This window comes from Osmerus eperlanus, chromosome 8 (genome assembly GCF_963692335.1).
Source record: "Osmerus eperlanus chromosome 8, fOsmEpe2.1, whole genome shotgun sequence".
Classification (NCBI taxonomy): Eukaryota; Metazoa; Chordata; class Actinopteri; order Osmeriformes; family Osmeridae; genus Osmerus; species Osmerus eperlanus.
In genome coordinates, this window is record NC_085025.1 from 8592145 (window position 1) to 8660238 (window position 68094).

At 42.1% G+C, this 68094-nt stretch overlaps 9 protein-coding genes across 13 annotated transcripts in view; 3 read left to right on the forward strand and 6 right to left on the reverse strand.

Annotated features, from left to right (window-relative positions):
* The first annotated feature begins 2471 nt into the window (after positions 1 to 2471).
* Positions 2472 to 8316, forward strand: zc3h14 (zinc finger CCCH-type containing 14). 2 transcript variants are annotated; one of them, XM_062468029.1, is made up of 17 exons: positions 2472 to 2692; positions 3118 to 3160; positions 3276 to 3390; positions 3504 to 3544; positions 3666 to 3840; positions 4095 to 4437; positions 4664 to 4857; positions 5093 to 5193; positions 5423 to 5578; positions 5707 to 5784; positions 5916 to 6078; positions 6245 to 6465; positions 6584 to 6716; positions 6947 to 7083; positions 7439 to 7530; positions 7769 to 7875; positions 8064 to 8316. In XM_062468029.1, the coding sequence occupies exons 1-17, from the start codon at positions 2657 to 2659 to the stop codon at positions 8065 to 8067; spliced, it is 2139 nt and encodes a 712-aa protein (XP_062324013.1). In that variant the 5' UTR covers positions 2472 to 2656; the 3' UTR covers positions 8068 to 8316. The 2 variants fall into 2 exon arrangements, with proteins under 2 accessions (XP_062324013.1, XP_062324014.1); XM_062468030.1 differs by having other exon boundaries at positions 4667 to 4857.
* A 2157-nt stretch (positions 8317 to 10473) lies between these two features.
* Positions 10474 to 13747, reverse strand: eif2b2 (eukaryotic translation initiation factor 2B, subunit 2 beta). The gene is made up of 8 exons (XM_062468376.1): positions 13467 to 13747; positions 12891 to 13011; positions 12521 to 12672; positions 12057 to 12220; positions 11787 to 11882; positions 11466 to 11603; positions 11258 to 11324; positions 10474 to 10970 (listed from the first exon to the last, which is right to left on the reverse strand). The coding sequence occupies exons 1-8, from the start codon at positions 13636 to 13638 to the stop codon at positions 10813 to 10815; spliced, it is 1068 nt and encodes a 355-aa protein (XP_062324360.1). The 5' UTR covers positions 13639 to 13747; the 3' UTR covers positions 10474 to 10812.
* Positions 13748 to 14143: 396 nt separating this feature from the next.
* tmed10 (transmembrane p24 trafficking protein 10) lies at positions 14144 to 18473 on the reverse strand. The gene is made up of 5 exons (XM_062467073.1): positions 18226 to 18473; positions 17109 to 17229; positions 16801 to 16874; positions 15734 to 15860; positions 14144 to 15564 (listed from the first exon to the last, which is right to left on the reverse strand). Exons 1-5 carry the CDS (start codon positions 18400 to 18402, stop codon positions 15443 to 15445), a joined length of 621 nt encoding a protein of 206 aa, XP_062323057.1. The 5' UTR covers positions 18403 to 18473; the 3' UTR covers positions 14144 to 15442.
* A 3658-nt stretch (positions 18474 to 22131) lies between these two features.
* fosab (v-fos FBJ murine osteosarcoma viral oncogene homolog Ab) lies at positions 22132 to 24639 on the reverse strand. Its single transcript, XM_062467071.1, has 4 exons — positions 24337 to 24639; positions 23720 to 23947; positions 23459 to 23566; positions 22132 to 23339 (listed from the first exon to the last, which is right to left on the reverse strand). The coding sequence occupies exons 1-4, from the start codon at positions 24469 to 24471 to the stop codon at positions 22704 to 22706; spliced, it is 1107 nt and encodes a 368-aa protein (XP_062323055.1). The 5' UTR covers positions 24472 to 24639; the 3' UTR covers positions 22132 to 22703.
* A 2496-nt stretch (positions 24640 to 27135) lies between these two features.
* Positions 27136 to 31176, forward strand: si:ch211-153j24.3 (protein c-Fos). The gene is made up of 5 exons (XM_062468522.1): positions 27136 to 27296; positions 28151 to 28317; positions 29027 to 29254; positions 29571 to 29678; positions 29916 to 31176. Exons 2-5 carry the CDS (start codon positions 28177 to 28179, stop codon positions 30591 to 30593), a joined length of 1155 nt encoding a protein of 384 aa, XP_062324506.1. The 5' UTR covers positions 27136 to 27296; positions 28151 to 28176; the 3' UTR covers positions 30594 to 31176.
* Positions 31177 to 36547: 5371 nt separating this feature from the next.
* Positions 36548 to 45855, forward strand: jdp2b (Jun dimerization protein 2b). The gene is made up of 5 exons (XM_062467091.1): positions 36548 to 36676; positions 37467 to 37517; positions 43825 to 44042; positions 44558 to 44662; positions 44839 to 45855. The coding sequence occupies exons 3-5, from the start codon at positions 43848 to 43850 to the stop codon at positions 45025 to 45027; spliced, it is 489 nt and encodes a 162-aa protein (XP_062323075.1). The 5' UTR covers positions 36548 to 36676; positions 37467 to 37517; positions 43825 to 43847; the 3' UTR covers positions 45028 to 45855.
* Positions 45856 to 46102: 247 nt separating this feature from the next.
* LOC134024571 (cathepsin B-like) lies at positions 46103 to 49524 on the reverse strand. Its single transcript, XM_062467090.1, has 10 exons — positions 49394 to 49524; positions 48850 to 48978; positions 48546 to 48631; positions 48233 to 48344; positions 47878 to 47993; positions 47688 to 47773; positions 47249 to 47392; positions 46774 to 46890; positions 46546 to 46674; positions 46103 to 46294 (listed from the first exon to the last, which is right to left on the reverse strand). Exons 2-10 carry the CDS (start codon positions 48970 to 48972, stop codon positions 46218 to 46220), a joined length of 990 nt encoding a protein of 329 aa, XP_062323074.1. The 5' UTR covers positions 48973 to 48978; positions 49394 to 49524; the 3' UTR covers positions 46103 to 46217.
* Positions 49525 to 50195: 671 nt separating this feature from the next.
* fdft1 (farnesyl-diphosphate farnesyltransferase 1) lies at positions 50196 to 56414 on the reverse strand. Of its 3 annotated transcripts, none has more exons than XM_062467853.1 (8): positions 56201 to 56414; positions 54335 to 54432; positions 53416 to 53599; positions 53014 to 53142; positions 52543 to 52734; positions 52257 to 52433; positions 51884 to 52036; positions 50196 to 51730 (listed from the first exon to the last, which is right to left on the reverse strand). In XM_062467853.1, the coding sequence occupies exons 1-8, from the start codon at positions 56297 to 56299 to the stop codon at positions 51500 to 51502; spliced, it is 1263 nt and encodes a 420-aa protein (XP_062323837.1). In that variant the 5' UTR covers positions 56300 to 56414; the 3' UTR covers positions 50196 to 51499. The 3 variants fall into 3 exon arrangements, with proteins under 3 accessions (XP_062323837.1, XP_062323838.1, XP_062323836.1); XM_062467854.1 differs by lacking the exon at positions 56201 to 56414 and adding an exon at positions 54633 to 54772; XM_062467852.1 differs by lacking the exon at positions 56201 to 56414 and having other exon boundaries at positions 54335 to 54663.
* Positions 56415 to 62586: 6172 nt separating this feature from the next.
* gata4 (GATA binding protein 4) overlaps positions 62587 to 68094 on the reverse strand; it is a 9203-nt gene continuing 3695 nt past the window's right edge. Inside the window, exons 2-6 of one of the 2 annotated variants that reach the window (XM_062467687.1) lie at positions 66317 to 66483; positions 65901 to 66062; positions 65000 to 65081; positions 64721 to 64851; positions 62587 to 64469 (exon numbers count right to left, since the gene is read on the reverse strand). In XM_062467687.1, coding sequence (XP_062323671.1) covers positions 64344 to 64469; positions 64721 to 64851; positions 65000 to 65081; positions 65901 to 66062; positions 66317 to 66483 — 668 coding nt within the window. In that variant the 3' untranslated portion in view covers positions 62587 to 64343. The remainder of the gene's footprint in view (positions 64470 to 64720; positions 64852 to 64999; positions 65082 to 65900; positions 66063 to 66316; positions 66484 to 68094) is intronic. The other variant, XM_062467688.1, reaches the window with a different exon arrangement.

Sequence of the window (68094 nt, forward strand, 5' to 3'; positions counted from 1 at the left end):
TTCCCTCTCCACAGTGCCCCAGAAACTTGAGAGGAATATAAAAGCACAGTGAGGGCTGTCTTGGCATTTGGAACCACCAAGACTCTTCCTAGATCGGGCCGCCCAGCAAAACTTACCTGTACGAGTAGGGCATCAGTTAGAAAGAACCCAACGGTCACTCTCATTAGGCTTAAGAGACTAGTTTAGTTCGGTTTATTTCAGACAAACAACTTAGTTTCATACAGTTGAGCTAACAAACAAGAGACTAAAAAAACTGAAACCATGAAGAAACATTGTAGTGGCACTCTGTCAAGCACGCCTTGATTGAGTAATGTAATGGTAAGTTTTTGACATAGTTACAATATGTTTCTTTAAGCGGTAAAAAGTAAGTTCCTTTGTTTTAATTCTTAATTTGTACAAACTAAATACATTTTATTGAAACCGCCATCTTGACTGTTCAGATCTGCACAGTGCCACTTGAATTTTTCCACCACAGTGGACAGACAAAATGCACACCTGAGTGAAAGGCATATGAGAGAATTACTGAACACATAAGAAATAATATTATCATGTCTAAACTTTAATTTACTGGCCTAACATTTGTACACCACTCAAAACTGTTCCATCTTGGGAACCAGATATCGCTCATCACCTGGCTAGTACCACTCCTACAAAGGATCATGGTGATGGGGATCCATCCCAATGACAGGGGCAGAAATACTCGTCAGGACTGAGGGAATGGATAACCACAGCCAATACAAACAGATCTTTAAAGAAGACCTGCTTCAAAGTGCACATAAACCTCAGACTGGGGTGATGGTCCAGCTGTCGGCATGACAACAGCCAGGAGGAGATCCAGTGCAAAGCCAAAGCCCAGACTTCGAACAACATAGCAGATCTGTGGAGACACCTGAAGAATTCTTTTTAATACAGTTTCAGAAATGGATAATAAAAAATAATTTACACAGTTTCTGTGTAGAGATCATCCTTGTATGTGTAAGATGAGAAACACCATTGAGACACTGCAAATGTCCTTAATCACCTCAAGCAGACGGCCCTCTCGAGCGAGAATGTGTGTTAGACGCTCGTCTAGACGGGGAGCGAGATCCTTCCCCTCATTGTTGGTTGGCATTGAACAGCTGCAAAACAGGAAGCCATCTTGGAGGGAAAACACAGTAAACCTCAGAGGAGCGATGTGGGTTTGGTTCGGGGTGGTTACATAGTCATAAACTACAACATTAGTTGAAATGGATATTGACTAGTACAAAAAGGCTAAAGAAACTGGTGTGATGTAATGAAAATGTTGAAAAATATGAAAAAATTATGACAAAGTGTTTTAAGAGGACTTCGTCAACATCTGTCTCCTAAGTCTATTTGTTAATAAAGAGGAATTTTTAGAGATATCTGCTGTGAATTAAACATATTTTTATGTCAGTATGTATATTTGTAAGAAAAACATTGTGATGGGTGTAAAAGGGGCTTTTTGTGTGATTGGTTATTAAGGTGTCAATGTAATGCAGGATTCATGTGGATGCTTAAAAAAGCTAAAAGTGGTCACATATTATTCTGTTCGCTTCTGTTCACCATTCCATGTACCCACTGTTGATAAACCCACGAGCAGCACCCGTTTTTCTTGAATAACTTTGACAGCATAATAAACCAGTGTATTCAAGATTGCTTTTGTACCACAATTTGTTCTATTTTCCCATACCTGTTCTTTGTTTATCTTATGTTGCTAAAATGTTCTTTTAAATGCCATTCACATTACAAACAATAAAAATTGTTGACAGCAGTAATTTCCAACATATAGTATACACAGAAAAAGGAACAGGTATGTGATCATCATGCAAATAGTGTAAAAGCTTCAAGTAGAGACCTAGTACGTTTTGCTTTACTGTTTTTTTTGCTTTTAAGTAGTCACTCAATATGCTTTTTCATATCTATCTTAAATAATAAAAAGCTTGGTTTTCCTTTAGCCCATTTTTGTTTATGAATATGGTATTTACCCATAACCAAACAAAGATTAACAATAAAGGCCACATTTTCCCATAACGTGTTTTTTTAATTATTTTTTTATTTGTATTATAATGAACAATCAGGTCACAAATACAGAAGCATAGTACAGATACCGTTTACAAATACAATAATACAAAAACAGTAATACCAATTAAGATTTAAGTACAGTGGATAACAATGAAGACAGTCAAAAATATAAAATATATATATAAATTAGAGCAGAGACATATTTGAAAACAGTTCCTTATAATATTGAATAGTATATAACATTTTAAGGCTTTCTTATTTCGATTAAGAGATACTATCAAGAGATTAAAGTCTATTAGAAATACTGTAAAGCACGGATAGAGTTTGAAAATGTGGCTTTATGAACATTAAATTTACCTGATCAGAACCATAATGTTAACAATCAAGTTTAAGGATACCATAACGTGTGGTTCATTTTCTACAGTCTATGGCTTGGTCAGTCAACTCGACGTCATCGCCATGTGCCCCATACTGCATTTCGGTTGATGGTGTGTTTGTGTCGGTTTGTGTTAACTATCTAGCTAGCAAGAACATAGTACTGCTGTAGCATTTTTCGAGCTACTCAGTTTTAGGTACGCTGTTGCATCTAGCAAGCTAATAAAAACACATCGGTTGTTTGTCACAGATTGAAAATATGGAGATTGGGACAGAAATAAGCAAGAAAATTAGGGTAAGACGTAATTTAATAGTCGTGTGTGGTAGCTTGTAGTAGTCGTGTGTGGTAGCTAGCTTGCTACTGCTACTGTTAGCATAGTTAGCCTATTTGTCTCACTGTAGTCTAATCTAGTCTAGTGGTTGTGATATGCTAGCCTTATTGACAGCTTTTGTATGAACTATTTAGCTAGCAAATATTTAGATCCCAACCTGTTCTATGCATTTCTAACTAGCTCATGAAGTTATTTGTTTGGGAGCAATTGGTGGGGGCAGCCAGCTACGCAGGAGATAAATGTTGTAGAAAATGTGTCATGCTACATAGCCGTACAGTGTGTGCTTGTAGCTCAATCTGGATTGGAAATGCTGGTGATAATGCATACATAGAACTGAAACCAACGAGTGATCTAAAGTTTCTTCTCTTTTTTTAATGCCATATTTCAGGCAGCCATCAAGGGCAAGCTTCAGGAACTTGGAGCGTATGTGGGTAAGTATGGAGAGTAGTGCTTTGAAGCCAGCTTTAAAATATTACCCCTACTAATATGAATGAAACTGACAGATAAGTTAAATTGAGCTACCCTAACCTTTTTTTTTTTGTTCAGACGAGGAACTTCCTGACTACATAATGGTTATGGTGGCGAACAAGAAGACTTCCCAACAAATGGCAGACGACCTCTCTCTCTTTCTTGGGAACAACACTATCAAGTTTACTGTCTGGTAACTAGCAGATTTTCTTCTATATGACGTGACTTGAGTGTTCCTCTATGAGTAATGTATTCGCTTGGCGGTAATATGTCAATAGAGTTGCTTGGGTTTGGTTGTCATTGCAGGTTGCATGGTGTCCTTGAGAAGCTAAGGTCTGTTGCAGTGGGTAAGTCCCCCCAAATACTATCCCACTGCCAAAGTGGTTATTGATTGTAAAAAATCATTTAAAAATGCATCTGATTGCGATGGCATTGTAGCTGATATCGTGATGTTTTATCTGTTTGTAGAGCCAGCAACCTCAAGACCCCAGCTCTTTGATAGTGGTGTTCCTGCTGCTGAGAGTCATGATTTGGGGAGTGAAGTCAGGAAGGGGGAGGGGTCGAAGGCCCTTGCTGTGTCCAGCACACGCTCTGACAGGGCAGAGACCCGTGTGTCAAGCTCTGCCCATGACCACCATGCAAGGTGAGTGTCTGCAGGTCATCATAAGGTCTAGAACAGATGGCCATTGAACAGATGGGGATTTCCAGTGACCATGCATCTGGTGTGTCTGTCATACTAGCTAAACATGTTATCGTGGCTCTGGCTTTTGTCTTAGTGAACATAAAGTAATTACATATACATGTAAATCTGGATGGAGTAGGATATTTGACCCCCAACCTACCGCCACCTCTATGAACGACCGTGGGTTAACGTCACACATGGTCGTTTATCTGAAGGGCTGCCGCAGCAGAGCGAATGTCCTCCCGCCTGACGTCCACTGTGAAGCCCATGATGGAGCCGCCGTCCTCTGAAGCAGTCATCGACATCAAGCCTGAACTGGACGATGACCTCATTGCCACAGACGTGGTGGAGGTAGGCGTCCCAGGTGGTCGCACGCGCGGAAACTCCAGCCGTGCCACGGCGCAGGTCTACAGACCCCCGCCCGGCAGGTCCTACTCCGGCAGGTCTGCGGACACCTATAGGTCTTTTGAGGGGTCCTCACACAGCAGGCACCAGGAAGGAACCTTGCAGGACCGAAGAAGCAACAGGACCTCCAGAAATGGGGCCAGCAGTAGTAGGGTATGTTGAACAGCAACTGCAGCTTAAAATAATCTTTGGGGACTAACAACTGCTTTGAATATCCAAGGGTTTGCTAGTGAATTGTGGATATATATATTTTACCATAACACCCTTGTAAAACTCCTTAGAATTATGAATGTACACCTTGATAATCAAAGTCATCACCACAGTAACCCTAGCTTCTAGTACCTTCCTGTGTTTGACCGAATCCTGTTCTGTTTCGCAGCAGCAGCAGGAGGAGGCTTCACGAAAACGCAAGGCGCCAGTAGCCAGTTCCGTGGTCCGGGTGAGCAGGGCTGCAGACGAGGCTCAGGATAGTGACGACCAGGATGAAGAAGATGACGATGATGAGGAGGATGAAGGATATGGGGCCCGGAGCATGTCCAGCCGGGTCTCCCTGCCTAGGAAACCAGAACGCAGGTGAGCGGTGGTGCTGTCTGTGGGACCGTTCAGCGCTGCATTTAGGGCTTTAAAAAGAACCACAGGTCTCAAAGTGGCTCCACCTATATAAATGTCAGAGAATAGTGTCATCTATTTTTTTTTTTTTTTTTTTTTTTTATAAAGGTTGTCTTTGAAATGATGGCTTCATATTCTGATGCTCAAGCCTTTAGCAGTATTAGCTTGGGGTATGAATGTGTCGTATGTGTTCCTCCAGACCCTCCCTGCCACCAGCCAAACAGGCCAATAAGAACCTGCTACTCAAAGCCATCTCTGAGGCGCAGGATTCCATCTCCAAGACAACAGCTTACCAAACAGGTACATGTGCTTCCCATGCTAGCTGATTAATAGTGTGTGTGATAGGGCATGACTAGAGGGGTTTAAGAGGCTCTGGACACCCCATTGGATAACTTTGACCCAGTGACACTGACTGGTGATCACGGAGGGTCATACTGATCCATCTTCAGGCCTTCAGAGGAGCAGTGGAGAAACACAAGCTCTTGGCTGAGCTGTGATGTTCTTCCTGTTGCCCTCCTCCTCCCTCCAGTCCACCAGAAGCAGACGGTGCCTGTGGCGCCCCGGACCCGTATGGTCAGCAACGAGATGAGTGCCGCCATCCAGCTGGTCCAGGAACACCTTCACAGCCTGGCTCCTCGGCCCCAGACCTACACCCCCACCGGGCTCCAGCCCCCTAGGCACGCTGGTGGGTCACATACCACCCCGGACATTAGAATTCTGGGTGTATTTGGTTGACTAGTTATAATGTCATGTAATGCAGTTGCTAATTACAAAAGGTATATTGATCTTGAGACAATGTCCTCTCCCTTCCAGTTCAGTCGAGATCGCTGGCGTCCCGTCTCCAGTTGGACCTGCCGGAGGAGAACGCCACAACGCTGCCCTCTGACTTAGGTAGGAGGAACCTGCACTACCCAAGCGACTGGAGTCTGGACCAGGAGTTCTCAAACTGTAGAGCTTGTGAAGTAACGGCCCAGTATTGTGCTATAGAACAGAGGATGATTTTTGAGCGTTTTGTGCTTCAGTGGCAGAGGCAGCCCAGGAGCAAGAGAGCAAGGCCCTGGACACGCGCTCCTTCATCATGAGCAGGCCTGTCCTGGCGGAGGAGCCCGTCTCTGTGAGGAGCAGGCTGGGCCTTCTGAATAAGGAGGAAATCACGCCTGCTACACCGCGCATGGTGCAGGCCAGGTACACACACAACATAGTGTTCGCCTCTTTCAATCTCGCCCTTTTACCAGGCCCTCACAATAGTTAGCTTGTCAGTGTTGGGCTTCTTGTAGACCTAAACTCAGCCTCTGGTGTGAGTGTTGTGGCTCTTCCGAGTTGAAGGGTTTTGTTCCCACTGTCTCCTTAGTAAGGAGAAGGGTTCTATGCTGGGCTCCGCTAGTCCCAAGTTCATCGTGACGCTGGACGGCATCCCAAGCCCACTTGGGAACCTCGCCGACTGCGACATGGAGACGGATGACGGTGCCAGAGTGGCTAAGACCGCCGTAGCCGAGGCAGCCATCCATTTGAACCGTGAGCCAAAACTGAGCATCCACCAGAGACTCCAGCATGGAGCCCTCTTTGCTGACGGTAAGGCTCTTTCAGGACACTGGGGGTAGGTTGAGATGTGGTTGCCCCAAATGGTACTGCACATGGTGTATTATGTGCCTTCCTAAGCATGTCCTCCATCTCATCCCCCCGTTTCTAGAGGAAGAGATGGAGATGGGGGAAGACGAGGCTGTCCCTGTCAAACGACAGAAGGTTCTAGAACGCTGCAAGTTCTGGCCCGTGTGTAAGAGTGCAGACGACTGTTTATACCACCATCCTACCACACAGTGCAAGTAAGTACTCTGTGAATACAGACGGCCCAGGTGAAACATCCTGGAGATGGGATTGAATATGCAAGGATTGAATATTGCTTTTGCTGCACACCCCTTCATTATTTAACATAATTTTATAATTTTGCTTGTCCAGAATGGTGAAGTTGATGATTATTCCGGCTATAAGTACATGGCATGCAGGTTTGCTCTTGTTTTAATCTCCTATGTCTTTCATTCTTGTCTCATGGAAGGACATTCCCCAACTGCAAGTTTGGAGAGAAATGTCTGTTTGTCCACCCCAACTGTAAATACGATGCTAAGTGCACCAAGCCAGACTGCCCCTTCACTCACGTGAGCCGCAGAGGCCCCGCCCCCCCTCCCAGACCAGGTAGGAGGACACACCCACACAGCATCCAGTATTACCAGTAAATAAATCCCTGTATCAGCATGAGTTTCAGTAATTGAATGGGTTGGGGAGGATTGTGGATGTTTGAATGGGCATAAGGACATGATAGCACAGTGTTTCCTGCCGCCACGGTATCAGAAATTGTTAGAGTGCATGTCGGAGAATAGCGCGGACACGCGCTTCACACCGCAGTTGAGATTGCGTGTGTGCGTCCTTGAGAACTGTAAGTCGTACGGACAGACCTGCCCCCACTGCTTAAAAAAAAATATCCTAAAGGAAACACTGTAGCCATTTGAGATGTGTAGCTTTTGAAGCCCTGTTCCTGTCTCCCCTTCAGTCTATACTCCAGCTCCACAGACGCAGAGTGCTAGTGTGTGCCGCTTCTTCCCAGAGTGTAAGAAGGTGGACTGCCCCTTCTACCACCCCAAGGTAGTACACAGGACCACCATATACGTTGACGCTCATCTTTAAATCTGTGATTCTGGAGCACCTTTCTTTGAGGCCTTGACTTGAGATGCATTTTGTAGATTATCATAGTATCTATACATCCAGAAGTATTGTTACTACTGCTTTAAGCGGTAGTGCAGCTGGCACTGTTTTTCTGAGTGGAAAAGTGGAGACCACAGCAGGAACAGACTGGATGTTAACACATTGTCTTTTTATGCAGCCTTGCAGGTTTGCAGCCCAGTGCAGGCGTACCGGATGTACCTTCTACCACCCCTCCACCTCTGTACCTCCCAGACACGCCCTCAAATGGACAAAAACTCAGAGCAGGTAGGAAGGAACACACACTCTACAAACACAATACACATACACACATGAAGAGCGCTGAGACTATGCAGGTACAGTGTCATTTACTAATCGATACAGTGAAATATAATGTATATAATATGACTATTGGACTGCAGGTCTGTGGTTGTATTGTAAGTTAACTCCAGTGTTTTGTTTGTCCCTTTTTGTAGTTGAGATCCTTACCGGCCCAGGTGTGCTGCTTCTGCTGTGGAAGAAACATTTCAGCTTTGTTTTCTTCTCCTAGATTTACCACACTATCAAATCTGTTGTTTAATTTCATCTTTAAATTCATTTTTATTTTATTTGTGAAACTTACTTTTAATAGAACTTAACAGGTACTGTAACTGGTTTTTGTACGTTGCTGTACTCTTGACTTTTTTTTACTGGGGGGGGGTGAGTAAAAGAAAAATAACCCCATATCAACATGTCAGTGTCTGTCTTTTGATTGTGAATATTTTTCATGTGTCTTATTTTGGGTCGATGATCATTGCGTGGTAGTAATTGGAGGGAAAACATGATGTAAAATATAGCGTTGAGTCTCGGTTTCTCCTGACGCAACTGGACATCCAAACCAACCTAGAACTATAAGGTTAACGTGTACATAGGACTATAGTTAACATGTATATGGAGTTGGACCTGAACACTTGAATTTGCTTCAGGTTCAATAGTAAATTAAAAGTTGGTGCTAGTTTTATATGGCTCCTCCAGAGAATTGAAGCCCCAGCTTTCTGTGGGTATGGCCTGGGTATGGCCAGGTTGGGGTGTGCAAAAATATATCCCGGCTGTGCCAAAATGACATTGTGTCCGGTGTCCTTGGACACTTCACCCTACTTGCCTCGGGGACAATGTCCCTGTACTTACTGTAAGTCGCTCTGGATAAGAGTGTCTGCTAATTGACTAAATGTAATATCCATACTTCGAGTTTGAAGTAATATGGGAAGCATCACCAGAAGAAATGCACCTAGTCCTGGAAATACACAACTTGGAGAATGAGAGAGGAAATTAGGTAGATTACCACCATTAACAAACAATTATAGCAGTAAAAGGGAGACATATCATCCTCTACCTTCACATTCTCAGTAGCAACAGCATTCTCCTTCAGCTACTTGAAACAGCTTTTGAACCATCTCAATGAGCCCTTGGCCTCAGGGGACCTCATTCATCGTGGTCTGTGACAATGGGCAGGTTTATGAGATTTGACAATTAATCGTCCATCTTCCGTAATGATGGCCAAGGTGTTCCATGTGCGCAACTTCTCGGATTAGTTTCTTGACCTCAGCGTCGGCGTCTCCGACAACAGGCAGGTTGTAGAGTGAAAAGTTAATCATATTCCATCTTCAAGTGATGCTGCCGTCTATCATGTGAGCAAGCAGAACTTAGTCTGTAGTCCTTTACAGTGGTTTTGGACAGACTCATCTTCAGCTTTCTCTGAAGTCCGAGTGAACAGTAATAGGAATGTATCTATCAAAATAATATAAGATATACCTTTATTCGTCCCAATGGGGAAATTTGGGAAATGTATTGCTGGTGCGTAACGCGTTGACACTTCCGAGTGTTTTTTGAGGAAGCAAAATTGACTTCAGGAAAAATCAGCCCCGTTTCAAAACTTCACCAGTTAAAGCATATAACAAATTATATATATATGGAGGAGAATTAGGCTGAAATTACAATTGATCTATTCACTACTGTTAGGCCTACAGACGGTCCAACACTCATAATAAATCGTTTTTACTATAGATACATTTTGGTGAAACAAATATGTATCCGAACAGTAGGAAGACTATGCGAGCTATGATGAAAGTGATTAAAAAATCTGGAAGTGGAACACAAAATCTCCCCTTTTCATGGAATGAACCATTTAACTCCGGTCACGACCATAATATTGACATAATTATGACTAGTATTTGAAATAGAATGTGAATCAACATTTCATGTTGCAATCAAAGGTGCACCCTCTCCCAACCGTGACTTGTAAATCCACATGTCACCACAAGAGAGCAGTGCAGAGCACAATGTGTTGCCGATTGCGCAATCTCTTTCAAAGACTCAAAAGACCTAAAAACCTCCTACATACTCGCCGGGTGCAGTGGCGTGCGCCTGTAATCCAAGCTACTGGGAGGCTGAGGCTGGCGGATCGTTTGAGCTCAGGAGTTCTGAGCTGCAGTGCACTATGCCGATCGGGTGTCCGCACTAAGTTCGGTATCGATATGGTGCTCCTGGGGGAGCCCGGGACCACCAGGTCGTCTAAGGAGGGGTGCACCGGCCCAGGTCGGAAACGGAGCAGGCCAAAGCCCCCGTGCCGCTCAGTAGTGGGATCGCGCCTGTGAATAGACGCTGTAGTGCAGCCTGAGCAATATAGCGGGACTCGGTCTCCTTTTTTGTTTTTACAAACAAAACGTTGTTCATATTGGCAGCAAATCTTACTATTTTGAGGGAGGGGGTCGACAAATAGGTGATCTCCCACGCCAAAAGCTCTACAACCGACTGCCTCCTTCCGGTCAACTGCTGTAATTTCTCGTGTTTCATTTATACTTCCTTATAATACACAGTAGGGGGCAGTGTTCTCGATTACACCGTGTATGAGATTGCAGTCTTTCAATTTATTTCAGCCGTTCACAATATGATACCGATGCCACAATCCAATGTCAGACTGATGCAGTTTCTGTAATGATCTATAATAGCCACGTCTCTTTTGAAAAAAAAAAACAATCCTTTGCACCATTGTGTGACCAGAATATACAAATTAAGGAAAACACACCTACAGTATACTGTACGTTAGCCTGTACTGATGAAAACGTCCAACTTCAAAATGAATCGTAATTTAGTTTGATACACAAACAAATGACCATCCTTCAGTAAAGAACCAGAACATAAGTTTGCATCAACCTTTTTTTTATTATAGTTATTTATAAACACTGATTAGAGTTCATGGTCTTCAGGGTGGTACAGTTCACTCATGAGACGGTAGATGTAGGAGGGGGCGTTGCCACCAATGTTGGAGATGAACAGTGTGATGAGCTCCGGTGGAACGTAGTCAAATACGGGACAGTGCACGTTCACCTTAGACAGTATCTCACCTGGAAGGGGGCAAAGGAAATCCAGAAAACAGAAATAAAGTTAGACACCAAAATATTACTGGTCACAGCTTGGGTTGACGAGGATATGGAGTGAGGAGCTGAGAATTTATGAGGTGAGAAAGAGAAGTTGCAAAAAAAATAAACAGCCAGTCTTGAGAGTTCAACTTGATGTTGATCAATACTGATGTGAAACCACAGCTCCAGCTACTGCCATGTCAGTTAGGTTATTTCTTATAGACTTTTTGGCAATAAATGAATAAATAGGGCGTTTCTGTGCTCCGTCATACCTTCCGTGAACGGAAGCACTTCATGTGGGGAGACAAACTTGTAGAATGTGTCCTCTTCATTTGGAAACTGAGGGTAAAGAATGCACACGTTATTATCACCATCACACCCAGAAATGATTAAATCCCCTCAATGAAGCAGTGGAGGTTTTTTGTTGTTGTTTTTTTTTTGGTGGCTGGGTCCTATGTGAGTGCTCAATGCTGGGTCTACCTGTGGGGAGAGCTTGAACATGGGGGCACAGACGATGAGCGGGGTGGAGTGGTGCTTGGCAGCTAGCGCCAACGTGTGGGTTCCATTGACCGCTCTCAGCCCTCCGTTAGCTAGAACCGTCTGTGTGCCAATGATGACCTGGAGAGAGAGAGAGAAATAGTCAGTGATTACAATTAATCTACTGCTAGTTCTGGAAGATTCCCAATTGTTCACCATCTTCAAAGAAGCAAGTCTTCATGGGGTCATCTTCACACATTCAACAACCTTAGGTTATCTAAATTGTCATACATTTTTTATAATTGTTATATTATATAAATGTACCTTATTGACACGGGAAATGACAGCAAATATGGCTGCATCTGCTATGACAGTTGTTTCAATGCCAGCTTTTGAGAGACTAGTAGCCATTTCATGACCCTGGTCAGACAAAGAGAGATAACATGGCTCTGTTTACTAACAACAAATAGAATGGAAACAAGTTTTGATTCACGTGATGTCATTAAGAGAAACAGTTATTTGTACTTTGATGTACTTTGTGGTATATCATGCCCTTATTGATACCTTAGAGGTGGTTAAGATATATGACAGTACCTGGCAGAAGGGGGCGCACTCTGCCACGATGACATGGAATTTGCGTTTGCGCGCGGCGTCTTTGAGGAAGGCCTCCACGGTGCGCGAGCGGCCGATGGTCATGATGACCTCGTTGGAGTGGATGTGCTCCAGGGCCTGCATGGCGATGTTGTCTGTGGTGCCCTCTGGAAAAATGTCACACTGTAAGTTGATGATCATGTGTGGCTGGCTCTGAACACTCCAACAAGGGAGAGGGCAGTTTGCCAAAGGCGCTGTTTTGTTTAGATAACGTCTCCATTTCAGTTACATCTTCTCAGGCCTATGAGGAGTCTGAGAGGTAATTGTCGAGAAAGGCAGAGACAGGTGATATGTAATTACATACCTCCACATGGTTTATTGTCTCAAGCTTCAGTTAGAAACCCATGAACAGACTTGCTGTCTGACAGCATCTATTCCCTATAGCAGTCACTAAAGGTTGTTCTTACCAAGCTCTGTGAGCAGTTCGTTGATGGCCTCAATGACGTTAGATTTCAGGGGGGGGAACTGCTGCCTAAAGTTCTCCTCACTTAGCCCTCCTGATGTGAGCAGCTTGTGAAGTGACTCTTGCTGGTCAGCTTCCTCACTGCTGCCTCGAGATCTGGTGGTGGGGAGAGATCAGATAAAGGACTACCTAAATCAGTGCTTCTCAAACCTTTTTCTCATCCCCCCTTGTAAATTACTTGTGTTGCCATAGAGACTTGGGGTCCTGCTTACTGTGACTCTATGCACTGTATTGATTCATATGGCAAGCAGAAATAAGAAAAACTAAACTTAGTGTGATGACCTGACTTCTTGGTGGACATAGTGTATTCTGACCTGGCATACTCTTCCCTGATGATTTTCAACACCCGTCTGACCATGTTGCCAACTGTTGTCTCTGATGGCTGGGCGGCTGTCATCCTCCTCCCCTCCTTGCGAAGAATTTCCATCAGATCGCCTATGACAACATGTTAAAGACAATATATTTAACGTGTTGTTGAATACAATGCATTTCACTCGAATGATGCGCATTTGGCGTCGTATGTAAAGTCAACCTCAAATACTACAATTCCGTCGCCCTACGCATAAGCAAACAAGTCGAACCAGTAGCTACTCAACAATGGCACAGGGAGTTAACATTAGCACAACTAGCCAACTAGCTAATCTGGCACAATAGCTAGCCTGGTTCACTAGCTCCCTTGCTAACTAACTACACAATAAGTCAGTAGGCTAGAGCTACTACTAAAATTTGACACCATCATCCACGGTTGACAGCTGTCAAATGGAGAACATGTGTACAGTACTAACCCAGAATACCAAGCTATCAGTCTATTAAAAACTGTAATCATTTACTTACTTAAAAAGCTAGAATATGTCTATTTAACAGCGCCAGCTATCTAACAAGTAGTATACCTGCACTGCTCCATCGTGCCTGTGCTGTTATTCTGCGGAGCAAGGCTGTTGTTTCTCGGGCAGTTTCCCCTGAGCCACGGAGAGGTCCCATTCCACTACCTCCACGCTTCAAATCGGCCAGAAACGCCTCTATTCGCTCCGTGAGGTCTGTTTCCTTGTCAGGTCCGGGCATATTCTTGTTTTTTAGAAGAAATTCTACTCTTCAATACGCTAACAGTTCTCTCTGGTTAGACTTTCATCACTTTTACATCAGACCTGAGAAAACCGGAAATACAGTCGGGGATAGCTTCCGGGTCATTGTCTAGAATTTGGAATTAAATCTTTATATATATCTATGGTTATTTACATAGATATATATATATATATATATATATATATATATATGGTTATTTATAGCAAAGAACTTACTCGTTTATAGATAAGTGGTTCTCAATCTTATTGGCTTCAGTACCCCCATCTTCCTGATTTGAAGTACCTCCTATACCCATGTTTGTACCAATACCAATATTTTCATTATTAACTCTAGTATTTTTCAATTTTGCACTTTCAAGTACCCCATTGTACCTCTGCGTACGCCGGCCTAGGGGTAATCGTACCCCCCATTTGATCAGGGTACGTGTGATCTTATGACAGAGTACAGTATAACTATTCGGCAATTACAAACAAATGCGACAAAATGTTTTGTAAATCCATCCAATACTTTATTGAATAAAAGCCCAACATAAACCTTTATAAAATGTATAGCAATCAACATAGAAATCATTGACCGTACACATCGTAAAATGCACCGTTAAAAAATCGCCACAATCCACAGATGCAGTAGTAAAAGTGACCAAGGAGAACTACATTCTAACCTCCACATATCCTTAGGTAAACCAAACCCCTGAATTATAATAATACAAATAAAAAGATTTCTGGATAGATATTTTATGTTCAATCATTTGGAATAGATTACCATCCCCTGACAAACAGTCTTTCACTTTACATGATGTAAGCAACTACGCAAATTAAGCACATCAACCCTGGGGCTTGTCACTGTATTCTTTTTACTACATACCCTTCACCATTTCAAAGCTGACATGTCAAATGGCTAAATGGCCTCCATTAACAACCCTCTGTTGAGAATTACTCTATGCCCCCAATGTGATCTAATTGAAGAAACATGAAGGCTGGTTTCTGAAGTCATTGGTTGGTAATGAAAAGGGTGTACATGTGACACTTCTTTTGAAAAAGTAACTTAACATGCAAGCGTTTTGATAAACGTGACCTGTTAAAACTAAGAGGATATCATTTTCCTGATAACTCACACCACCTGAAACAGTTGTAATAGCAACTGTAAAGCACAATATTAAAACAAAGACGCTGTTGAATTTAGCTACCAAAAGTGAATGTAAATTAACTGACAAAACACAAAGTTCAGTGGTTGCCAAAGTTTCCTCTTCAGAGAAACCAAATCTTTACGATGTCTATAGAAGCCTTCACTTTGCACAAATGGGCACCAGTGATCTAGTTTGTATGGCATGTCAAAGAGAACAATTGAAGGGCAACATTTACTCCTGGTACATCCATTCAAACCAGATAAACTGAGCAAAAAAAATCTAACTGTACACAATAAATGACAGATTCAAGCAAAAAATTAAATAATTATTCTATAGGATGCAATATTCCAAACGTTGCAGATAGAACACTTAGAAACAGAAGTTAGATTTCACTTATCCTTTAAGATTTGAATCTATACTGTACATATACCCCTGTCTGATTCTATCAGCTACACTCCATCCCAAAAAACTAAATCTCCACATAGGTGTTCCACTTGCAGAGGACTGATACCCATTGTGCCCTTTCACACCATTTAAAACTAGCGTTGCGCCCTTCAATAACTGGTTGCTGAAGGTAGTCTGAGGTGGGTGGATGGGGGGGGGATGCGACGATGGCTGGCTGCTTCCCCTGGGGCAATTCTGGGGGTGGGGGCCACTCTACTCAATGAGTTTCTTTGCTTTGAAGAAGCGACGGAGGTAGAACACCTGCCAGGTGGCCAGGCCAATCAGACAGCACATTGAGAAAATGCTGAAGTACAAAACACGGGTGTTTGTAGACTCTGAAATGAATAGAAAGAAATATCAGCAATGTAATTCAATTCATTCGAGCTTGGGGTGTTGTCTTAATCATTGCACAATCAGCCCAGGGGACAAAACAGAACTTGGAGTTGTTTCCCTTTTATCAGAGCTTGATACATTTATGTTGTGAGTGACCTTCAGTATTCCTACCATTGGTGTCCCTCATCTCCTCCTCCCTCTTCTTCATGTAGGCAAAATCATTCACAATGGACTCTGACAGGTCCTCCAGTCTCCTGAGCTCCACTTCCAGAGGCTTCAGCTTTTCCACTTTAGCAATCTGATTGGATAGAAGACCCAACAATCAAAAACACATCATTTTCACGTGAATTAGATCAAAGGACTCACCACCTCACCCTCTAACCTTAAAAAATAAACTTCAAGGTCAGTAGGGAACAGTATATAATTGCCAAATGGATTTGAATTAAATATGCTATGACCTTTTGTCCAGTAGATGGCCCTCTTGAGCTCCTGTGTTTCTAAAACTATGTTGCAATCTATGCCAAGGACAAACTGATTCTGTTTTTATAAAGTAACCAAGAGAACACACAGTTTGTTCTTTGATGTTTCGTCTTCTCACAAGTTCAAAGCTTATATGTGAGGCCCGATACATAAAGTATTAGGTTCAACAAGTTTCTAATCATTGCTTGCCAACTTGACAAAATGTTCAGTAATTACAGATGATCTCATCTGGGAGAGATTCAAGCCAATAGAACAATCTGTTCAAATGTTGTGTAACTGGTAGGCATTTGTGCATGCGTGTTGGATGTCTTGGCACTAGATTTGTTCTGCTGTCTACTATAACACGCCATTGGCTTCAGGCGTACTTGTATACGTAAGCATGTGGCTGACCCAGTATAGTACATCCACCAACACAGGCGTGCCTACTACATTCACACAATACGCTGCCGTTCTCCTGCCCACTCACTAACTGGAATTCACTCAGCAGAACGTGTGTGGTGTGTGTATCTGTGGGCGGATGGCGATTCTCAGTCTAGAGGGCTTCCCAGCTCCCCCCCCCCCCTTCTTAAAATCGAGTCATCTGGCATTTTCAATTTTGAAAGGGAATAATGTACCTATTCATTTCTCTCCATATGCGTGATGTGGCATAAATATAATATTTTACAAATATTACACATACAAAGGAGTAAGTCAAATTAAAATGCCAAGCAGCAATTTTCCTTCATTTAAAGAAATCTTATTCAAACTAGACTACTCACCTCTTCATAGTTCTTGGCCTCCACCCCATGCTTCATGTCCAGGTTGACCAGTTGGTCTGGGACCCTCCCAGTTCCTGTTTGATATAAGACATAGATTCAAGTTAAAGACTAAATTGTGGTCACATTCAACCTGAATTGTTCATTTGGCTTAAAGAATCTTCAAATACAGTATGCACTACACGTGACAAATATTGTCCTTAACTTACTAGACTGAAGTGTCAAAGCTCTATAACTGAATATATTTAAATAATCAGAAGTTACCAGTATTTTCTAACAACAAATTAATGGCTGACTGCATGTCTACTCACCCATTGGAGACTTGCTCTCAAAGCACACCTCAAACATGTCATAATCCTCCGTAGTAAAGGCAAACTTTCCTTTCGCGGCATCTTCCTTGGAGTACAGTGTGTGAGTCGAGGAATCTGTAATCTAAAATATTAAGACTTTTGATATGAGATCTTTTGATACCCTTCCGAAGTAAACCACACCCGTATTCGAGCAGACAACTGATCATTTATATATAGTTGACCTTTACTTACAAAATTAATACATGCCCAATTGCCCATAGTGATATATAAAGTAACATTCTGTAAACCAATGATCTGACAGATGGTGCACGTTGCCCAATATTTTGAAGCTAAGGGTCTACACAATATTTTCACAAATCAAACAAGTAAATCTCATTTCATTGAAAGTGATAGTTATTTATTTTTAACCTACCTGCTTTTCATTCATATTTTTCTACCTAATTAGGGACGGTAACTTGCTAGCTTGCTAAACGTAGCTAGCTGTGTGGGAAGCAAGCTAACATTTTTGTTGGGCAAACTGGGCTAAGACTGACGTGTAACATCCTAATAAGAGTTCACCAGTGACAGAACAGACAGAGGCACATTTGCCAAAAGTAAATCACCATCAACACAGATTTCAGAGATACCGTATTTAAACGTTATTATGCGACCTGTATATAACCATATAATGAGTGTCCAGTTAATCCACAGTTAACAGACGAAAACATAGAGACATATAGCGTTAGCTAGCATAAGTGTAACGTTAAAACCAGGAAGGGCACGTCAGGCCCACAACACAGTTTGCTAGCTGACGACTCAACATCTAGTGCTACTGCTAGCTCAGTAGCTTAATAGCAATAGCAAAGACAGACTAATAATTGGACGCAGCTTGTTCAGATGTCACTCACTAGCTAATTTAACTCAGCTACTTTAGATTTTTTTTTCTTTAATTGAAAAATAGCAAGATAATGGGTATTTTTACATAGTTAGCTAGCTAGCCAAGTCAGGGCCCACTAGTGCGAGCTATCTTAGCTGGTTTAAATCAATAGATTAGCTCTAGATTGCTAACAACCAACTAAACCATACTGTATTCTGCTAAACTAGCTAGGCTTTGCGCCATCCTTGCCACCAAACTCACCTTTAGGTTTGTTTTGGTGTTCGCTTGTTCGGAAATGTCGTATTCCCCTGTGACGAGAACGTCTTTGTGGATCTCTTCTCGTAAACACTTCCTGGAGTTAACTGGTATAAAGAATGAAATTGAAAATACCGATTCAATGAGAACCGGTAAAAGCAGTAAGAAAACGAACCGAGCCATGGCTGTTAGCTACTAGCAAGCAGCAAGCTAGCCGAAATAAACACTAGCTACCGCAAATCAAACTGACGGGCTTGGGCAGCTCAATAGCGCAACCGCTGTTCAGGAGGGATATGTGCATGGTTTTTAGAAAACAGAAATTGTTATTGACTGTGCCCAGAAGTACTGCCAAGATTAACTGCAACACTTACAAGTCCAACAAATATTATGGACTGCTGGTGTACTACGGACAATGAATGTAGACTAGGTTTACACCGCGTCTTCCAGTTCAAGTCAAAGCCTTTTTTTTTATTAAGTTATCATTTTGTGTCTTGTTTCAAATTAAGTTACCATAAAATGACCATGTCTGTTCCATGGCAAAATATCTAACATGCCTCCACTGCACAGAAGCTGTATTATTTTTTTATGTTTTTGCGTGCAATTGGTATTTCACAGAAACTATGCCTATTTTATTTTTTATTTTGTTCCCATACTGATAAATATTTTCCCAGTTCTACATTGCATTACAGCCAGAGCAGTGTGGGTTAATCCTCAACAGTATGAGAACAGGAATATCATATTCAGGGTTCACTGGGGTATTAAGAAATCCCCAAGGCTGTTATTTTGTTGTCAGCGGCACAGGGATTACCCAATTACGTTTGACAGAGCTGTCCAGTTTCCAGGGAAACATCCCCTCACTGGCTCTCAAGAGGCGATCCGGCACTCGATGCTCTCTGCTTAGCAGAGTCTGTCACAGAGTAAGCAGTCATCATAGGACAGAGATTCCCCTTCAGTATTATTCCTTAGTGCATTAAATAACTACTCAGAAATGCATGTCATCATACTGACACACGGTGAAGTCCTATCTTCACCGACTTTCACGTCAATTTACCCAGCCGAGAAATGGTTAATTATATTTTACTGGATTTCCCTGAAGAACTGTGCTGAAGTAGTGAACTGCTCTAAATAAAACGTGTGTAACCCGCCATTTTCACAAGAGGGAAGGTAACAAGCCTGCTTGCGTCACTAGCCAGGTCAGACATTAAGGAATATGGCACCTTAAAAAGCAGGTAGACAGAATGACGCAAGTGTGTCTCCACACCCTAAATCTAAGGGCTTTCACTATCTGGATCAGAGACTTTATTACCCATGCTGTAGATACAATGAGAATAGCACACCTCCTGCCACTGATAGTGGATTGGAAATGCAAAGTGGATGTTTGTCAGTGTTGGTTTTTTAAGCATCAGTATCCAGTATTTAAGTATCAGTATCCAGGATAGTCATTTATTGTCCTATCCCTGTGACAGTATAGAAAACATGGCCTCAAAGGTGAATGTCAACACATGACATTTTGACGTTTGACGCCATCTCATATTGACATATGTGCACCATTACATCAGAAATTGATTTTTCCAATATAACTTTTCGCCATTTTTATTGCTTTAGCCTACGTGTAAAAAACACATTCAGTGAATTGTACTGTTGTTTGTCATACACACAGCATAGGGCAGGAAATTAGGTTGTATTTCTGGATTTCCAAAGCGTTACACATCTGCACACTTGAGAGTCAAGAGATGGCAGTTTTCCGTGAAAATGGAAGCAATCCAAATCGGGCTCTTGTTGTCATGGCATGTTGGCTCCTCCGTCATCACTGTACTAAACAAATTCATTGAGCCAGGGTTGTCTCTTTCCCTATACCTCCTTCTCTCCCGCATGTTCTCTCCCTCCTTCTCATCGTCTCTTTCTCTCCATCTCTCTCTGTCTCCCTCCCAGCCTCTCTCACGCACACACACTCCTTGTCCTTTTTCCTTTTTTTCTCTCCGCTCTCCTTCTCAGGCGTACGCTGCCTGCCTCCTCCCCTGGGTAGGAGCACCAACGCAGGTTGGCGTCACAGTGTTCTAATTTTACTGCTGTTGATGCTGATGTTAAAAGAAGCAGCGAGCACCTGCTATTTCTGCAACTGCCCCATCTCCCAGGGCCTGCCAAGTGGTATTTATAGAGAAAGTTGGTACATAGTTATCACATGTAGGAGCATCACTAAAGCTAGGGGGAAGCACATCTTTTGTGTGAGGGAACATTGAACAGCCATTGAATAGCCCACTCAGAGTCCACTGAAACATGCTTATGAAACAAGAGTCCGGGGTCACTGGGTGCTTTTCTCACACAGACAGAAAATGGTTGCCTATTAAGTAGAGTGGGTTGAGAATTATGAACTGCTATAGATTCTCGGCTAGGATCAATATTACTGTAATTTTACATTTTCAGAGTGTACCCGTCTTTAATCTCTTCAGTGCTATCTGACTAAATTCCCTGGAAAAATTGTAGTAAGGAGGAATCTAGATAAGTGATGCAATAGTGAGTGCAGTGCAACAGCGGGTGTGATCTCAGGAGTGTTGCACAAAAAGGGTGTGTCTAACATACAGGCCTGAAACAGTCAGCACAAAGGCAGCTATGCTGTGTTTACTTCCGCCCTTTGTGCACAAGGACACGTACAACACATTTCCTGGGTAGAGTTTTGAGCAAATGTCTGTGACAATTATATCTATACAAGGGAAATTTCAGACCAGATGGAAATAAGAGCTAATAGTGACTGTATGGTCCTTAACCATGAATGATTAGCTCACCTTAAAAGGACATTTTACCATTCAATTTCAGAATGGTTGGGTAATCATACTTCTTGATTAGCATTAATTATTTCTGGTTGCAGTGTTGACAAAACATGAAACCATACATTCTAAAACAAACATTCATTCATCATACAAAACTGTATGATGAATGATATGTTTTGTACCAAAACACATACAAAAAATATAAAAAACATCTCATGTACTTTTAAAGTGCCTTTTTTAGCATCAGCAAAGAGATGCAAGGATTGGTTGATATCAATAATTAAAAACATCACTTTACCCTGAAAAAACAGCAGGCTACTAGCCTTTGTACTCCTAACCCAGACACCCAGTTTGGCCCAAGTAAATGTCTGTCCGTTTGTACAGTTCTAAGAATAACAGAATAATAAATAAAATATATGGAATAGTGTTTAAAAGGAAAGAATTTGAAATGAAGTAGAACTGTTACCCCATCTTCTATCATCCTATTTTTTCTTGAGAAACGGACAGGTGAGACAGACTAAAATTCCAAAAGGGCAATATGAAGTAGGTTATCAGTAATAACAATCGTTTACTACTTGGCCTGGCAAATACTGTGACTTTTTTTTTGAAGTATTGTTTATGGATATATTCAAGCAAGACTTATAGCTAACATTTCACATTTCAGACAGTTCAGTCTCTTGCACATTATACAGCCATAATTCTAGTACATGTTTGAAACGTTTCTGATCGTCGATGTTTGAGAACTGGGAGAAGAAGCAAAATCTTTATTTGGGCACGGAAGTTAAACGTCAGCCCACTAGCGTTAGGGTGTAAAAAATGGAAAAGAACGCACTGACGTAAGAGCTCTGACGCGTAGTCAACCTTGGCAACAGACGGAACAATAAATAGAGCCAACGCTGTGAGGTGCAGGAGAAATAGACCACTGTCTCTTAGGAGATCTAATATTAGACAGTCGTTTAATTGCCCCCAAGTAAAGCGATTCCATGCCATTTCTCCTGAAAGGTTGGGTGTTTCAGAGTCGATAAGATAGCGCAGCAGGCATTTCACGGTCTATGGTTGTAGCCAGGCTAGATTATTCTGGAATATATTTGGCTGCATTCTTCCCAAGGAAGACAGGCCTTCAGACAACAATTTTGACGCAAAATAGTCTATATTTAAATGTCATATTTATTTTGTTACAAGGTTTGCAAACAATGATCAACAGTTTGCATTTCGTTCCCTTTTAACACTATGTAAAAAAATAGATTTGATAAATTAAAAACACTAACGTTTTCACAGAAAACTTTCATACTAAGTTACATCACTCAGACCATGGTTAAAGCACATCATGTTTTAAATAACACAACACTCTCACATTCCATCAACCAGAAAACAAAATAGCTCTAGATATCTATTGCTCTGAACAACATATAGCAACACTACAACAACTTGGGTTATCTAGCACCATAAAATGAAATATAAGTTGTCTATTTTGTAAACTCAGACTATTAGGTGGTATTACTTAAAACATGCTTATACTTGCTACATAAGAAGAGACAAGTAGGCCTATATAGTTAGTTCAGATAAAGAACAAATCATAATGATAACAACCATAACAGATTTGCTTCCTGGTAGTAGAAGTCCTGTCCATAGCCCTGCGATTTGTTATCTGCACATCTACGTAACATCAAGTACATGTGCTCTGGATAAAGTGTTGCTTTGAAAGGAAGAGTGTCTTCACAGAGCTAGCAGGGTGGGGGAACTGAGGGAGTCGGAGGACTGATCGTTGCTGTTGCTGCCTCTCCTGTGGGCGATACCGCAGGTGGGGAAGGTTTCTGCCTCTGGGTAGCTGAACACAAAGGAAGACGTGTAGGTGGTACAGGAGGGAGTGCAGGTGACTACAGGTGTGCACAGGGACTCAAAGTCATTGCTGGCAGAGGTGTAGAGGGGCTCCCAGTCCTGGGTGTACAGCGAGTTGGACAGGTCCACTTCAGGTACCGACCTCGCCGTCTCCATCTCTGTCTTGGCCAGCAGGTCGAGAGACTCCTCGAGCGTGGAGTCCAGGTCGGACATCTTGACTGCACCACTGGTGTTAGAGGCATTGGAGAGGACAGGGCTGCTGGAGAAGAGGGAGATGGAGGTGGAGATGGTGGTGGCCTGGCTGGTGGGTGCCACAGTAATGGTATTCTGAGGCTGGGGGATTAGCTCGATGGGAGAGAGGGAAGTGGTGTGGAATCCAGAGTCCAGGTCAGAGGGGATCTTGCAGATAGGCTTGTGGGCGGCGAGGATGAACTCTAGCCTCTCCTTCTCCTTCAGTAGGTTGGCAATATCGTTTTGAATGCTTGACTTCTCATCCTCCAGTTCATCAGTTTCCTGCCAATCAAGAGGGAGAAGCACTGTTAATTTGGCTGTTAATTAACATTGTTTTTAAAGCTGGAGATGAATTGTAAATATACAATAAGTCTCGCTGGATTGTGCATTTGAATACTTACAGCTTGGAGAGTGTCAGTAAGCTCTCTCCTCCTGTTGCGGCACTTGGCTGCTGCCTGCTTGTTCCTCTCTCTGCGGACTTTCTTTTTCTCTTCCTCCTCAGCTGAAACCTGGCAAAAAGAAAAACAATCACATTATTTCTCCACTCTTTGATTCTATCTCAATATCATATGTAACCTTAAAGGACACAGGGCTGCTTTTTATATTTACAGGGACACTCCCTCTTGTGTAACTCACTGCCAGTTCTTGGATGTGATAATTACCTGTTCCATCTTGCTCCTCCTAGAAGAACCGTGGCCCTTGTTGCCTGTGGACTTCATTGCTGCCCTTGAATAGGATGGGCTGGGGCTTGAGCTGTAGGGATGGCTTCTGTTAGAAGGGGCCACTGACGAAATAAGAGGCTGGACCATCCACTGCAAGTCTGGGCTTGCAGAGATGGCTGTGACTGTGGGGATGAAGGAGGCACTTTGCACTGTCGGGTCAGCAAAGTCCTGTAGGGAATGAAGGGAAAAGCTGGTCAGAACAGGACATAAATATATTGGAGACATTGGGTGAAGCAATGCACTGCATATGAATGAAGCCAGTGGTCTATATAAAGCAGGGTGGTCTATAAATATCCCCGTGATGTAAGCTATGACGTTAAACATCTCTCTGGAGTTTCTTGGTGAATGAAGATTGCGTGCCTTGTTATAGAGTTAATGCTCAATCAGCTTGACATACTATAGTGGACTTTTGATGCATCTAATTCTGCCTATCTTACTCAAAATAATAGAATGATTAATCAATCATTTTCGATGTTATGGTTCTGGTAGGTTCAGCATAAATGTGTGTGTTATTTCTTCAATTGAATAAGCAATGCGCATTTGATTGATAAACATACCTGCGATTGGGGAGATCCCATGCTTGAATATGATCCCGCAGGAGAAGGGTAGTATGCTAGGTTGTCACCAACTGGAGAAGCGGTGCTGCAGCGGGATGAAGAGTCGCAATCTGTGTTGAAAGCGGTGTACATCATCGTTTCAGAAGATCACGAAAATACTCGCAATTTAAAACAATTGTTGAAAGGTTTGACGTTGTCTTCGAAGAAAGTGTTCCTATGGCAAGTTTGACAGTTTAAGTCCTGAGTTTAGGTCCCGTGTTGTCGTGCTGATTTCTACGTTGCTCAAAGTTAGAATATCATCTCTCACTGCTCGCTGGGTTTATATAGCCTGGACTTTCTTTCCTTTTTTTCAGCAGAGGAAAGCCTACTGACGCGAAGAAGGTGGGGCCATCTTTGTAGGGGAGGGGAATACGACAAAACAAGTCAAAACATTATAATCTATCTACAAAATACGAATGCTAATTACGTGAAGTAAAGCACAGTTATTTGAATAAAACTAAATTTGTGTCCTTAAATATGATTTTCTTGTGAATGATTGTCTCGAGGTGCATGTCTATAAGTTACAAGTTCCCCATTCCTAAAACATGGAACGTTCCAGAAGGGAACCCCAATACGTAATTTGCCTTATATGGTACGTATCCTGTGAAAAAGGCGGACCCTGATTGGAAGGGGAGGATAGTCTAGTCAACGCAGTAATGTGACGTTACGTAAAGAAAACAAGAGGTTGTTGTGAAGACAGCATGGGACAAATACGATATATGGTCAAAAATGGCAACAGGTGTCATGTTTATATGAATTTAATATACCTAACATGACAAAATGTGTAGTCTGTAACTCTTGTTTTCCATCAATGGTTTGGATTTGAACAAAGTGTATAAGACAGTGGAACTTACATACCCTTATTGCTACAAAAGTAGTATGTGATAACTAGTTTTGTAAAGCATTCGAAGTTCGAAGTTTTAAAGAGAAAAAACATTAGCCAATTCAGGCTTATCAGTGCATTCTGGTGTATTTACTGGGGTAAGATGATTTATATATTCAAGCTAAGCAGATGTCGTGGTACTTTTCCATTTGTGTACAAACTGAGCAAAAATGTTGGCCCTATGCTACACAGAAAGAGGGAGGCTATTTTCTCAAGCCCCAACAACATTCCTGTACCGCATGTCTTGCCCAACAGCAATGTGTGTACCTGTGCGCGCGCAATCCTGAGAAGGACGTGTATTGGGCGTGTAGGAACAGTGTTCCTACACTGCAGGAAATGTGTGTTCTTTTTTATTGTATTGGTTTGACCTCGTAGCCTCTCCTTATTTCATCAAGCAAAATGTGTTCCCTCAGGAATGCTACAGGTTTGCTTACTTCATCAAAATATAACTGCACCATCTCAAAAACAAAAGTGAAATGAAAATATTTCATTACATAGGATACATTTAGTCATTTAGCAGGTTATGTTCAATAATACTTAAAGTAAGTTGAAACATTTACAATTCGAAATTGAATTAGATTCATAATTGAGTCATGCTTTGTTTGTATACGTTTTCAGACTAAAATCCCAATGGGCTGGATTTGCCATATATTGCCAAAATATAGGGTTTTCAAATTCTGATTTAAAAAAATTACAATATTACAATAATATTGTACAAAAAATATTTGATTACATTACATTATTATATTATTATTTACATATTATGGAAAGTATTGGTATCCAAAATGGCTGTCTCGACTCTCTATCTGAATTCGTAGTATCAGCGTTCTCATTGGTTTCCTAACTTCAAGCAGCGTTTCCCAGGTTCATGTTTTGTTGAACATTCTTAGTTGCCCTGGCAACGCCCCACCCCTTCGCGTCAGTGACGCTCTCAGTTTGCACAGCTCTTTTCGGAGCTGAGCAAGTGGAATGGGACACCCTTCCCGCAGTCACGGGCATTGTTTGTTTAGGTATCTAAACGAATTGGCAAGAGCTTTATTCAGAACATTTGACTAAAGTGCATAATCGCAATGTTTGTTCTAAAAGAGTGTGGCAACAGGTTTGAGTTAGTTAGACAGTACTCAGCAAAATAAACTTAGGCCTATGCATTGTAGCCATAGCTGTAGGCTACTGTCTCTGGACAAACGTTTTCATCATGTAGGCTAGGCAAATGGTAGTTTTCCCGTTAACCTTTGTAGAGTTTAAAATAAATAGCATCAGTGATACAAACGTGTTTGTTTCTCTGCTCTTCAGAACCCACCCCCGCCCCGTAATTCCTAATAACTAGCCTACACCGAATTCGATCTGTCAGTTGAACACTTCTGATTCAAGCTCTGATGTCATCCTTTTCCTAAAATAGACCCCTTCAGAGAGTTTCTTACATTCAGTCTTAAGTTACCCCAAGTTAAATCATTTCTTTGAGGTGAAGTGATAAGGGTCTATATTTATCTTTTAATTTTCTCCCCTTTCTTCGCCAAATGCGACCTAATGAACGACCACCCTAATGACATGCCAGTAAAGGGGCCAAGGGGGCGTGACTGCTGGGAAGAGAACCGCTCTAGTATTTCAGGGTTCACTTTGCCGTCTCATTTGAAAGCATTGTGAGGTCATAGAATTTGAACAATGGTGTTCTCGTCCACAATTCACGAAATTTGAGTATGCACTATATTCATTAAACAACCTAAACAGCCATGGTTTGAACGCAAGTAGGCTAAATGGGTGCTGTAATGTGTGCTATAGCGTAGATCCGTGGCCTTTATATTATAATAATTAAAATAATTGATCCGTTGTAATTGCAATCCTGCTTACTTTAGTTTTTCTTTTCGTTTGAAACAGAGCGACATAGCACTAGCTGAAATAGAGGGATTTGTGCGGCCATGTGAACCGGATATACCATATATGGTCCTAGCGGTCCTCTTTGTGATTGGCTGTCGCAATACAGCGACAAGTCTGTTGCTGGAGCTGTATCCATCTGGCTGTGTAATAGCATAATTACAAGGTATTTATAACTTTTAGAACTAAATGGCATAATTTCGGTTCGAATCATCATGAACTATTTATAATAGCTATACAGGCCATGCATACATCTACAGGCTAGTATAGCAAGAATGCAATATTTGGCAGTGAATCCAATGAGTCCATCTCCAGCTTTATTATGCAATGATTAGAACACAACATAAAATAAAATCCACTGTATGCATATTATGTGTAGGCTATATGTGACGCTGGCTTAAGACAATTACATCTTGCAGTGGAACCGCATTGGAATGCATGGAAATGTTTTGTGACGTTATTTGAAATTACAAAGTACTGCTTTAATGTAGCCCAACACATTATACGTGCGTGAATTTGGCATTGTTAACGGGGACTACTATGTAGTTTAGTCATTATTATGAAAGTAGCCTATGTGCTCAATGTAGCGATGTGTGCACAAAATGAACGTATAGGCTACGTAATGCAAATTCTGCATGGTGACGTAGTTCATTCATAAAGTGGGGACTTCATCCACCGTTTTCTTGAAGGGGGATGTAATTTAAACATGAATTCAATTTGTAACACTTGAAATATGTAATACGTTCAGATAAAGCTAAACCGTTTTACCTGCCTTATATAATGTGTACTCAGATAAGTTGTTTTGTTGCAACAATGAACCTGTTTATTTCCTTTCCATCAGCCTCCCCTCTTTTTGAAATGGTTTTGTCTCACCACACCGATTTCATTCATAAAATTCGAGCTCACTATAAAAGGAGGAGATTTCCACTGTCTGAACAGTTACCATGTACGTGAACCTCTAACACTGATAGTGAATTCGGAATAACCAGAACAGCAAAAGAGGTATTTTATTACTTACAGAAGAACAGTTGCCACCTGGGGAAAAGATGTATCCCGACTCAAGCCCTGATTACGACTCATCGTCCAGCTGTAGTACGACATCGTCTGCTGGGGACACCCCCGCGTGCAGCCAGAACTCTCCAGACTCGCTTTCTAGCGCATCATCTACGGACGGCACGAGCCAGAAGGTACAAGCCTGTATACAGATTTCGGTTAATGTTCCAGGAAAACCGTCAAAAAATAAATAGGATAACTAACCCCGAGGCTTTGAATATTCCTTGTAAAAAAATTGTTGTAGCCTAGTTTGCATGCCTAATGTATATCACTGGTTAAATCCCTCACAGTTATTGATCTCCACCCTCCGATTTAAAATGCACGCCTCCATTGACAGAAAATATGCAAAGTATTGACCTGTCATTCCAATCAGTAACGACAACGATACAATGTCTGAGTATACCAATTAAAACGTCTATAATCTTTCTCATGACCTTTAGTATTGTTTTAATGGAGACCTGATAACGACCCAATTAAGACACAAATAGATTGTATTAAAATGGTAAAGATAACGATGAACAATTGTTATAGCCAGCCACAATTCGTATTTTTATGTATTGTGCATTACTGATTCTTGCGTCAATGTCGACGTCAGAAGTTATCCTAAAATCCACATTTGATCGATTTTGATGATAATGGAAACATGTATCCTTTCTTTGTGGACACATCAGCCATTAGGCTGCTATCTGATCATCGTTGACATTCTCACTCAAATGATTGATGCGTTTACTTAACGCACAATAATGAAGGTCAAAGATAAACGCATCCGACGAAAGCCCCTTCATAATGATCAATCTGAAATGGCAATATGAAGTGAACGGTTTGTTTATGCCTTATTTGCAGGATGTTTGTGCAGAAACAGGTGCGTCAAGCTCCACCTTTGTTCCCACTGTGACTGCAATCTCTACCTCCCCGGATTTGCAATGGATGGTGCAGCCGACAGTCCTCACATCTGACACCCCCTCCCCTGGCCGCAATCAACCAAGGAAAGTGCACGGCGCTGTACAGTCCTCTCATAGAGCTGGTGGTTGCAAGAGACAGTCCACAGGCAAGAAGGAACACAAAAAACAGGTACTTTTTTAATTCGAAATTTAATATAGGCGACGGTCTTAAATACAGTTGTATACAGAGCGATAGTGATTACGCGTGAAAAGCTTATCGCCTAGACCACGCCAACAGTGCAGCATTTAACGCACGCATTGAACGCAGTCTGGTGTTGAAGACAGCACGCACTCGAATCTTCTACGACGGTGTTTTTGAACCACATGCACTGCGGAAAAATGATGTATTGTCCATGCCAATATATCTCCGTGCCAACTTCAAGACCAGACAAGATGGCCAGACTGTATACGTATTTAAATATTTCCTTTTTCTGTGATTGATTCAGCCTTCCTCAGAGGAAGATGAGAGGAGGAAGATCAGAAGGGAGAGGAATAAGATTGCTGCAGCCAAGTGTCGCAATAGACGGAGAGAGCTTACAGATACCTTACAAGCTGTAAGTATGTCCCCTCATCTTTTGAAAAGGCAGATACAAATAGCAAGAGTATTATATTTTTGAAACGTGAGGCTATTTTATACTTAATTCTATATTCACATCACATTTATAACATCATTCAATCAAGTCAGACTGACCAAAGCCAATCAAGAATTTGATGGGCAGCATTTATCAAATACTCTCTGTCAGCTATTCCTCTTAACAAGTCTTTATCCGGGTATCTGCTTTTCCCTTCAGGAAACAGACAAGCTAGAGGATGATAAAACTGCACTGGAGACCGAGATAGCCGACCTCCTGAAAGAAAAAGAGAGACTGGAACAGATCCTAGCTTCCCACCAACCCACCTGCAAACTGTCCAACGTCGATGGCGATATTGAAAGCATGCTACAGGACCCTCCGGCTTCCCCTCACATACTCTCCATATTAGATCACAGCAAACTCCCAGAGGGCAGTGTAGCATTGGAGGGCCCCTTGATGCAGGACATGGAAGCCTTTGCCCCTAACATTTCTGCAACGGCCATCTTGGGGAACTCCAACATCCTGTTATGCGCCACTGCCACCATAGAGGAGCCCATGAAGGACCTGAGGGGAGACGACTTGGAGGACTTGGTCCCAAGTTTAGAGCTGACGAATACCTCAGAAACGGCTGTGTCCGTACCTGACATTGACCTTGGAGGCCCCTTCTGCGTCTCTGACTGGGAAACCCTATATAAGTCAGTGGCAAATGACCTTGAACCCCTCAGTACCCCGTTTGTGTCTTCCAGCCCCACCTGTAGCAGTTACCGCTCTGCTTTCTCCTTCAACTGCTCGGAGATTGACTTCTTGGCAGAGAGCCTCGATGGCCTCAAAGGTAGCCTGGGGAGGTCAGAGTTCACAAAAGATAGTCTTCATTCTCCCACACTTTTGGCCTTGTAAAACTGTTATGCAATTGTTATGCGGATATGTTATACAGTTATTCAAAAACAACTTACCAGTCTATATGGTTCCTTCAAATGATGTTTTGTAATGTTTGTTTGCTGTTGTGTAAATCCTAACCACCAAAGGTTACATCAATGAAATTAAAAGTTAACTGTGACTGTGTTTGACTTCTTCCAGATTTAATTGGTGCAATGCCAGCAAATGCGCTGTTTTTCTTGAAAGAGATATTGGTTTGTCCTTATATCAATTGCATGCAAATGTGAACCGTTTGGATTCAAAGAGGTTGTACAATTTTGTATGTTGTCAGCCCTAAGTGTAATATGAAAATAGATTGTGGTTCGTGTGGACACTGTGAACAGATTGTGTTATAACAAATGGAATTACAGTTTTAGTCATGTGTGAACAGTTTCATCATTTTACTGTATGAGGTGAAAGTGATATTTCTTTCAAGTTTTCCATGAAAACATCATGCCATGTACTTTATTAAGATGTATTCTACGATATAGTTTATTTTTTTACCTCCAAAGTTGAAACTTGTTGTTCAGATGCAAAACATAGAACACCAAAAATGACTAATAAAAAATATATAAATTATATTGTTTGTTGACCAATTTGTCTCCACAGTCATAACACTGACGATTTTGCACTACATACAAATTCCCCTTCTATTTATAAACTAACGTACTCCCAGGATTTAATTATATATTTTTAATTAGAGGGAGCAACAAGATCATAGGAATCCATGGGAATGGGTTTCGTTCCACTATTCACACGGTAAAGGGAATTTGAATGTAGGGCACGGAACGTGCATTGCAGTACGTCACAACGTATTTGCACTGCACGCATAGACGTTCACTTCCATGTCCATAAATGGAAGTTCAGTTGTTTTGTTTCCATGGAAACGGTGTCACATTTCACGCTCGAAGATTTTCCGGGAAAAAGACAAAGCTAAGTCGAGTAGGACTACATGAATGACAGACTCGCTGTTGTAGCATTGACGGTAAGAAAACCAACGATAAGCCTTGACACCAGAAGCTCCAAACATAGTAGAGACGTATTAAATACACTACTTCTCATTGGACGTTAGTTTGTACATTTACTTTTTAGTCCTCCAGAGTGAGTGACAGCGGCACTCTAAAGCACAGTGCATGGACGAAATGGAGTTGTACAATAAACCAATTTATTTCTTAAAAAAATAATAAATAACTTCCATCAAAATCACCTCTTCAAATCTGTATGAAAATGTACCATTAAATCTATAGTCCCAAATTGGTTCTTGAACAAGCATAACGCATTTTCTATGTATAAATACACGTTTTTTAAATGTGTAGCCTAAATATAATAGACTTCATCAATGAGCCTCATTGTGTGCAGGGAACCCTTGTGAGCGGAGCAGGTGTGCATTGGTGTGTGAGAAGAGTCTCTCAGCTGGGATCAGGCTCTGCTGCACACTCGGCTGGCAGTAAACATTCAAACACCCTAAGCTTGAAGGCTTTTTACGTCTGCGGAAGAATGGGTGCGTGTTTATGTTGAAGTCTCGCTCAGTTGTCTTATAGTCGCCTTGCATCAATGCAAGTACATATTTACAGCAAATCCCACCACAGTGTGTCTGTGTGTGAGACTGCAAATGATTACAAAATCCGTTTTACCACCTATTAAAATACTTACTCCATATCCTAAAGAGAGGCATGCTATGCTGTGCTAAACACTGTGTTTGGGAGATTTCTGTTTTGAGATTTCTGGATCTCCTTGTGTGGCATACAACAAACTTCTGGTATCTCCGATGCTCCATTGGGCCTCCACACGTCAGGCCAACCTTACACTGACTGTATCCCCAGTATTCCCACTATCCTAGACTACACCACTGAACATGCCCACCAGAGTCAGGGGATCCAGTGTAAAACACAGGCCCTGTATTCAACACTCATTAAACTGTCATGAGGCTCTGTTGAGCTCTTCTTCACCAGGGTGTAAATGTCAGTTTGAAATGAATCCCGAGCCCCTTGGAGGATGCATAGGTGGATCCACACCCACCACAGAAAACATAAACAAAACATGATCACGTGTCTTGAGTCAACACAGTTGAACTTAGCTACCCAGTCATGTCAAACTATTGAGCGACTTTAGAACAGGTTTCTTGTGTTGGTGATAGGAGAATAGTCTACATTAACAACAGTTATACAATTATATCTTGGTTTGTGCAACATTTTACCTTCACTCACGCTAGTACATCAGAAACACTAGTACAATAACAGAAGACCTCAACATATCTCAGCTCTGGCTTCTCCTACTCCTTCTACTTGCTCATCTCTTTCTCTCCGATTTACAATAATCATAGAGTAGGTAAAATGTGTAACTTTGTAACATGTAATTGATTTAATTTTAGTTGCAGTTTTATGAAATATCTATTTAATTGAACTTACTTTTACCATTCTGAGACTCAAATATATGGAATTTATTCAGGAAACAGAATTTCCTTTAACATATCTTCAATATTTACAACCAACCATAAAATCCCATAGTATCTTATTTCCAACACTGAGAAGCATTCTTACATAAATGGATGTAGGACATTTGTGTGTGCGTTCCTTTTTCCAAAGGAATGATCTCACCCTGATTATTCCTCATGACCAGTTTCCTACCCACTGTAATATTCCTAAGGGTGTACTATATTTATATAGATAAATCAGTGTCATATGAGTGAAGACTTGAAGTCCATCAATCAGGCGTGGGTGACGTTTAAGCACAGTCGGTATGACCTGTTGACTGTGGAACATATTTGTAGATCAAATCTACACAGTCATTGAGACAGCTGCCATCAGAACTGAAGAGGTTTAGAGGTGGATATGACAAACAGGATCTCTGTGAGCATAAGCCTCCCAATGCAGGCCAGGTACAAACACTTGGTACAACAGGCTCAGAGAGGTTAAACACTCAGATCCAAGAACATTTTTAGTTTACTCATCATTAAACGTGCCAAATGGATAGCCTACAATTTATGAATATGTTTACAGTTATAGTGATGAGGATGAAAAGTATTTGTATAGCATAATGAAATTCAGTGTAAATAATTGACTGCAGAGTGAAGTCCTGCAAGGTTCTGTTAGACAAGGCCTACCTCCTCATTTAAAAATATGTGAGCATCTACATCTCAGTTCCTTAAAGATCTGCTTACGCAAGCATTTACCATGCCCACCAGCTGAACAAGGAACATCTGTTAATAGAAGTGCATTTGTGAAGATTCACTCATACGCTGGTAGACAGATGCTAACGTGATTGATAACTGTATGTCTGCGATTATTTAAAAGTTAGGGGAAGGAAGGAGAATTTATGGAAAGGGGGCATTAATAAAGAGGAAGCTAGTCTGTAGTGTCTGCGGGGTGATGAGAGAGAGATGAGTCAAGGCTGTGTCTGGAGGTGTGTGTGTCTGGAGGTGTCTGTGTATGTGGAGTGTGTGTGTGTGTGTGTGTTTACCAGGGATTTTCTTCATCAGCTAAAACTCTTCTGGATTGTGAATATAGCTGTGCATTTGGACACTTGGTACTGTCTTGACATACAGTACATGCTTGAGGAAAAATTCCTGTTTTGAAATAATGTGAACATGAAACTCAACGGTTTCTCAAAATGCTATTACACCTTGACACTCACCCTTTAGACAGAATGATGAATGCCTTTATCTTATGCTTGTAAAACCAATAACCACTTAAGCACACCATTCGTATTTGAAGCAGATGCAGGCAATGGTGCCAAACCTCATGTTTTAATGTAAATATACAGTAGAGTTGCACTGAGGCAATCATGGCCTTGGCCAGTGTGTGGAAAGACTGAAATGGGAAAAATACATTTAATCATTAAACAGCCATTTTTTATTGTCTTTCCTCTGGGAACAATTGGTTTTTCAAGTGATTTGTTCTCCTTCACACAATTGGTGAACTCTGAACATAGATTCTGAATGGGATGAACGATCTCCAGCCTAAACAGGGGACGTTCTAAGAAATGATTTCTAGCACATGTTTCTTTGATTTGTTTAGGTTCAATAAATTGATGAGACTGTATGTTTACATTGAGACTGGTTTGCTTTCAATTAAATGCCATCATAAGAGATTGTTATTATTATTATTTTATCCTTTTTGAAGAGCCAACTAGACTGGAGCCATGTGGCTTCCAGTACTGATGAACATCTGTGGGCTACCTGCTTCACAGACCCGAGAGAGAGGGTCCTCCGTGATGTACTCTTCATCCTGGTCTGTAGAGGGTCTGAAGCAGAGCAACACAGCCAGATCCCTTGACTCTGTGTGAGACTCTCCCCACCACTGTTTCACTTCTGCTTATATTCCTCCTCCCTCTAGTCGTGAAATGCCTCTCCCAAACTTGTCATCTATGTTTGGAGAGACTATGACGCACCCCCCCCCCCCCCCCCCCCCCCCTTAGGATCTAGACATAAATCACAGCGGAACTAAATTAGAATCTAAAATAAGTAACGTGTAAGGGGGGCGGGGGAGGGGGGGGATTTCAGTTTGGTTCGGATGGCATTGCTGTCTGGCTGTTCCAGGTGGAACGGCTGAGAGGGCATAGTGTAGCGCTGTCACTTCAACTCAGGCAAGACAATCAAACCAGCATCCTGACACAGATTCACCAGGGCTGCATAGAAGTATTGTCTCTCTTATGCAACCTGACAAGGGACAGGGTTGACAAACATGGCATGCTGATTTGTAGACTCTTCACTTAAAATAGTTTTAGTTCACAAGATTACATTTTTCAATGGCAAGTTCGGTAGACTCAACACAAGCTCTTCTATTATCTCTTATTGAGTTACAACTCACACAAGTGTCTATATTTAGGAAAAAATGCTTGGCCTTAATTCCACGTTAGCCTAAATAGGAAGTGTGTGGATGTGTTTCAATGGTTTAAGGTCTGCTGGAGTGATGGAATGCGATAGTTAACTGGCAGGTAAAACATTTTGTCATTTTTCCCTTCAACCCTGATTAAACTGAAGCACCAATGAGAGACTCTCATGATATCTGCTGTGCAAATAAAAAAAGTATGTGATCAGGGTGCAGGTAGGATTGGTGCAGGCCATGGAAAGTCCAAATCCAAAATCTTCACTCAAATAAGCTTATATTTGACTGACTTCATAAAACTGTAGATTTTGGGGTAAACATTAATGTTTTGCCACTAGAGGGAGACAACACGTGCCATACCAGTCATCTCTATCCCAGCTGTTTTTTTCTGGAATGTTCCTGAGTTACAATAAATGATGAAGTTAATGACATCTCTTCTACCTCCCCACACACTGCTCCTTCAACTGTTCCTAATAACAGATTGTTAAGTGTAAATTTGCCATACTATGTCAGTTGTTAGGAAAACACAAGAAAACTCTTGCTTAAAAAAATGCTTTTTGATTAGTTTCACTATTTTATTCCAGACAGAAAGAGGTTAAAAGTTGTGAACATCTGTGACTGATGCTTTTTGCTGAATGGGTCACTTGAAAAAGATAGACATATGTCTTATTGATAGGCCAGACATGCACAAATAGAATACCAGAATACCTGCTGGGTATTCTGCAGGTGCAGGGTGAAGTGACAGGAGTGTGAATGGAAGTAGCGTCAAATTCCACAGCTAAATTTATTAAATTGCTCTGCTGCACACACACACACACACACACACACTGTGTCACACAGTCACACAGACCCAGTAGGTCACAAGTACTGTTGGTATACCTGTAAAGCACGGTGTACTGCGACATTTAGTTGTTTATAATGCTATTAATATCTAAGGCCGAAAATGTTTGTTTACAGCCACAACTTTAAGTTGCATGGGTAAACTACGCCTATGTCTCCGGACATAGCCAGAAGTTTCCTCTCAGTATGTTGTCTGTGTTTTTTTGGTTGCTAGGGGTGGAGCGAACAACCTCTTATATTTCATCCATGCTTACGTCTAGGACAACAATTTCCGCATTCCCGAGCCCTCCCAGATACCGATCAGTATTTAAACCGTCTGATGCAACGACTTTTAGTCTCAACATCTACATCCGATTCTATAAGGCTATATCATCGTCTCCGATTCTGGACCCCGAATAGGTAAATAAACACGTTTTTCTCAGTGATGAAAGTTCGCATTTTGAATTAAGCTGAAAGTCAAGTAACTTTCACACTTTTAATTTACTTTTACAATTCCTTATCGTCATTTGAAGCCTTTTATAACAAATCAGTGTCGACTAGTCTTTGTAATAATGGAATTTTCAGTGTTTAAGTTAAAACAGTAACAAATCATTTGTTTTCATAACCATCTGATATCGGCTAGCAATGTTAAAGAACTCGGATGTCGATTGTGGAGCCATCATAGGCCACCGCTTTTCATGCCGAATTTTTGTGCTCAACTCGGGCTTCATTGTTACAACCGTGTTGTCTCAAGTGAAACAACGTAACGATAAACCGTTGCAATCGTAGAATCACGTGTGGCTGGAATATTATGAATTGCCCATTTACATTTTAACTGGATTTATATATTTGTGTTAATCTTAGTTGTTTCATCAGCCGATCATTATGTAACGTAGCCTACATAGACGCAACAGTTAAGAGTTTTCAGGAATATGTATACACCGCTCAGCAAGACATGCGAGGAGGGGAAAATGTTTCTTTAGTTATGAGTGGCTTTTTTGTTTGTTCCAAAAGTCAGCAATGATGGCTAGGATCTTAAACCCTGCAGCTCACCTCCGTTGTTGCAGTTGAGGCAAAATTGTGTTTTTTTTTATCAGTATATATCTTTTTTTATTTAGGTATACCAATTGTGAGTTGGCATTTAATTACATATTTTAGACGGTTTAAAAAAATCCTAACTTTTTTTTTTTTCTCCAACTTTTTTTTACAGCCTCCAGACATCATTATACCATAGATCAGAGGTCTACAGACTAACTGCAAAGTAAGTGTTTAATTAGTCAACATCATTTTCAAGCTACTCTAATTCAGCTTTATGAAGTTTCTGTCATTAGCAGACATGGAAGGAAATGGTCTCTGTTAATAGTTTACTTCTGGAAACATATCTTCTGGAAACATATCTTCACTGTTCACAATATGAGGATAGCCTACTTCCTTTCTATAAACTTTAATCTTTACATTTTCAAATGTGAAAACGCCCTCTAACTATTTATTATATGTGAGACTCATCTGGAATGGGGTCCTGAATGCTTGCCAGACTGACTGGGCCTAGCCTATATGGGAAACATTCAGAAGCAGCAAGTTAGTCGATCATATCACACAGCATGGAGCTGTCAAGGAACTGGCAATGGTGTTTTGATAGGGTGCTTTGCTTTCAGTGCACCACTTGTCAGTGAGCATGACTACTTGTAAAGTCAGAGTATTATAGTATATTCTGCTCTATTCTATAATATATTCTGAGATATCTACCTCTAGGCCGAGGTACCCCTACCTCACTGGTAGGGTTATCCAGATTTGACTACATATGAGTTATCCAACAGTTAGGCCTACTAGTAACTCATCTGGAGACTACATGGCTTATCTGCTATTAGAATGAACGTCATGTTTTAACTGATGAGCTCAGTAAGTTAAGATGTTGTTGATGATGTGTGTCATTCAATGAATGTTTGGATACTTCACGGTGTGACTTTAACTGCAAGCCCCACTCTGTGTGTGTTTGTGTGTAATGGGGTTGTATAAATGCCCAAGTGCCTGCCCGGGCACATCAGTGGTGCGGTTTCTGCAGAAACGGAACGCTGCCGCGTATTGGGGCAGGGCTGGCGAGCCAACAGGCAGCGCACGCTGGCAGGGGCGGAGGGGGAGGGGGGGGGGGATACGTGGGCGCGCACAGGTTTATTTTAGGTAGAAATGCCTTCCAGTGCCTCTCTCTGGAGGGCTGAGAGAGCCAGGCTGCACTCTTAACTACAGCAGACGAGTTACATGTATCCATGTAACAGCCAGTGGTGACTCAGTATGACTCTGGGAGCCCCCTGACAAGTCCTTGTATCTCTGGATTTGCAAGGTCTCTTCGATGTCAAAAAGTCAGTCCTCATGGCATGGGAACTTTGTTGACCAAACCACCACTGTGGAAGTGGCCTTCTTGGAAAAAAAGTGTAGCCTTACGAAGACATTATGTAGGTTCTGAGTAGGAATAACATGTTTATATGAAGCAGAAAACTCGGTGGAGGCCCTTTACAAGTCTTTAAGGTAGACTTTCGAAGAGTTAATATTCAATGCCTTCCAGATTTCCAAATTCCTTTAGTTGTTTCGAACCTTTGGAAGGGAAACTAATTTCTTAGCCTCACACAAGTATAGATTGCATGTTGTAGTCACAACATGTCAGCTTTAGAGTAGATTTTTTGGGATAAGCCTTTTTTGTCATGTCTCTTTGAGTCATACTCAAATACACACTCGTGCAGCCTTTATAGATTTTTTTAGGGGTTAATATTATATTAAATTGCATGTATTGTTTATAATTCACACATCGGATAGGATTTATTTCTCAATAAATTATTATTGTACACCATGACAAATAATTTAAAGGTTAAGATTTCTAATAGACCTGTACTTGGACCTTTCATGAAAGGTGAATAAACTGGTAACTTCACAGTGACAGAAACAAACCGCTGTTTTCACCGTGCATCCTGGTTGTTCGATTACAGCAAACATCCTGACATGAGGAAATATGAGGTCACGTGTCGGCCATGGTGGAACCCTTCACCACAGATTGCATCATCTGATGATTGCTTCAACAGGCAGCATTAAATCTATTATTTGGCAAGTTTGGCCTATACGTTAATTTCAAGGTTTAGTCAAATTGCCAACATTTTGTCATGCAGATAACTCCATACTCCAAACACAACCCAGATGGAGAAATGCAGGTGCCTTGAAACAGGAAGGCAGGACTGCATGTAGAGCACTGTGACTGTGGGTGTGTGGTTCATAACAACAGTCTACCCAAGTGGATGAGAACGCTTAGTTTCCTTAGTGGATGATTTGCATCAGGATTTGACGAGGAAATTAATGTCAGTACTGACAGCACTTGCTGCCAGTTTACATAATCTTCTGACAACAACAATTTTAGCCTTATCATTTCAAAGAGACTCATGTAGGCTTGTAAATTCCATTAATGACAGATTCAGAGAGACCAGTTGGTGATTTGGTGTAAAGATGCGTGTTCTACTAAGTCTTTTGATAATTAGAAGGCTTTAGGAAGCTCAGTTATCATAAAAATGTTTTAGCAGTAAGTAACACTTTCCAGAAAAGTGTTCAAAATCTACAAATTTAAACCTAATCACTGCTCCTTGGTTTCCATAGCAGGTGTTCAGAGAGATGCCTATTTTCCTATTAATTAATTTAGCAAAATATTAATTCTTTTGATTCCACCAATGTGTGCATGTGCTGTACGCCTGCTTTACGCCTGGGATGGAGCGAGAGGGAAATGAAAGCAGTAAAACATCTATTTTTTTTGTCCCCAAAGTCAGTCACACACTCACACCCAAGAAGTTCAATGACCACAAGATCGAGAACCCATTTTGTTTTGTCCGTCCATGCTTGTGTATTATCAATGTGAAAATAACAAGGGTTTTGTGGGACTGATATATTGTAATGTCCCTGCAAAATAGCAAATTCTTCTGGCTCTCTAGAGGATTGCGAAAGGTTGGGTCAGATACTCAGCACATATCTTGTCTGAGTGCGAGATGTAATGATGATTGTTCAGGCCTTGGCCAGTTCAGCAATACGTGGCTTGGCTAAGACTTCACTCTCATTGTTCATTTTGAGATCTCAGACATAGCTAGACAAATGGCAAAGGTGTGTTTTTTGGATGTCACAGAGTTGTGTGAGAGATGGTGCCCGGCGATGCCTCAGTCCAAAGTGAGAGCTGGCAAAGTCAAACAAGGATCAAAGGAGCACTCTGAGAAAATATGTCTGCTTTGATAATGTCATGACTATTAGAGACGTGAGATTTACAAGCCTCACAGCACAAAGCTTGAGGTATTTCAGCCAAATTAGATTTTTTTTATTTTTATACAGCTAGCAAATCTGAACTATGACCTGGGAGGTTACAATGGCACCTCCCTTCAGCTGCCATGTTGTTACACCACTATGTTTCAATAGATATGCATTTGTTGTTTAGAAAAAGCAAATATGCAGGGTAATACATTGGTTTTTACCAAGCACAGACACACATGCTGATACACACACATACACACTCCCTTGTAGGGAGGAGGATAATAGGGACTCCAGTCGTGCTGCTGGGTATTGATGGTGAGGGGCTGAATTCCTCAGCCTTGGAGCTCCTAATTGCCCTCAGGAATGAAGCAGGAAATGGACCCATTTGGTCGACCTGAAGACAGATGAAGTATGCGAGTGAAAAACGAGGGGCGTTCAAGCATGTATACTGTATAAAGACAGTGTATACCAAGCATGTATACTGTATAAAGACAGTGTATACCAGGCATATGTACCTGCACTCATGGAACACACACACTCTGGACTGCATGTGCACACACAGTACACACACACTCTTATTCACCCACCCACCTCTTGGTCAGGGCCTAGATGAGGTTTCTGTTGGGCCCCTGCCAGGGTCGGCCTTAAGTTTGGGTCTATGTTTCATAACTAATGCATGACATTTCCACTCCCCACCCTCCATGTGCTGGCCCCTGGTCCTTCTGGGCAGCCCCGGACAATACTGCCCACTCCCCCAGTCCTTATGTGGGTGTCTTTGTCCCAGATTGGGTCCGTGCCGTGGAACCGGCTTTTCTGCTTGACTGCGTGAACAGAGTTGAGGCGTTGCATCATCAAACAATGACTGTTAATCCCGGGCAGCCGGCCATCGGTGACAGAAATTGAAAAACTAAAGAGGAAAAGGAAAGAAAAATATCACCCCTCCAACACCCCTCCTTTGATAAGTGTAAAATCAGGTCTGGGGTACGATGAACGGGTCAACTTCTTGGAGGTCTTTGTTGGGCCTTGTTTGGAGTTTAAGCGTGTTTAGACATTCATTGGTAAACAAAGTAGAATGTAAAATAAAAGTTTGTCTGTTTTTAATGTCTGCTTGTTCAAAGAGCAGTGAACAAGAACATTTATAAGAATCTGTAACAGACTGAGTATACTGAACATAAACTTTCACTCCAAAGGAAATCTCTCAATTTAGAAAATACCAATCAGTTTTTAAGAGTAGGCCCCGTCAGAAATAACACCAGGAAAATGGTTTGAAGAAGAAAAAAGACAGCTCATTTCATGCCTGATAATTGAAAGGAATCATGACGTCTGTTCCAGTCATTCTCAGTGTGAACATTGCTGCCCTCAGGCTGGCATGTCTCTGTGGACTGTTCTGTTCTGTGATCTAACCTCATGCAGTGAACACTAGACAAACAGGAAGTCTGCAGAGTTAGGCTAGCATGTTAGAACAGGTCACATAGTGAGACGGGGGCCTTTCCCTTCCAAATGCAGTATTTAAAGGGATCAGGTACTGTAGGTGGGGTGGGGTGTGGGGTGGGGGGTCAGTTGTGCATCTGTGCAAATGTGGTGGGGCAAATGTGGTTTTTCCTAAAAAAAAAAAAACAAGTGGCAAGAAATTTTATTTGGCTTGTTGGAGACTGGTTCCAGAACCTGTTTGTTGGAGGGAACATATTCAAGGTGGCAGAAGACCAGGGTGCATGCTGGAGGATGTAGTCGTCCACCATCATGGTTCTCTTCCTCAGCCTAATGACTGGTCAACAGTCAGAAAGTTTCTTTCTTAATGTTAGCGATTAGGACTTGAAGTACGACTGATTCTATGTGTTTAAAGAACCTGTTCTTAGCAAATATAGTATTGTTTTTCTGTCCTTGCCCTTTCTTTTATGGCACGTGATGAGTAAAAGCAATGGTAGATGAGGTTAAATCTAGTCTTTTCACACCTCCCTAAGGGGTTCCTATGAGGCCAATTTAAAATAAACAGTTTTCAACTAGCAGAATATTTTCCTTCCAATTAGAGTCTCTCCTTAAACTGTTACCGGGCAGCTGGAACTGGTGACAGACCAATAGAGTAACACCACAGTACAGTTTGCACCACCCAGTAAAAATACGCCCACTTGATTCCATTCCATTTTCCCAACAATAAACTCCTTGCGCAGTGCAACACAGAAAGACTTAAATACCAGTCTGTGGCTGGGAGGAGATTGTCAGAATAAGAGTTACATAACCCTGTTTATATATTTATTTTAATACCTCCCTTCTGGCTTTTGTTTTAAGTCTAGTTTTGCAACTAAAAATACATTCCCCTCAATAGTCATTCAATTACCTCGTCACAAATGGACACATTTTGCTAGACAAGCACAGATACCTTTTTGTATAGTGAGCATCTTACCTGTTTCTATTGAACTGACATTTTTCAGTATGTAGCTCAGCAGGAAAATGTGAGCTGTTGTCACTGACGGTAAATCCCATAAAGGCCATACTTTCACTACTTAAATCTGAGAATTAATGCATTTTTTTAAATGTGATTTGTATCCTGAGGAAAATCAAATTCTACCACCATGGAAGCCTGTATTTGCCCAAGATATAACATATTTTAGTAACCATGTTCAACCATACATTATACACGTCAGATGAGCATGCTTTTCTACAAGATTCTGCTGTTGTCCTGGCGGTTCTCTCATTCACTGTGTTCTGTGGAGAACGCAGGGATGGGCAGACTTGAGGCTCCTGAACGGCTCACATCTGCAGCGTTTGTTTTTTATTTGGCCATCAGGAGTTTTCCCAGTCGTGGTCTTCCAGTAAATTAGAGAGATGTCTTAATTCTGCAGCTACTTCCTCCTCCCTGCCCAGTAAACACTTTTTCTTTCTTTTTTTCCCTATTTCTTGCTGTTTCCCTCACTTTTTTTTTTTTTTACTCCTCCATTTTCCTTGATTGCATAGGAATAGCTGTGGTCAAACTGTTCAAATTGCCCCCTATTGTTGAAAGCCAGCACTGGTGGTTGGGATGGTATGCATGAATCCCAGCCACATTTGAGTCCTCATGGACTTTTGATCATCTTGTGAATCAGTCCCATTTAGAAACATCTAATGAATATCCACATCATTCCATTCCCACAGAAAACAAGTTTTTCTAGAGGTCATGCATTTGTATCCTACAAAAGCCGGATTCCAAAGCTTCTCTGGGTGTGCCATTAAAAATAATTGTTCAAAAATAACTTCGGTCCTAACCAGTCTCTCTCCCTCTTACTTTCCCCACCCTCTCCTTCTCTCCCCTCTTTCCTCTCCAGCGGGGGAGGAGGGTGGTGAGGACATGATGCCGGGACAGATCCCTGACCCTTCACTGACGGCGGGCTCCCTGCCCAGCCTGGGGCCTCTGGCGGGCATCCCTGCCACCACGCTGACAGACCAGCTCAAGTTGGCCGACTTCCGCAACCTGGGCGCAATGCTCTCACCTCTGCACTTCCTAGGGAGGCTGGGGAAAAGGACACTGGAAATCAAGGAAGAGGTGAGGAGGGGGGAGACTGGGAGGGAAGGACTAAAAGCGGGAGGAAAGATTGAAGTGCAGGTTGAAGCGAGAGAGAGTGTTGTTGGGTGGGTTTGTTATGAAAAGAGGATGTTGGGGTCTAAATGGAATACATTTTTTTGTTCTCCTCCGTGCCATTGTATGAGGGCAAATGAAATACAACTGGGATATTAAACAGGCAGTAAGAATTGAGCTCCTTGTAACTGTTTCAGATTACTTTACCTGTAGCGCCCCCACATGGACATTAGGAGTAGTAGTTTACGTGTTGCATAACATCAATGATTTCAATCTGGGTTATGGTTAAAGAATCCAGATTTCGAAAGTAATATTTTGGTCTCCTAATAAGCAGGCACTATGTTTTATGCAGACTTTGTTTCTAAGCAATCTGAGATTCTCTATTAAAAGAAAATAGCCACAAATATTGACCATATGTGCATGCGTTTTTTTTTTTTTATCAAGGTAACTAATCACCTTGTATTCCCCCCCCCCTGTTTCAGATGGAGGAGGATGACAACAGGAGGAAACGGAGAAGAGAGAAGAACAAGGTGGCCGCAGCTCGCTGTCGGAACAAAAAGAAGGAGAGAACAGACTTCCTTCAAAAGGTACGTTTCATCTCCACCCATAGAGGGGGCTCTGAGGACATTGTAAACATACTTTTTAAATGTATTTATGATTTCCTAGACCATATCGGCACAGTCTCTACACGGCTATGTGGTTGCTCAGAATTGTGTTATTAGTTAAGTTGTGTCAAAGTCTGCTACTTGCTCTGTCTCCTCAGGAATCGGAGCGCCTGGAGATGGTCAACTCAGACCTGAAGGCCCAGATAGAGGAGCTTCGCGTGGAGAGGCAGCAGCTCATGGTCATGCTCAACCTCCACCGGCCCACATGCATCGTCAGGACAGACAGCGTTAAGACCCCAGAGAGTGAAGCCAACCCCCTGCTAGAACAGTTAGCTGCCACAGAGTAAAGAGAAATTGATGGACACACTATATCTCCACCAGGAATTGGCTAAAAAGAAAATATTTTTTGTTGTTGTGAGTGAAAGCACTTGAGCTCCAAGCTGGACAACTTTGGAGACTCTGTTGTCCCAAACACCTGGAGATGCAGGGCGCCTCTTTGTGAATTCTACGGGCTGCTAAGTGTCATTGTTGTTGATTATACATAGTGCCTTCTAGTTACTACTACCACCTTTACAAAAATGGACAGTTGGTGAAGTTCGTACAACTGGAAGCAAAGTTGTTGAGGAAACACTACTACCAACATGGTGCATTGTTATTCACCTGCCACAGACAAGACAAGTAGCCTAGGTTGTATTGTAGAGGCACACATTTAATGTGTTGTGGTTTGCCAATGTCTACCGGTTGAAAAATACAGGTTTTGTACTTTAAGATTGGTCAAAATACATATTCTAGTACGACCCTTGTAGAGTTATAGTTTGTCATTGTGTATATTATCATGCCAAATATTTTGTACCCTGCCTTGACAATGGCAGTTAGCGGTTGATCCGTGGTGACGCTGGCGTCATGAAAAGCACATATGAAATGTTTACAGTTGTTTATGCCTTGTTGGTCTGTCTACCAATGTACCTCTTTTATACTGCTTTATATATTACATATACATGTATGATATGCCTGTTTATCACTTGATGTGATGCTTTTACATCTCTATTTTAGATGATGTTCTGTTTAGCATGTGTGAAAAAAAATGCTGAACAATATCTCTAAGCAATTAATATTTTGGAACTGTACCATGTTACTCCATCTATATTAAATTCTATTTTCTAACGATGTGAAAATGAAGTGTTTGTTTGAATGTTAATGCATACAATCAAACACTATAACTATCAGGCTAGATTTTGTACTTGTTGATCTTGTTGATCGATATTGGCCTGAAAACTGCAGTATATAGAAAACAAGGGAAAGAAAATGGAAATGTGTTTTATTTAAATTGTTTGGATTGGTATCTGTTCCAATGGAATAAATGGTAGCTTATGTATACTTTACCTTAAAAAACAAACTATTGGTAAGTAAGGGCACAAAAACTTCACAGTAAATGAATTTATTAAACCAAGAAGGCTTGCCATGGACAGACCACATAAAGACAAATATAAGTAGCCATGTCAAAATCGGACTGTCCTGTTGATTCCTGTAGTGCAGTCTAGAGCTGGGGTATTCCAGCCACCACCTCTGACTCGATGCCACATTCATCCCCACCACGGAGGATCTTGAAAAACCCTGACAGGAAAACAGGAGCATGGAGGGATGGTGAAGAAGTATCAAGGTTAACTCAGTCACATCAGATACTTGCTCACTGTCAGTCTTAAATTCACACTTAAAGCCCTTTTACAGTCTAATAAAAATACACTTTTACATCCTGTATCAAATCATGTAGTTGAAATGATAACACAGGCTTTTGTGATCTCAAGGGGTTGGGCGTTACGACGTCATCCAGTCCAATGACAAGGCAAGCTCTGCATGTTCAGTACCTTGGTTTCCCCAGTCTGTGTTCCAGGAGTTGGCAGCCAGCCAGTAGGGAGTGTTGTTCTCCTTCCCCCAGCCCAGGATCTTTATGGCGTGACCTCCCAGCATGTCCCCAGTCAAATGCTGGTACACACCTGGCGACACAGAAGGAAAAATAGACATGGCTGAATATACTGGAACCAGTTCATGGGTTTGTATTCATGTTTGTGTGCAGTTGAGATATGCTTTCTCACCACTCTTGTAGAGGAGGAAGTCCTCGTAGACAGAGAAGGCTGCTTCCACAGGCCCATTCTTGTACAGCTCAGTCATGATCTGCTCCTGCTTGGAGGGCACGGAGTATGTTTTCTTACCTGCAGGGGGCAACAGAGAGGTGAGCACCAACAACTGAAGAAGAAGTGGATTTGTGAGTCGGACAGAAAAATCACAAAAGTTGTACCAGGGCTGATATAAATGTTTTTATTAGTAATACTATACTATATAGTTATAATAAATGTGTATATTGATTCGTATTTGATGCATATGTTTTTGCACCCTAAATCATTGTCCTACTACACACCCTGTCAAATGTTAGTAAATGGAGGCTGAACCATTTATTAACAGTTATATTAATAACCACACTGCCACAACACACAGAGTTTCAGTATATGCTACCTGCAATAATATTTCAGTGCTGTAATATACTTGGTGCATCTCAGAGTGAACTCTTACCAAAGTACTTGTCTTTCTCGTACGCGGGGGTGTACCCATCGATGCACTTTGTCTGACATTTTGGGGTGTCCCCTTCGCCCTGGCAGGGAGGACGAGTGCCATTGACGTGGTGCTCACATGGGGGGATACTGTAGGGTCTGCAGCCTGTATGACACGCATGCAAACACACACAAGCACACACACATATACATGCATATCAAATGAAGTATGTACAAACTGCACATACACACAAAAATATTTGAAACCATTGATCGAAGATTTGAAACCATGTACGTCACAAATATTACATGCACCAAAAAGGTTAATAAAGCCAAAGTCTGATGGTCTATTTCTCCATTGTACGTAGATATTTCAGTGGACCCATTGATATTTCTGTAAGGAGGATCCTCCGCAGGAACATACAGGGAGGTTGGGAGCAGCAGGTGTCTCTGGATCTCACCCTTATTAGAGCCATACAGGCCTCCAGTCACCAGCCCAGATTTAGCCCAGTATTCCCAGGCAGCACTGGGATAACCTCCGAAGCACCTGTGCACACTCACACATTTTAGCTATATGCTTTTTTGACATTATTACAATGCATAAGATGTGACCTTTATAAGACTAAAGGTCGCACACGCAAAAACACTCACCCCATGCCACATTCCTCACAACACGATAGGAGGTCCTCGGCAGAGATCTCCACAGTGATCTTGGCGTTGCTATGGATACACAACCTGTCGGAGATAGCCTCTGCAGCTCCAAAGGCCTGTGGGTAAAATAAAACCCTGTCGATGAGTGTCCATACGCTCAACAACTTATCTTTATGGTGACCTGTAAACCTAGTCAAAACAACAGTTTTAATCTGCTAGGATTTGTGTATTCCTACTCACCTTTATCTTCACTCCATGCATATCCTCCTTTCTCACTCCACACACCCCCCCTCACTCTCCCTCACGCCTCCATTCCTCCCGTCCCCTCCCCCTCAGTGCCCCCCTCCCCTCTCACCCAGCAGGAGCCGCAGGAGCCCTGGTCTCTGATGTCTTGGATGGTGGGGCAGTTAGGCCACTGCTGCCGTGCGTCAAAGGTGTCTGGCAGCTTGACTCCAGCTGGATGCTCCCTTGGGGGGGGGGGGCATGGGTTAGAGTGAGGCAGAGACCCACACACACACAGTTGTACTCTCAGACTTTACCCTCGCTTTTCTTTCATTCATTCAGTTTTTTTCACTGCCTATTGCTTTCTCTATCTTTCTTTATTATCTCTTCCCCGATTTCTCTCTCTCTCACATACACTTTTTCCTCTGTGTGTCTCATGCACTCACAGTTCAGGCAGCGTGGGTTTGTTCTGCAGTGTGCCACAGAGACCCTGAACATAGCTGAGGTCAACATTGTAGAAGTTTTGTCCAGCCTAGATGGGAGAAAGAGATAAGAAAAAGAAAGAGGCAAAGGAGAAGAGAAAGACAGAGAAGTTAGTGGGGATGTCATGTAGAGAATACACAGTAACAACAATACTTCAACTACTACCGCTACCAACAAGAATGCAACATTTGGTATATACTAAATATCTCATTGGGTTTTGACAATTTGACCCAGATGCATAGTTCTGCAATCCTCCCTGCGTCTCACCTTCCAGGTGGTGTTGAGCTTGTTGATGTACTGGATCATCTCAGAGGAGAGCAGAGGGTGGCGGGGCCTTGCCCAGCCAGCAGACAAGACCGCCAGGAAGCAGAGGAGGACCAGGGCACGCATCCTGAACTGAGAGAAGAGGTGGTGTGTGTGTGGGACAGGAGAAAGAAGAGAAGGTGGGGAGTGAGAGAGATGACAAGAGAAAGGGAGAGAAAGATAGAAAGGGAAAAGAGCAGATGGCAATAACAAATCGTATTGTTGAAATCATACTTATGCTCTATATATTTCTCATTTTCATAGATTGAAATAACAGGCTGTGTCTAAGATCTGTAAAAAGCAATACAATGAAACTGCATATTTCTTTAACACAGATGTGATGGTGAGGCAATTAAGAAATATCTGTGTCTCTATACAGCATGACCACACTGCAGGACAAAAGTAGTTTGATCTGAACACTGTTCCTGGACATCATGACTATGGCACCAGAAGTCAGACTAACACAGGAATCAAATCAACGAACCAAAAGCACATCTTCAGAAGTTACCTGTATATTTCGTAATCTTCGTTTTTCCCACGTCAGCTCTGTCTCTGAAACACTCTCAAACTGCTTTGTTTCTCCACCAACTGTTCCTTTTTTACAGGACACCTTCACATGTGTCACCTGACAGTTTGGTACGTTTGACATAAAACTCACATGACTGGACAGGTGTCTTTCCAAAGGTTGGCATAATTGTACCAAGGGTCCTAAATTTAAGGGCTGATATGCTTTTTTTGTGCCAACATTGTGCTTTCGTAAACAAATATGACATCAGAAATGTTAATGGTTGGCCAATACTAATGGACCTTATGAGAAGCCTGGCCAAGGCAATGTTGTGTACCTGTGTCAAGGCTGGAGGATAGTTTGCATAAACAGAGCTTGTCCTGTACATGTAGTTATTTATTCATAGAAAATCCAGGCAAAGAATCTAAGGTAGTTAGTTCTATGTCATAATATAGTTTGTTGTCAATCACAAATTAAATGATTAAGTCTAAGTTAGAAAATGAGGAAGGAGTTAGGTATAAGTTAGATCAAACGTCTTAGCAGACGATATCGATCTATATCCCAAAGGATAAAACACCAGAGTTCCCTGGCCACAGTGCATTCACCATGGAGCCTTGGACTAGATGGAGAATGACACAAGCCCAGCTGATCCTGGGACCTTGGACAAGATGGAGTGTGACAAGTTTGGCTGGAGATATGGGCTTCCTCAGACTTTCTGAGAACTGTCAAATCCTCATCATACTGTCAACAAGACATCAACATGCAAAACCACATCCCCCTACTGCAACCAGAGAAAACACAGGGACACCGTTTAATTTGGTATATATTTGTTAAATTATTTACAAATCAAATTATCACATTACATAGCAATGTTTATAAGTCTCCTTTGGCTCCGTATAAAGTTACACGTCTAGTCTTTCTACTCACCAAAGCTGTGCTTTAAGGACACTTAGCAGCCTGCTATCTCCCATCTAGCTGCACTCTCTACTATGCTCTCGTCTGTCCCCCAGTCAAACCCAGTGTCTAGTCACTTCCTCACCTCGTCCTCAACTTCCATTCATCTGGAAGAATCCTTAGGTCCAAGATAAAGAAACTTGGATTTAAGTGCTGTGCAAACGTAAATGTTACGCTTGCACACATTTCATTGTGGGAAACTGCCCAAACAAAACCACATTTGACTATTGGGACCAAAGGTAGTAGTAGCATGAGAGGAAACTGAATCCATATTAACAGTGAATACGACTTGGCCTCTTCAATGTAGACTAAAACATGGGAACAAAAGCATTCTTTTGAGATTACATATTATATTAGGACTGACTACTGATTAGAAAAAAGCTAACCAAATTAAAGAACTGAGATGAAGAAAAGCAGTATTGTTCTGTGAATGTGAATTTGCTTGTGTGATTTGTCTCCTAATCACGCCGACACATCAGAAAGTGTAACCCACACTCACACTGACAATTATGAAAGTGTGAATAATATTATATTTCTATAATATATATGTATTTTTAAAAGAAATCCCTTAAATCCAAAATAAAACATCTATGGATTCATTAAAGCGTCCACAAATAAACAAAGGATTGCTCTGAAAACTCTAAACCTGACAGGGAAACTTTTTAGGTTTTGTAGGTTTCCTAAAAAACAAAGATTTTATTTTAAAAATAAACAAGAAGAAAATCACCACTTACTGTATCTAACTACCTGTTCATATGGTGTGGGTTGCAGGAAGTAAGATGGACTACGGTACATCTCTGTCAAACATACCAACACAACAATCCTGTTTCCTTATCTGACCCAAACAAACAAGGGCCAAAAGTCTTGCCTGGCAGAAATTAACCAGTTGGCTGGTTCCAACAAAACCAAACACAATCCATCGGACTCAAGCAAACACTCTTTACACTTTAAGTATTTAAAGTATTGCAGATACTATTTGAAATGATCTTTGTTCGTTCATCAAGTGTACAGTGGGTTTGAACAGGACAGCTTGGTAAGAGACTGGACATCTCTATGACAAGAGGAGAACAAGACTTCCAAGAGGAAGTGAGAGAGGGGGTGTTCTCAGTCTGTGCACCCCAGAACGGATGAGGGTGAGCTGGGCTAAAGCCAGGCTCAGTTTCCCTTCATGTCGGAGGTTCCCGGAGCCTGCGCAGCAGCTACAGTACTGAGGTACTGCCAGCTGAGTGCGGCGAGGAGCATGGCAGCAGAGAGGTACATGGGAGAGAGGTGGTGGGTGCGGGACGGGAGACTGGACTGGGACAAGGAGGACTTCTCCTGAATCCCAGTCAGGATACGCAGAGTCTGGTCTCTGGAGGGGTCAGACAAGGACACCTTCTGGAGGATCTGGAAGGACAGAGAGGCCAGAGAGAATCCAGTAACTAAAAAAAGTTAACTTGTAAAGGAAATTATCCATACCCTCTACTCTTAACGGATGACCTTGTATAATTATTGTGTGAGGGAATGATGTAGGAAGAGGACAAATTCAAACACACAAACCTCTTGGCTGTATTGGGCTATGATGCTCTGCACGGTGGCCATACTGGTTGCCTGCATCATCAGTGTAACAGCTTGTCCCTTCCTGATCTTCACCACACCCTGGAACACCTGAGGGTTGTTGTAACATGCAGAGAGGGTCGCTATCGCCATCACCTGGACAGAAGGGGAACAACATTGTTGAAATAAACAACTGAGTTGGTTTGTAAAAAACCTGGAATATAATTTACCTGATGGTAAATTTAATTCTATTTTTGTTGTTTGTGAACAATGACAGGTGTCCGCTGTGATGCAAATATTAACTATTTGGTGCCTGCCTGAACAAAACGTTATCCCCTCCCCGCCCCCATTATTATCTGGGTCTGTGATTGGCTACCTGTGGTATGGCGCAGAAGTTGAAGACGCTCTGGTTGCGCAGACGGCCGAGGTAGGCGATGACGTCGGGGACGTGGCGGAGGGCGTCAGTCACCAGGAGGTTGAGGCAGGACAGGGCGGAGTGCAGCTTGTCAGGCTGGGCCAAGTCCTCCAGGTGAGAGGAGAACTGGCTCCATGCCTGTCCACAGGCAGAGGTACACACATGGTGAAAAGAAACACACACACACACACATTCCTACATCATATCAGTGAGCGATTGCCCATCCGACAAAACGTCCGGCTCGTACCTCTTGTGGCCAGAAATGCCGTCCCTCCTGTGTGTCCTCCAGGTAGTCTCTGATGATGTTGGTCTTCTGGAGGAACAGGCCCATGGAGTTGGCCAGCTCTGTGTCGCCGCCCACCTCAGGGTCTTCCAGCTGAGAGGCTGAGAACAGCTGGGACAGGCCGATCCCCACCAGCCCCGCCACATAGTGGCAGTACTGTGGAAGGACAGAGGGAGGGGAGAGGAACGGTGCTTTCATGTAGGAACTATTTTCTTTCTACCAAACTACTCCCCAGCAAGGGCCTCTAGTGTTCAGAAGTCGTATAAAGGAGGGGGCTTTAGCTCAACATGTTAGTCTAGGTTTGGTGAACAATGGACCCCAAACCCACTTCCATAGAGGGTATTACCGACTGAGAAGTTCCTTAAATGACAATTTAGCTGGCAACGTTGAGGCAACATTCTGGCAGCATTAAGGCAACACCGAGGCAACACTAACCTGATCCCACTCCTTCATGGAGCCTACTTTCTTCTCCAGGAACTCGGCCATCCCCACCCCCATGCGGTGGCAGATGTCTGAGATGACGTCCCTGTACTCCTGACCCAGGTTCCGGAACTCCAGAGAAATCTGCAGGGTTCACGTTGAGGTCACAGAGAGAGACAGGTGAAGACCTGATTTAGGTCAGACACAGCTGTTCCAACACTTACTATGCCTGGCTGTCTTTTACAATCGGTTAAGAAAGAACCTGGTACAACTAAGCATGTGAGTGACCCTTTTAACACATATCTGTTACAGCAGGCTGACTAGGTATCTACCCACAGGCCTGAAGGGAGGCTGTATAAATACATATAATACAATACATTTACACTGAGTGAGTTTAAGCAGTTTAACAGGGCTGACCGTTGGGAAGTCGTCCAGGACCTGCCTGTCCTTCTCCTGGCTCTCCTTGAAGCACCACTCAGCCTGGTAGAGGTAGGTGTGGAAGTCGTTGAGCATTGGCACCTTCTTCTCCAGAGGGATGCTCATGTCATCTTCTACAGTGTCCAAGGCACGCAGGACCAGGTAGAAGATACACACCGCATGTCTGGAGAGGAGGTGGGAGAGACAAGAGAGTGAGAGGCAGGGAGAGAAATAGGTAAGGGATATTATTGCGCAGAAGTATTTTTGCATGCTTTTAAAGTATACAGGGAAGTGTCTGAAGTTTGAACACAGTGCAAAGAGATAGGTCTAGTGTTGGCTGCTCTGCAGAATAGCTTGACAACATTCAGAACAGCTGTCAGACCTCATCTACAAAAGGTCAAGGGAAAACGTACACACACAAACACACATGAGCAAAAATTCCTCACACGCACAATGAATAAATGCACTCACATACATGAACAAACACGCATGTATACAAACAGTCTAAGATTTGTTTTCAAAACAGCTGTGTCACTTTTGTAAACTCAACAGGGTCTTAAAATAGTGGCAGTGCAGTGAAAGGGAGTAGGCCTAGATATAACGTGATCTAATTCCTTTGCTCTCCCTCTCCAAGATATTTACAGCAGTACCTCTATGTCTACAGTGAAATAACCTAAATCATATTTAAAGCGTGCAGAGGCATGGACTTGAAGTAGGTCATTAGAACTACATAAAGCATTTAAGGGTAGAAAATGAACTCAAGGTCAATGTTAATAATCAAAAACGGTCTAAAGTTGTGTACGCGTCCAAACGGGTTGACAAGATGCCTATTCTGGCGACCACTGCTTGTCCAGGGATGCTGGAGACACGCCCCGTACCTGAGGGGACGTTTTGGAGAAAGTTTACTCAAATAACGTACCGTAACTCTCCGTCTAGTGCTTGGATAACAGCGGCGAAACTTCGACTGGTCTGATTTAGATAGAGGTAGCATGTCCGCAGACTGTCCCTCATGGAGTCCTGGCATGAGAAACAGAGAAACATGGGTTGTCTGTAAGAAGCTGCGGTTCTCAACAGGATCGGCCGGGCGGCCCAACATCCTTCCTGCATGCCACGGTCGCGCCTTCCCCCGGAGAAGATTGACCGTAAGGCGGGTCCAGGGCTCCGCGGCGTGACAGTTAACGAGCGTTTGAACACCGAGAGGGTGACCAGACACTTACAACAAGCTCCGGCCATAAGAGGGATGAAACCGCTCAGGTGTTCATGTTCAATAACTGGACAGTTTCATGATTCATAACCACAACAAACTTATTAAGTGCGCAGTAGAGGACATGGGTGTTGTGGAACGTTAAAGCTAGGAGGTCCGTAATAATAGCGTGTACTCGGCGTAGGGGCGTCACTTACTGAGTAGAGAAAAAAATGGGAGGATAGACCTATCCCACCCACAGTAATGTTATCAAGTCAGTCTACATACACTTTGAACTTGCGGAACTGTGCAGCGCAGCCTACAGTTAAGAAGTGTAAGGAGCCCCTCCCACCTCAGCTAACACACAAACACAAGCTACAGTATTTCCTAACTTATAGGCTACTTAAGGGTTGAAATACTGGAAGCAGGCCAGCAGCACCTCGCAGGCACCACATGAATAGAACATGAAAATGACTTTCAGGCGGCCGTGTCGATCTAAACTTGCACACACGTTTACAAGACGCTGCAATTGCTACTCAATGCAGCACCGAAAGAGATTTATAAAAATGTACTCATAAATGTTCATTAGTTCTTGGTTGAATATAATGCACATAAATCGTAGGTTTCCTGAAAACAAGACTTTCCATAACACTGCAACAAAGGGAGTTGTCTAAATAACGTGATTTGCAGTGGTAATGTGCTACCACCTTGCGGTAGGTAATAGTAGAGACAGGTAGCCTATACCTACGACGGCCTGTATCGCCAGAATACGCTGCTTGCCACTGCGTGCTTATAAAATATTTCACTGCAGTTTCAGTTTTCTACTTCGATAGTGACAGCTTGTCAGCTTGACAGCGTATCAAGCCTCGCTTTTTCTTCAGCTGAAGCCCCAACCCCCGACTCACATGGACTGTTACATAACAAGGTTTTCGCATCATGAGGATTTATAGCTTAAAGTAGTCTACACGCTGATGCCAGGGGTCTTCTAGGTCAAACCGAGTGCTTAACGGTGGGACTTAATAGTCAAACATGCGCACAGCATCCTTTTCCTACAGTGAACTCTCAAAGCTCATTAAGGCATAAATCTCAGCCACCGAGTCATCCTCTCCCTTTACGTGGACCAACGCCGGTGGAATACGCGATTTAACCAATTAATATTGGGTCTGAACCACTATAATAGTCACGTCTTTATTGTTTAGGCTTGGATATTCTCCGGTGTTCTCTGTTCCGCAAATAGTGCGTCTTAATAGTGTATGTTACCTGAAGCAGAACATGAGACATGCAAGGTTTTTCTGCTGATATTATCCGTCTTGACGCAATTTCATTTCCCGTTCCCTTTTGGGAGAATCATGACTAGCTTTTCAGTAGGCTAGTCTGTATGTGATGCTGGTGCATTATATAGCCAAGTAATACTGGGCACATTTAGCCTAAGTGTAATAGACTAGCCTACTGTCTATCGTTTATTCTAGAGACCGTACCTAATGCAGTTGAGTTGTGAGCTGTAGCCGATCACAGATGTACATGGTGTACCACACATGTGCATAAATTAGATTAGCTTCGTAGCAACAGTTTGAGGAAGACCAAGAGGTCCTTTCTACTCACATAGTCCAATTTGGGCATTACAGTGCGGCAGCCCCCCATTTTAAACTTGAACAGGTTGAATATTTCCTCTGGGTGTCCTAATGATTTCACGATGTCCATGTTTGTGTCTCTGGGGTTGAGAGCCAAGGATGCTGGCCAGGTGTGTGTAAAGACCTGCCAATTTCTATCCCATTCAAACTCTACGCAGCGGATACGAAATCGCCTTTGTAACCTACAAGAAGTCGTGAGATCGGCTGACGGCTTCAATTGGCTTAGAAGAGCATGGGCTCAGTTTTAAGCGACCAGTGAATAACGAGAGCGTCTGGGGTGATGCCCCGCCCCAAGAAAACCAAGGGATTTGATTGGCTCTGTGCATCACCGAAGAGACCATCCGTACTGTAGTGGAGGAAACATGAGTCAAGCCATTACATTTTTATGTCACATTGTCACACTGACTGTACATTAAACCTTTCAGTCTGAACAACCACCTTGTTGTCTGTTGGAGTTCTGTTTATTGAGTGTGTTATTTTGTTATATTTATGCTGAATTATAATTCATGCTTGTCCCTTAATAACTTTGTGTAGCCAAACCTATTTAATCTGTGTGTGTAAATATTTTTATATAGTCTTGATGGCACCTTTAAAAAAAGCATGCATTGTCACTGTGCAAGAACAAATATTGAAATGAAGTCTGCGCTGACTATTTCAAAGAGGCTTACTTTTATTTATCAATGAGGCCACAGAAAAAAGGCAACCGTGCCGTTGACAGTAATGGATTACACCAGGTAGAGATGTCAGAGCTTGGATCCAGGGCAGGCCAGTAGGCATAAGTGCCAGATAAGCTGTGCCTCTGCTAGCTAAGTATGTAGTGGATTACCTGGCTACCAGAACTCTAGGAATGTACCCGATCTCTCTCTCTTTTACTCACTCACCCATTTATATACTTTCTCTCTCACAATGTATCTCTCTACCCACACACTACACACCTGAAATATCTCTCACACTCTCTCTCTCACATACATACACAAACACTCTCTTTGACTCACACTGACCTGTAGTATGGTGTAGACTCCCTTACTACGTAAGAATACACCGGCAGGGGCGTAGCCAGGACATTATTTCTGGGGGGTGGCACTTGATTGTCAAAAAATACTATTTTAAAACTCACACACTACATCACTCAGAGCAGCAGTTTTCTAACGGCTCATCTAGCCATAAACAATTAATTGAACCTTCTTATGGACACTAATGATGTCTTATTGATAATCCCATGTTATTGGAATGGGTGCTTAGATAATGTACGAGTGCGATGTGTCGTGATTATGTGAGGGGGTTCAGGACCTTAACATGAGACGGGGAGATTTTTTTTACTGGAAGTGACAGAAAGACACAATATGAATATTCATTTTAGGCGATAATTTATTTAGGTAAACTGTAGCATTTTAAGTGCAGTATTCCATTCATTTGCGATAATATATAGATATGTATATATAAAGAGAGAGAAAAGCAAAAACATTACATCACACACACATGTCCCATAATACATAAAGAAAAACAAATAACAACAATATATACAATGTACATTGAACAGTATCATTACTACAAACAGTGAACAATATCACTAGCTTACTACATTAAACAGATTGTGGTGCTGAATGAAAACAGAGCACTGACAAACCAGGTCTAGAAGGGGCACTCTTTGTTTGCTTGTGTGTGTGTGTGTGTGTGTGTGTGTGTGAGTGAGAGTAGGTATAGATACATGTAAATACATAATTGCCTTTTTTGTTTGTTAGCTTATTTGTTATTTTCTTGAGAACATATCTGAGTGTCTGTCTGGGGTGACCAGATATGTCTAAATAGAACAGACACAGCTTTTCCCCTACCATTATATTAGGGCCCAACGGCACCCCCTGTAGTTGAGGTTGTGCTGGAGCTTCACCCCTGGGCTTGGAAATGTCTGTAAAACACCAAAGAATCCCATTAGTATCAGCTTTTAACATAAGTGCTATCCACTTCCAATTACATGTTGTTCTTTTGTTGTTTTTTAAGACTAAACATGCAATCATTAACATTTGACAGATTGAATAAATATATGTTTATTATATGGCCAGCCATAAAATGATTTTTGTTTGCCATAACCCGACCGACCCTGTCCCATTCCTCGGCTACTGATAACCACTCACCTGGAGGGCAGACTTGTTTATCATTCAGTTCTCTTATCCCAGAATCACTCTCCTCCTCCTGCTCTGTCTCTGACAACTTGTCTCCTGAACATTCACTGCCACTGGCTTCTTCACTTTATGCACCTGTTCTGCTTTCTCCACTAGCTCCTCCCTTACATCTCTTTCTGCGACATTCTCTGTCGTGCTAGTTGCTGCTTGCAGGTCTCTAGTGCGCGTGCTGGCAAAAACAGCATGGATTTTCCTGTCTCCCCCTGAGGCATTTATCCTTTTCATTGTGTCATCTTTAAAGAAAAGTATTATATATAATATATATAAAGTACAATATAAGACGACTTGATAAAAACAATACTAATGTAGCCAAGCTTTTTATGGGTTCATCCAAGATCACTTTCTGTTGTGTAAATAATTATACACGGACACAGTCTTCAAGCACAACTTGTAGTTTTCTCAAACATAGTATTCGAACAGCTCTTTTTCTTACTAAAACCAGAGCCTGTTTAAGGATATTAGACATATTAGACATTCTCTGTTAAAACTGACGCTTACGTCTGCCCCAACCCCCGAGGGACCAAAACACCCCCTTTTCCGTAGAACACAGAAAGGTCCGCTACACTAATGCATTTATTTCAGCTTTATACCGTTTCTGTTCAGGAGTGTTTTTTGTATTTTTTTATTATTATTTTTGCCGTGCCGTGAGGTTGGGGGGGGGGGGGGGCGGCAGGCAGGGTGGCCATTCTGACCATTAGGGGCCGTGGCACCCCCTGGCCACCACTTGGCCACGCCCCTGTACACCGGAGCACCTCACTCTCTCCTCCTCCTCTCGTAATTTCCTCCCACTCCTCTCTCTTTCTCGCTGTCTCCGTCTCTCTCTGTCTCTCTCTCTCTCTTTTACTGTCATTACGTAAAATAACTTTTCTCTCTCTCTGTCACACCCCTCCACCTTACACGCCCCTGTTTGTGTGTAGAGATTATTCAAATAGTTTCATCTTTAGGGATGCACACACGCATGTCAACCTACAGAAGGGCAACTCTCCCGGAGTAATGTAACATGATTGTAATGTAACAGGAGGGTAGCCCTCCAGGAACAGGTTTGGAGAGCTGCTGACATAAAGCAACCAACCATGTACCATGGTGTGGGGGTGTATGTTTAGGGAGTCAGGGGTTGAATTGAGTAAACACACATCCTCAGTACTAGTCAATCACCCACCAAAAAAGTAAAACATTATTAGCTTGATGCCTTGATCAAGGGCATCCAGACGTGGAAGAAATTGGATTTCCTATGTGTTAATCCCAATTAGTAGACCAGCTATTACCCTGTCATTTGTTCATATATTCAGTCTCATTATCCATTTAATGTATACTGTATATATATGCTCTTACTATCACCTACTGTGTTCTGATGACATTCACAGTTCTATGATGTAGTATCCACCTGCCTATAATAACAACCACCTATTGGCTTTATGTTATCTTAGTTTTTCTCTGACATCAACACTGTTTCAGTTCACCGTCCTCTTTCAGAGTGCATGGCCCAGAGCCTATAAACAACAAGCAGTGACTGGATAAAGTTCACCTAAAAATACTTCACCTAATACTTAAATGATCATGGGATCAGTTTTATCAACTGGTAGGAGTCGAGTGAAGGAGATGAGATGTTATCATTCAGAGGTGAAAGAGGTTTATTACTACAATTTATGACCAAACATGAACTCAACTGACAATTGTATCAGTCAACACCGATGTCACTTCCCAAGTTGTGAACTGTTGAGCATTCTGATTGGCTAAGATGAGATATGCATCACCATCCAGCGTTCTGCATTCTGTGACATTTCAGCTCACTGCTTGGCCAACAGGTTTTCCACAAGCAGTCTGGACATGCAAGGGAGTCATAAATATTTCCTGTGTTTTTAACCATCTTTTTTATACTTTGCTGTAGTGGGACTTGCTAGTATTGCTGATCACTGCGGACATTTGAGGTCAACAACATCTTACCTACAGTATTAAAACCTCAGGTAAGACTGTGGTATTCTCACACCTGGTCTAGTAACAGAGACAACATTGACATGGAGCGTAAGTAAACTGGGACTGGGTATCTCTCTTGGAAGTCGCTTTGGATAAAAGCATCTGCTAAATGCATAGATGTAAATGTTTAAAAGAAAAACGTTTCATGACTTTCAACAGTTTAATGATCCTCCTGAATGAATCTTGTCAAACCTGTATACTTCATGATTCATGAGATAAGCGGTTGTTGTTACAATAACCTTAAACACGCCTGGAGGGGAAAACACACATCCACACCTCCCCTCATACAAACTCTAGACTCTTAAAATGGTTTCATTACCTTTTTCTATTGTATTCCATCTGAAGGAACAACTGACACTGGAGTATGTAAAAGGAAACGTTTTGACTCTGAATTCAGATCCGGATCAGGGCAGCAGAATTATCTGTTTTATCCCCAGCCTACCAGCTCTCCTACCAGCTCTCCGGCTAGACTGAAAAGGACCAGCCATGGAATGGAGAAGGTGGGGGTTGATGCTGCCAATTGAGTGTGATAGTAAATTTACTGGCTAAGAAGGAAAGTGATGTGAATGTGCATTACATTACATTGCGAATAAGAATTACAATATTTGTTTCATTTTAAATGTATGAGTTTAAATGTTTATCTTATTTAAATGTTTGTTGAAATTAATTTGTTTTGGCTGCATTAATAGTTTTGATTGGAATGATATTGGTGTAAAAACAAAAACAACTGTAAGAAAATTATGTTTATAATGTTGTGGTGTTATTTCAGAGGTATATATGAGCTGGGACAGGCAGAGACTTGTTTGGACAATGGAGCCAAGGGCAAGGACAAAACTCATGAAAAAAGTATTTTGGATTTGCTATCTTCCTGGACCGACACACAGAAGTCAGTGGACAGAGTTCTGGAACACCTCAAGTCTGGGCAGACTGTCAATTACGTTTTTCTTGAAGACTCTATCAACAGCAAGATTCTGATGTTCCGTGATGACATCATAGAGGAATGCGGCTGGGAGGACAAGCAACACTCATGGGCTGCCATAGAGAAGCCTGAGGAGATCTGCCTGTATGGACCCTACTATCCCAACTATAGGAAGGGAGAGCACAGCGAGGATACCATCATTAAACAAACTCAGGAGCTAATTGAATCTGTGGATGGCTGGCTTGTGTTCATATTCACCTTGAACATTCCCTGTTTGGCCAGAAATTCAGAACCGTGCATGTTAAACTTGGTATGGAAGGATTTCGAGTGGTACACTCAATATGGTGTCAAGACCCATATTGGTTATAAGAAGTGTTGGGGGTTCAAAGGGACAAAAGAAAACCTATTCCGAGACATCAATTACCCTCAGTTTGAGTATATATGTCAGAGTGGCAATTATCAATCCTATTTAAAGACAATTCAGGAAAGCACTGAGAGTGACCAGTCTCCTTTGTGTGAAAATATTTACTCTGCCATTAGAAAATTGCTAGGGCCAAAGGCACTGAATATGAAATTCCCCCTGAGTATAACTATGCAAGAACAGGACAGAAATGTTCAATATTTCCAACTCTGATTCGCAAGATGAGAAAGACCGCTTGGCACAAGAAATATCCACCATGCTTGAAGCTCTGCCTTCTTCTCTATCGGACGAAACATACTCTTTACATGAACACCTTCAGAAAGGGACCACCTTCACCCTTGGCTGGAGTTTTAACTCGCAAATATGTGACACAGTGCGTGCTAAGATGAGAACATCGTTTGAGCAGTGCTGGAGAGACATGGTCCAGGATAAGTTTGCTGAGTTTCTAAGAGAAATGCTGATTGAGAACTTCAGCAAGTGCACCGTCCAGCTTTATATCTACGACATCACAGCTGTCACAAAACATTACCTGCACATTGGACAGATAAAGTTAGCAGATGACAAGGCAAGTGTCAAATCCTGAATTGTGGAAAACATTGTTTTTGTATGTGATTCAACTGTATACTGTGCATTCAGCACAGAGCAGAGAAGACCTCTTCTCTGGCAGGCATAACAGTACCCAGGGAGAGCTTTTTAATGATATGAAACAGAAAATAATCTGTCTTCTTTCTGTTCTCTTTCCAAATATTCTTTGAAATATTATCCTACAAGAGCCTCCAATATATTTATAGAACCTTTGAGTACCTTATCTTTACTTGTAAACTGTTATTCATATTCTGTATAGAAACACTGAAACACACATGTCAAAATATATGCTTGTCTTTATTACAATTCTCAAAGAGCTACAGGTGCACAGAGAGGACAGGTTCAGTATCAAGTTCAGCGTTAGTGCACGTCGACATCAGCAAGATACACAAGCCCATCTCAACTGTGTCTCAGTGGTACACTCTTAGAAAAAAGATGCTACCTAGAACCATAATGGGTTCTACCGTAATCCATATGGCAGGCTTATTGAAAGAACCTTTGAATGACCCATTCTGGATCCTGGTTAAATCACTGAGTTAAACAGTGAATCAAACCTTTTCATTGAAAAAAGGTTAAACTAAACTTTATTTTTCTAAAAGGGTTCATTTTCAAGTTTTCCACTGAGACAAACTGAGAACCCATTTGGAACCCTTTTTTGTAACAGTGTACATGTTGTTAAAAGTTACTTACAGTATTTCACAAATATGTGTTAGACAATTATACTGGAGTGGAATTTTAACATAATGTTCATAGATTTATAATGGTAAATTACATGTTTGTGACCATTTGCCACATAATCCCATGCCACACAATCCCTAGGCTTTTCACAAGAAATGTAAGAAGGTGAAGATCTTACAGTATCTGATGTTTGAATGTAAAGTCTCTTCTAAAACAGCCACATGAACAATAGGAACAGCATTTATAGAATAAAGGCACAGGGCTTCTTCATGAAGATGTTTTCTTCTTCTTCAGTATATTTCCAACCAGGAAGTGTGGCTTCATACTTTTACATTGATCTAAAACAACATTTACACTGTAGCACATTAGAATTGATGATTTTAAACGTTTGCTCAATAGAAGGTGAATGTGCTATCAACCACTCAACCAAACAAACAACTAATCACATTCACCTCAAGCAGCTTCTTATAGGTAGTTTAACACAAGACAGTTTGCAGTCTTAGAGACATCAAATTGTTTGTGTATGTTTTTTGTACTGAGTATCTTAGAAAAAATACTCAAGGTATCACTAAGGGAGAAGTAGCTGGTTCTGCCTCAGAGCAATGTAAAAATACAGAGAAGAAGAATTAAAATTGTATATGTAATTGTTTTGCTTTAGCACATGGAGCGATGTAATTCATCTTGTTTCATACTATATACTCTCTTCAGGGAGTTTGTTAGACTGTAGTTCTTCAAGGGAATTCCTCTTGACAAACTGTAAGACAATACTTTCTTAACTGGAGTCACATCTAGCACTCACAGTCCAAAACTATAGATTATGTCAGTCTGCCATCTTGCTATCATGTTGATGTGATGTTGCAAAACATACTTGGCTTGACATCAAGGGAAAATTGACCAGGTAAACTGTAAAACTTGTGAAACAAGAGAATGACAGAATGTTTACACAGAGAAACCAGTATATAGAAATAATTAAAAAAAAGGAACAAATATATATTTGTTTTCTTCTTGTTTTTGGCATAGTAGTCTTTTTCAATTGTAAGGTTGCTTTGAGCTGTAGAATGGAGACAACCATGGCTAGAGCTTCTGTAGCTTTTCAGCTACCATTGACCCTTAAACTTGAGTATCGAGCATAGATCTCTACCAATGCTGATCAGCAGTTCTGGGTGTATTCATCCATTCAGTCACCCTTTTACTACACAATTATTTTTGCAGATCTCGGTTCCGTTTCCTTTAGAGACCCTAGTTCTGGACCTGCGTTGTGGTGGAGGCCATGCAGGTCTACTGTGGGCTACTGGGTCTGTTTTTGAGGATATGGGGTCTGAGATATGTTGGAACCTGTAGGGGGCGCTGCCTTCCTCTAGGCCAGGACCAGGCTGTTCCAGGGTTCACTCTTGGAGCCTGATGCACCTCCGTGACCCCCAGGGGTCATCTTGAGGGGGAGAGCCCCTCCTTGGGCGGTGATGTAGGCAGGGAGGGCTGACACCTGGAGAAGGAGAGATGTGAGATGGATCCGAGAGCGAGAGAGAGAGAGAGAGAGAGAGAGAGAGAGAGAGAGAGAGAGAGAGAGAGAGAGAGAGAGAGAGAGAGAGAGAGAGAGAGAGAGAGAGAGAAAGAGAGAGAGAGAGAGAGAGAGAGAGAGAGAGAGAGAGAGAGAGAGAGAGAGAGAGAGAGAGAGAGAGAGAGAGAGATGTTATGTGCGTATGTATGTGTGTTTCTGAGAGAACGTGAGCTCACCTGGGTGTGTGTGTTGGGATGTGAGTACAGGCTGTGTGTCTCAGGTTCTGTCTTGATCTGTCTGGTCTCCTCTGCGTTACTAGAGGCAACAGGAGTACTGGTCGGGGTGTGGTCACCAGAGGCTGCACTTCCTACACAGAGATAAGGGACCGTTATAAGGGAACACACAAACATACACGCACACACACTCATCTAAACACACAAACGCTCATACAAACACATACATACACACACACGCGCACACACACACTAAACAAAATGATATATTTAGGTACTGACCAGCCTGGGTCTTGTTGAGGTTCTTGGGTTTACGTTTGCGAGTCTGGATTCCCTCCTTCTTCATAGCTAAGGGACGAGGAACCTGAGGAGACAGAGACATTCCAGTAATTCCTACTTCACACCTGGACTTTGAAAGGAATTGTATGAATGCTTTAAGTCAAGAAACCTCTCTCTGTAAGTCAATCTCTATGTTTTGTTCCATGCTCTCTGTCTCTCTCTCTCGTGGGAGAAATCAAGGATTTCCTAAGTGCTTATTTTTCTTATCTTATTCCCAATCAGTAGATGTATTACTATATTACCTTAATACAGTATCTGTTCATGTATTCTGTCTCATTATTTACTCATATATATGTGTTTCTACTGTGACCTATATTGTGCATCAGTGACAGTCCTACAGTAGCCTTCTAGGCACTGGGTGTAAAGTGAGTACTGGGGTCAAGAGAATCATTGTACTTGACCTTGTAGGCCTACACTGTAGCTTCTAGGAGTCCTGAATATGATAAGCCCTCGAATATTGTTGTGTCTACGAGGAAGAGTCTGCCTGATTGAATAATGAGCACCTGTTGGCTATATGTTATCTTTATTTTCTCTAGTTACGATCAATTCCATCCTCTGACCTTCATGTCTTTGTGTCTTCGTGTGAATCTGTGCTAGTACTGTTGTGTGTCTGAACTGGTCATGATTTTTGTTGAGGTGTACATTAACTCTCTCTCCAATCAGCTTTTTGTCTAATAGTTATAAACCCAGATCCAAAACTAAGAATCATATCCACCATTCTAGTGGATACGCTTCCACCACACTCTATCTTTCTATTTTCTCTCCATCTCTCTCTCTTTCTCTACCCTGCATCTTAAACTCTCAACCTGCTCCCTCCCCCTCCATCTCTCTCCCCCTTTCTCACCCCATGCAGCTTCATGTAGAGACCGCAGGCGTTGCAGACGGGCTCCCCCTCTGCGTTGCGCCTCCACAGTGTAGTGGTGGTGGTGTGGCAGTTGGTGCAGGACAGACCCACCCTCCTGGATGCAGACTGCACACAGCACGGACAAACATAAAATCTTCCTGACTTTAGAAAAATACACACAGTCATCTTTATTCTTACAGTAAGAACTAGTAACCGGATCCCAAATAAAGACAACCACAAACACATCACTTTAGCTCATCAAGTAGGATCTAGCAAGCAAAACTGAGGATTAGAGAAGGTGAGAATTCAATTTATAGAAAAGGAGACCATGAAAAGAAGGAAGGGCTGTAAAAAAGAAGGGATATGATAGAAGCAAGGAAAGAGGAGTGGAGTAGGAGCTGTGTTTCGGGACTCACCAGTCGCCTCTGAGGCTTGATGAGCGGTCGGTTAATGCCATTCATCTTGTGGTACAGTCCACAGGCGTTACACAGGTAGTGGCCCGTACCATCTCGCCTCCACAGAGGGGTGGACATAGCCCCACAGTTAACACACTCACGACCCTCAGAAAAGTCATCATACAACTCTGATGGAGGGATGGACAGAGAGACAGGAAGAAAGTGATAGGAAGAAAGAGAGAGAGTGAGAGGACAACATCAGCATTTGCACCAGAACTAAATTATGTCAACGGGGATACAAAGTTCAAGAACATCTATTTTACTGTTGACAGTTGCATCTTTTGACTAGCAGAGAGCGCTGTCCCCCAGCTTGTCCTAAAAACACACACAGCAGCAATGGAACTCTGTAACCCTGCTTATCTGACGGACCAGCCTCTGATAAAGGGCCAGGATGGAAATAGAGCTGATATAGAGATCCAAACCCAGAGGACGTCTATCTCTCCCTCTTTCTCTCACTCTCACTCTCTCTCAATCACTCTCACACCATGTTGCTGTCCCCGTGTATTTCTCACTCTCTATTTCTCTCTCTCTTTCTCTCTCTCAATCGCTCTAACACTGTTACTGTCGCTATGCTTCTCTCCCTCTCTCTTTCCCCCCCGCTCTCTGTCATTTTCTCTTTCTCACACACTCACTCGCCCTCCTCTCTCTTTCTCCCCTTCTATCAGTCTTGCTCTCTCTTTCCCATCCATGTCTCTTCCTCACACTTACTGTAGGCCTTTGATGGATGTTATCTGGACTCTCTACTCTCAGACATGAGAAAGTATCTCCCCAGAGAGCTCTTAGTCACTCAGACGATGGGGTAGAGACAGCTACAGAAGGGCAGCTGATGAACAATGTCGCTTTCTGTTCTCCATTCTCCAATAGTATACTTACCCTATGAATGAATATCTAACACAATTCACAGATGCGTGATGAAAGTCTCCTGAACCTAATGTTTTGATTTAAAATAATGATTAAAAGTGTCATGTTTATGTGTGCGTGTCTCTGTATTTGTATGTGTGATTGCACAACATCATAGCAAGTATGTATAATATACGTGGGATTTATTTTTGTGGAACATTAATGGATATCATCGACATCATATCCTGTAGCACTCCTCTTTATCTCTGTGTGGGGCGTTCTGGAGGAATGTGTTAGCAGCCCTTTCTGGAGGCAGAGGCTGACTTCCTACATTGTTGACGCCAAAGCTATGGGGCTGCAGAGCAGGCCAGGGCAGGGCGTCCTTGGGCCAGGGAAGATGCTAGCCAACACATCGCAGAAACACAAGACAATACACAACGGGTCTGCTGGTGTGTCAGTGTGCCTCTGTACACCAGCCACAGTGTAGCTTTATCTCCACAGGAGCAGAGAGGACACATGCCAGTCTCACTGTGTAGTTTATAGTGATTCTAAAGTATCATTCTAAAATGTACAAGTGACTCTTAGATTTTGATTAGTACACGTCGATGAAACAATCCAGAAGAAATGATTGGCTACAGTACAACCTCTCGAGGACCAACAAGTTTGGTCAGTATTTTTGCTTCAGCTTGCAAAAAGTAAATAAAAGTCCAGCCTGCTGACATCATCAAGACATTGAGGGGAATCTGAGACCTAAATAATCCACTACTACTAACACAGTATAACATTTACATATATGATATTCTGATAGTCTTGATAATCTGATGTTCTTTTTTACTCAAAAGGAGGAAAGGGAGAGTCAATTTGAATTTCCATCCACATCCTCAATGAAGTAATAGACT

Coding starts and splice junctions, on each gene's coding strand:
- fdft1 (XM_062467852.1), bottom strand. CDS start 54,648: ATGGCCGGAGCTTGTTGTAAGTGTCTGGTCACCCTCTCGGTGTTCAAA. Junction 53,143..53,415: donor TCCTGGACGACTTCCCAACG/GTCAGCCCTGTT, acceptor TGAACCCTGCAG/ATTTCTCTGGAGTTCCGGAA. Junction 52,735..53,013: donor CCATGAAGGAGTGGGATCAG/GTTAGTGTTGCC, acceptor GTCCTTCCACAG/TACTGCCACTATGTGGCGGG.
- tmed10 (XM_062467073.1), bottom strand. CDS start 18,402: ATGGCTCGGTTCGTTTTCTTACTGCTTTTACCGGTTCTCATTGAATCG. Junction 17,230..18,225: donor ACACCAAAACAAACCTAAAG/GTGAGTTTGGTG, acceptor TTAATATTTTAG/ATTACAGATTCCTCGACTCA. Junction 16,875..17,108: donor TGAGAGCAAGTCTCCAATGG/GTGAGTAGACAT, acceptor TATATCAAACAG/GAACTGGGAGGGTCCCAGAC.
- fosab (XM_062467071.1), bottom strand. CDS start 24,471: ATGATGTACACCGCTTTCAACACAGATTGCGACTCTTCATCCCGCTGC. Junction 23,948..24,336: donor TGGGATCTCCCCAATCGCAG/GTATGTTTATCA, acceptor CATTCCCTACAG/GACTTTGCTGACCCGACAGT. Junction 23,340..23,458: donor TTACTGACACTCTCCAAGCT/GTAAGTATTCAA, acceptor CTTGATTGGCAG/GAAACTGATGAACTGGAGGA.
- LOC134024571 (XM_062467090.1), bottom strand. CDS start 48,972: ATGCGTGCCCTGGTCCTCCTCTGCTTCCTGGCGGTCTTGTCTGCTGGC. Junction 48,345..48,545: donor AAACCCACGCTGCCTGAACT/GTGAGTGCATGA, acceptor CCCCCCCCCAAG/GGAGCATCCAGCTGGAGTCA. Junction 46,891..47,248: donor CGAGAAAGACAAGTACTTTG/GTAAGAGTTCAC, acceptor TGCCCCCTGCAG/GTAAGAAAACATACTCCGTG.
- zc3h14 (XM_062468029.1), top strand. CDS start 2,657: ATGGAGATTGGGACAGAAATAAGCAAGAAAATTAGG. Junction 2,693..3,117: donor AAATAAGCAAGAAAATTAGG/GTAAGACGTAAT, acceptor GCCATATTTCAG/GCAGCCATCAAGGGCAAGCT. Junction 3,545..3,665: donor GCTAAGGTCTGTTGCAGTGG/GTAAGTCCCCCC, acceptor ATCTGTTTGTAG/AGCCAGCAACCTCAAGACCC.
- si:ch211-153j24.3 (XM_062468522.1), top strand. CDS start 28,177: ATGTATCCCGACTCAAGCCCTGATTACGACTCATCGTCCAGCTGTAGT. Junction 28,318..29,026: donor CGGACGGCACGAGCCAGAAG/GTACAAGCCTGT, acceptor CCTTATTTGCAG/GATGTTTGTGCAGAAACAGG. Junction 29,679..29,915: donor TTACAGATACCTTACAAGCT/GTAAGTATGTCC, acceptor TTTTCCCTTCAG/GAAACAGACAAGCTAGAGGA.
- jdp2b (XM_062467091.1), top strand. CDS start 43,848: ATGATGCCGGGACAGATCCCTGACCCTTCACTGACGGCGGGCTCCCTG. Junction 44,043..44,557: donor CACTGGAAATCAAGGAAGAG/GTGAGGAGGGGG, acceptor CCCCTGTTTCAG/ATGGAGGAGGATGACAACAG. Junction 44,663..44,838: donor GAACAGACTTCCTTCAAAAG/GTACGTTTCATC, acceptor CTGTCTCCTCAG/GAATCGGAGCGCCTGGAGAT.
- eif2b2 (XM_062468376.1), bottom strand. CDS start 13,638: ATGCCCGGACCTGACAAGGAAACAGACCTCACGGAGCGAATAGAGGCG. Junction 13,012..13,466: donor GGCACGATGGAGCAGTGCAG/GTATACTACTTG, acceptor ATGTTGTCATAG/GCGATCTGATGGAAATTCTT. Junction 12,673..12,890: donor ATCAGGGAAGAGTATGCCAG/GTCAGAATACAC, acceptor CCCCACCACCAG/ATCTCGAGGCAGCAGTGAGG.